General features: G+C 40.4%; 2 protein-coding genes, 2 long non-coding RNA genes and 1 other non-coding gene across 10 annotated transcripts; 3 read left to right on the forward strand and 2 right to left on the reverse strand.

Annotated features, from left to right (window-relative positions):
- Positions 1-6556: 6556 nt before the first annotated feature.
- Positions 6557-6663, reverse strand: LOC131222067 (small nucleolar RNA R71). Its single transcript, XR_009159775.1, has one exon. It is a non-coding gene; the product is annotated as a small nucleolar RNA R71 (small nucleolar RNA).
- Positions 6664-20940: 14277 nt separating this feature from the next.
- On the forward strand, positions 20941-24486 carry LOC131221591 (uncharacterized). 6 transcript variants are annotated; one of them, XR_009159449.1, is made up of 5 exons: positions 20941-21152; positions 21547-21600; positions 22053-22181; positions 22299-24142; positions 24311-24486. It is a non-coding gene; the product is annotated as an uncharacterized LOC131221591 (long non-coding RNA). The 6 variants fall into 6 exon arrangements; XR_009159446.1 differs by lacking the exon at positions 20941-21152 and adding an exon at positions 21322-21459; XR_009159450.1 differs by lacking the exon at positions 20941-21152 and having other exon boundaries at positions 21466-21600; positions 22299-23554; positions 23664-24142.
- Positions 21742-22144, reverse strand: LOC131221592 (uncharacterized). Its single transcript, XR_009159451.1, has 2 exons — positions 22019-22144; positions 21742-21986 (listed from the first exon to the last, which is right to left on the reverse strand). It is a non-coding gene; the product is annotated as an uncharacterized LOC131221592 (long non-coding RNA).
- Positions 24487-33912: 9426 nt separating the features above from the next.
- Positions 33913-34347, forward strand: LOC131220209 (serine/arginine-rich splicing factor SC35-like). The gene has a single exon (XM_058215173.1). It carries the CDS (start codon positions 33913-33915, stop codon positions 34345-34347), a length of 435 nt encoding a protein of 144 aa, XP_058071156.1.
- Positions 34348-46395: 12048 nt separating this feature from the next.
- LOC131221593 (cysteine-rich receptor-like protein kinase 10) lies at positions 46396-57102 on the forward strand. The gene is made up of 7 exons (XM_058216873.1): positions 46396-47235; positions 52934-53053; positions 53783-53976; positions 54377-54587; positions 55654-55891; positions 56149-56299; positions 56372-57102. Exons 3-7 carry the CDS (start codon positions 53845-53847, stop codon positions 56678-56680), a joined length of 1041 nt encoding a protein of 346 aa, XP_058072856.1. The 5' UTR covers positions 46396-47235; positions 52934-53053; positions 53783-53844; the 3' UTR covers positions 56681-57102.
- Positions 57103-63849: the final 6747 nt, after the last annotated feature.

Raw genomic sequence — 63849 nt, forward strand, 5'->3', positions numbered from 1 at the left:
AGTCACCCGACGTGGTGAATGGCCAGACAAGGGCGTCCTCTGAGTCCGACGTGCAAAAGCCACTATGGCAAATAAACTAAAAGACCTCCTGCGGAAGGAACTCCAGAATCACCAAGCAGGGGTAAGGGCCTTGACTGCCAATAAAATCTTTCACCTGCATGGATCTCAAGTTCAGAGGAATTGGCTTGGTGACGACGTTCAGTAGGGGGCCAATCCCAGTCCAATTTGAGTCCCAGAGATTACCGACACCCCTCCCTATAAAGCATCGAGAGTTGGCGACGATGAGAGGAAACAGGGGAAGGAGACTGTTCCATAAGGGGGAAGACACTGATCTGTTTCTCCTGGAGATGATGTCGTCGACGCCGGGTTCGGTAGGGCTGTCATACCTGGTTCTCATATAGGTTGCCCATATGCTCTTGCTGTTGCCTTAAGAGATCGCCCAGGCCATCTTCATTCTAAGGGACTGCATCATGTCTTTCAGCCTTATTATGCCCAGGCCACCTTCCGTAATCGGGGCGGAGATCTTTTTCCAACTGGCACAATGCAACTTTTTCTTTCCATTCTTCCAGCCCTAGAAGAAATTTGCAAAACTCTTCTCCATATCCGATAAGCACCTTAGAGGGATAGGAGTGGCAGCCATTGTATGGACTGGTATGCTGGCCAGAACATGTTTAATGAGAGTTGCCCGACCTGCTTGGGATAAGATTCTAGTGCTCCAGCCATCGACCCTGGCGGTCATCTTGTTTATATGCTTGTAGTGGGGATTGAAATTAGTATTTTCAATTTGGGATTGGAATTAGGGTTTTTCCTTTTAGGATTGGAATTTGGTTTTTTGTTTGTGATTGGGATTTGGATTGGAATTAGGGTGTTTCTTTTGGGATTGGGATTGGAATTGGGGTTTTTCATTTGGGATTGGGATTGGCAAACTTCTCCCTTATCACATAATCTCAGCCATCTGATTAGTGGTCTGCAATTGGTCAGCTAGTAAAAGAAAAATCCACCAGATGGCTTGTTGTGATGGATGAGATTTTTAGCCATCTGATTGTAATGGAGGAGATTTTGGGGCTCACCAGATGGATGCTATGGATATTAAAAACACATGACAAATGTACATTGTAGACTAATCTGGCAAGTGCACATAAAGATATCAATGGGCCAAAGTTTGTTTTTGCTCTACCGATCCATTGGCAGGCTAAATCATCAAATGATTAGGATGTTTGATTGGATAATTTTGTTGATGGCACATCTTGGTGGCCCACTAATGACCTGACAATGTCATTGCATGGTTTAATGACACCATTGATTGATTTAATTGGGATATTTTTAAACGGTTTGTATTTTTGGGTGGCATTTTTTTCATGCGATTTTGCATGCTATATGTTGAAAGAAATGAAATCAGAAGAAGTTTGGATCTCTCTCTCAGTTTGCTTTAATACTCTAGAAGAGTATGATGAATGATGTGTGTGTGTGTGTGTGTGTGTGTGTGTGTGACTTCTTTCCCCGTAGCTTCACACCAAGAACCCTCTCCAGTTTGGTGATTATCTGTTGATTCGGTATGGCCTTCCTAGCCTCGTACTCTTGAATCACTTGTGGCTTCTCATTAATCAACTGAGCAAGTTGAGCCTGCATGAACTTCTTGTCCATTCGAGCTTGCATGATGCTCTTCTTCAATTCAGTTGGCACAAGGTCATGGGAAAGATTTTCTGTCTCATCATCAAGCTTTTCTTGTGTTCATTAGAGATTCAAGTTAAAAGGCAAGAGCAGGAAGATGGAGGAGCACGAGCAACATGAAGGGTGAAATGGAGATCGCGCTAGGGTGGAGCCGTGGGTGACTGTCCTCCCCCCCCCCCGAAATCTCAACCTTCTAAGTCTTTCTTCTCCATCTTTGCAGCAAACCTAACCTTTGATACCACGAAAGAAGATCTTCTCCATATTTTCGGCCGATTTGGGAAAATACAAGATGTGTTCATGCCATGGAATAGACAGTTGAATCGTCCCCGCGGCTTCGCTTTCATCTGTTTCTGCTATGAACAGGACGCGATCAATGCCATCCACCGTCTTCACGACAGAAGAATCGACGGGAGGGTGGCCCATATCACTTGGGCGAAAAGGAAATCGGACAACAGAGCCATAATGCTTCCTCCATCTTGTCCAGAATACCACACCAGAAAACCACAAATGGAACGTCCATATCTGGAGGTGGCAACCAGACCAAAACCATATGATAAAATCTCAACGGAAGCGAGCTCGGGTATCATTTCTGTTGCTGATTCAAAAGCAGTGAATAATCGGCTTCGCTGGCTAAGTATCGCCATGGTGGGGACTGTGAAGGATCCGGAAGTTCGCATTGATCGTCTTATTCCTCCATTGAAGAAGCAAAATCTGAAATTTTCTGATGTGGAAGTAGTAAGAATATCTTACTCTAAACTTCTGATTCAATTCAAATCCGAAACTGAGATCGAAGTATTCAAGAAAAACAAAGCATTATAAACGGAAATGGGGCTTCATTCAGTAGAAATGTGGTCTCCAGCGGAGGTTATAGGGGTTGAGGGTGTTTGGGTCCGTCTCTTCGGTATCCCAGCCCATGCCTGGATCTAGTCTGTCATCCTAGATCTAGGGAGTTTCTTCGGCAAAATCATTGAAATTGACTCAAACTCAAGGTTTGGATACTTTCAGGCTTTTGCCAAAATAAAAGTCATCCTCCACCCGAGCATTTCTTTTAACCAAGTTCTGAGGTCAACAGTATTGGGGAAGGAGTATCCCATTATCGCGGAAATAGAGCCTCTCTTCAAATGCGGATCTCCCTCATTTCCCCAACAAACAACAAAGGAAAGCACCAAACAGTGGGTTATTAAAAAGTTTCATTACAACTCAGGTCCCCCATCATATGTTTGTCAAAATGCATCTACAGGCATTACAAACCTTAAAAATGGAATATTGGGCAACCATCCGGGGGTCCGCAATATTAATCTTATGGGCAATGGTGACCAAGCAATTTCAGACGCAGGTGATGCTGCCTCTCCAGTGTTGAGGGTCAAATATTGCATATCAGACCTAGTTACTGCCTGGATTTACGAACATAGTACGGTTTAACAGCCTGATTTAATCATGTTTGTGATGCAGGGCGTATTCACGAGCCAGGATTGGGAAAGGGTACTAAAAGCATAGATTTAACGGTCTGAAAGCACCAGAGCATGGGATGGACCCTAGGAGACCAAGATCGACAGATTTGCACGCCAGGGATCCAAGAAAATCGAGAAATTGAAGCTCAAGTGGCTTGAAAAGTGTCCAGAATGCAAGATCATAGGGTTCCCACCATCTGATCAGTTCAAAACTCCATACGTGGCCTGAGGACCATAAATGAATCGTACACATAAAATTGCAGCTCCTGGATCACTGTGAAAGTGGCCCAACGGACAGATCAGCCCACAAATTACTGATCTGGGGCACACCTGATCTCTGAATACACCTCATCTTCAGTCTCAATGCCTTGAATCATGTGAAGAACCAGATGGATGGAGTAGATTTCTCACAAACATCTCTGTGGGACCCATACAGTAGTGCATGTACACGTTACGCAGGTGCACCGGGTGCACACCAAAAATCCAAACCTCGGTCAGCAAGCGCTGACCGAGCTCTCCCTCTCCAATTCGAATTCCTCCCTGCGGAAGAAGCAGAGCTTGCGGCTCTTTCTTGTGGGCCACCACCATGATTCGACGGATCAATCCAGACCGTCCATAAGACTTGCATGGCCCCTCTCACTCAGGCCAAGGTGGATTTATTTCAAGAAACAAAGGAGATCCGTTTTCGATTGGTAAAATGGACAACGGACAGTGGAACAAAGATCACAGGGGCCGCACCAACAGACAATAAAAACCATCCATTTCCGACCGTTTTTTCGTCACGCATCTAATGGACGGCATGGATTCCTCCGTCGACATCAATAATGGGCCCCACCAAGCATCAGCGTAAGCCCATTTACGGATCAGTTACGCGGGATTTAGAGAGATCGCACGCTGCAGCCGTTTCGTGATCATGGAGATGATCAGACCATCCATTTAGACTGTCCAAACCTTTCCCAAGATGCAACCGACCGACTTCAAGGATGCTGAATGGATCAGATCTCCAAATCGGCTAGCAAATTTAGGCCAAACAAGGATCGAACGCAAGATCTGCTTGCATAAAAACAGAGCAGAGCACGATTGTGTCGTGCTGCGAAAACTGCCGTCCACCTCGCCACGCACCAACTCCAGATCTACACGCAGCCACCGAGGCTGAAGTTCCTATAAAGGAGGCCATCAGTGAGATAAGTGGGGGCACTCGTTTTGAGAAAAAGGAAGGAAGCTGAAGGTGACGGGCAAAAGCTAGACGTGGTTGGATGCTTTGGCTGGAACAGGGGGCTGAAAACGAGAGAGAGAAAGAAAAGATAATAAGTTTTTTTCTTATTTTCTTTTATTTTTCATTTTCATTTTCTTTTTATTTGCTTTGAGTTCAAGCCATTCATGTCTGGCTGAACCTCTTAGCTAGGGCTAAGAGGTGAAGCCTGTAGCGTGATGGGAGACTGTTATTATGCCTTTTATTTAGACTGAATTGAATTTTGATTTAATTTTATTATGAGAATATTTGTAGTCTTTAATGGCCTATTGTGACTGACATTACAATGGGTTTGCAATGGCTTTGAGTATTTCCTTTTCCGTATTTTGATTGTGACGTCGGGAAGCCCTGTTGTTCGCCATCGTCTCCTGGGCATGGCTGGATAGCGGTATCCTTCCTAACCTTCACAATCATCTGATTGGTTGGTAATTGGTTTAATTCTGTTGTTTGCTCTGTCTCCTGGGCATGGTTTGATGATAGAATCCATTCTGATTCATATTCCTTTCATCACATGAAGACTAAATCAAGTAGGTTCAGTTTGATTTCCATGAATCTTAATGCAGGCATAAGATCTCCCTGATCCCTACAAGTGGATCTTCTGAATCCCTAGTTTCCTTCCTCTGAATTCCTTCAGTTTCGATAATTATTCCACCATTATTCATCAATTTACATTGGATTTATATTACATCTTTTTGCTAATTCTATATCTAGTCAATTTCAGATCACGCACAAGTTTCAGTCCCTGTGGCTTCGACCTCAGTCTCACCGAGTTTATTACTACATCACAACCCTATACTTGGGGAGTGAACAAGTTTTTGGCGCCGTTGCCGGGGATTGACGGCTACGTTTTTCTGGAATTAATTAGTTTTAGAATTAGGTTAGGATTAAGATTTTACTTACTTTAGGATAAAAGTTTTTATTTTATTTTATTCTATTGTTTTTAAAACTTAACCTGTTTTCCTGTTTTGTAGGATCCTGACATAAGTTCTTAAATTGGTAATTCCTTCCTAATTTCTCTACTTTTTCTGTTTTTAGAATTAAGGTTTAAATCTTAGAAATTTTCTAACTCTAGTATTTCTCTATTTGTAGGATATAGTTTATTTTTAGAAACTTTCCTCTTTTGTTTTTAGAAACTAGGTTCGTTATTTCCTTTTTTAGAGATTAACCTTCTATTCTTGTTCTCTAGTAACTTTCTAATTCTAACTCTCTTAGAATCTAATTTGTTTCCTAATTTATTTTTAGAATTTTTGTTTAGAAACTAACCTTCCTATTTTGTAGGCCTTTAAGATAGAAATTTCTAATTCGGTAAGCTCCTTCCCTACTTTCTATTTTTCAGTTCTCTTTTAATAATTTACTTTCTAGTTTAGGTCTTTCCTAATTTATTTTAGAAATTTCCACTTTCTTTTAGGATTTCCTTCTTTTAGAAATTAATTTACTGCTATTTTTCTTTTAAAGGATCGTTCTTCTCTTTTTAAAATCTAACTTATTTTGTTTTATTTTCCAGGTTTTAACTTAGGACTCTAATTTGGTAATTTCTTTCCAACTCTCCCTCTCTTTCTTTTTAGATTTTCTTTTCCTTTCTTAGGACTAGGCTTTAAATTTGATTGAGGGCTGTGAGTGTTTCATGCCCAAGTGGGCCCGTGACAACACTCGACGTCTCTTAACTGAAGGAGGATTGGTTGAGGGGTTGACTATCCATCGCAGGACTAGACACCGCTCGAAATCCCCTGAGTTAACTGAAGTTATGGCTGAAGACCAACCTCCTCTACTTCCACCCAGGGTGGAGGATACCCAAGATGAAAATGAGGTGCAACAGGCACCCCCGCCTCGTACTTTACGAGATTATCTACAACCGGTGGGAGTGAGTATGCCCTCATGCATGATTTTCCCTGAAAACACAGGACAAATGGACATCAAGCCAGGAGTTATCCAATTCCTTCCTAAATTCCATGGACTTGAATCAGACAGTCCATATTTACATTTGAAAATTTTCGATGAGATTATAGCTGCATTATGTTTTCCTAATGTATCTGAAGATACAATTAGGCTGAAACTCTTTCCTTTTTCCTTAAAAGAGAAAGCTAAGACGTGGTTACATTCACTGCATCCTAGATCCATTGGCACATGAAACGACATGCAGAGGGAATTCATAAAAAAATTCTTCCCACATCATAAAACGATTACCCTCAGAAAAGCAATCATGAGCTTTGCCCAAAAGGAAGATGAAACATTCTTCCAATGTTGGAAAATGTTCAAAGATTTGGTCAGTTCATGCCCACAACACGGATTTGAAACGTGGCGCATTACAAATTTTTTCTACGATGGACTGACATCTTCCATGCGCCAAATGGTCGAGACAATGTGTAATGGAGAGTTCATTAATAAAGATGTCGACGAGGTATGGCACTACCTCGACAGTCTGGCTGAAAAAACACAATCTTGGGACTATTACCCAAAATCAAACACCACGTCTAGGCCAACTCAATTAAAGGAGAAAGGTGGATTATATCTCTTGAAAGAAGAGGATAATCTCAAGTGTAAAGTGACTACGCTCATAAGGAAAGTTGAGGCCATGGAAGGAAAGAAGGATAAGGTTAATGAAATTGTTTGTGGCATCTGTGATTGCAACATTCATACAACTGAAAATTGTCCTACAATACCCGCCTTTCGAGGAGTGTTGAATGAATAAGCTAATACCGTAAACAACTATCAAAGACCTTTTACTGGACCTAACTCCAATACATATAATCCTGGTTGGAAAAATCATCCAAACTTTAGTTGGAGGAATGGACAAACGGCTACTCCTCCAGGTTTCTTCAATCAAAATCCAAATCAAGTGAAACCTCAAGAGGAACCGGTTTAAAATTCCATACAAGAGCTGGCTCAGGCTATGCGGGGAATTACAGATTTTATACAAAAGATAGATTCTCGTATGACGGTTATAGAAAATGGGATGCTTCCTGCACAACCTCTCCCCAATCCTAAACCGCAGTACGAGATTAATGATCCCAATTCTTCAAATCAGATGGGGCACGCTAAATCCATCACCACTCTTAGGAGTGGAAAGATCATTGATAAAACTCTTCCGGTTAGGCCCGAAAAGCCTCAAGAACCAGAAGAGGACAACAATGATGGATCCAGTGATGCCCCACAAAAATTAAAACTGAAACTTCTAGATAAGCCAGTTGCTCCATTCCCCGAACGGTTGGTTTCACCAAAACCTCTCTCTAACTCTCAGGATATCCTAGAGGTGTTGAAACAAGTGAAAGTCAACATTTCTCTACTTGATGTCGTTAAACAGATACCTTCATATGCCAAATTCCTGAAAGACTTATGCACGACCAAACGACGGCAAAGTATTCAAAAGAAAATTTTCTTGACTGAGAAAGTGAGTGCCATCCTAAAGCAAGACGTGCCACAGAAATTTAAGGATCCCGGTAGCCCAACCATATCATGTGTAATCGGGGACCATCGAATTGATCATGCACTTCTTGACTTAGGAGCGAGCGTCAATCTGATTCCCTACGCGGTATACAAACAGTTAGGTTTGGGTGAATTAAAACCCACCCTAACCACACTACAACTTGCTGATCGCTCTGTTCGTGTACCAAGAGGAATAATCGAGGATATGTTGGTCCAAGTTGATAGATTTTACTACCCTGTAGATTTTATCATCCTGGACACCGAACCCATCAATAACATAAGCACTCAGATCCCCGTCATTCTTGGCCGCCCATTCCTTGCCACTTCAAATGCAATTATCAATTGCAGGAATGGTGTCATGACTATGTCTTTTGGGAATATGACATTGGAGTCAAACATTTTTTTTAATAACGGCAGAAACTTAGAAGAGGATGACGATTTCTACGACATTAACATGATTGACTCTTTCGTGGAAGATACGACACCTCTAACCTTATCCTCCGACCATCTAGAGACGTGCTTGGCCCACTCCCATGATTTTGATGATGACATGATTAGGGAGACATGCGCCTTGCTTGATACTGCACTGGTACTTGAAGTTAACCGGTGGAGGCCACAATTTGAAGAATTGCCACAAACCGATGTAGTGCCTTTACCGTCTAACCTCAAGCCGCCGAAGCTTGACCTAAAACCTTTGCCCTCTGATTTAAAATATGCCTATTTAGGTCAAGATGAGACATACTCGGTGGTGATCTCTGCCCACCTGGAGAAAGAACAGGAGAATATGCTCATATCTACTCTCATTGAGCATAAAGGAGCCCTGGGATGGACGATAGCAGACCTCAAGGGAATCGATCCCTCGATTTGTACTCACCGCATATATCTTGAGGATAATGCAAAAACCGCTCGGCAACCACAACGTAGACTAAATCCAAACATGAAGGAAGTGGTTAAGGCCGAGGTTCTTAAACTATTAGACGTGGGTATCATATACCCTATATCCGATGGTCAATGGGTGAATCCAACTCAAGTGGTCCCTAAGAAGTTCGGAATCACCATCGTAGCCAATGCCAATAATGAACTCGTGCCAACTAGAGTCACTACTGGTTGGAGAATGTGCATTGACTACAGGAAGTTGAATACCGTCACAAGGAAAGACCACTTTCCTTTACCATTCATTGATCAGATCCTGGAAAGGTTAGCTGGTCATTCCTATTACAGTTTCCTTGATGGGTATTCGGGCCACAACCAGATAGAGATAGCCCCTGAAGACCAGGAAAAGACCACATTTACATGTCCCTACGGCACCTTTGCCTATCGAAGGATGCCATTCGGACTATGTAATGCCCCTGCCACCTTTCAGTGATATATGCTTAGTATCTTTTCTGATATGGTGGGGCAATATCTAGAGGTCTTCATAGATGATTTCTCTGTTTACGGTCCATCTTTTAGCAAGTGCTTGGAAAGTCTTAAATATGTGCTGAAAAGATGTGAAGAAAAGAACTTGGTACTTAATTGGGAGAAGTGTCATTTCATAGTTCAGAAGGGAATTGTCCTTGGGCATATCATCTCGTCCAAGGGAATCGAGGTAGATAAGGCAAAAATCGATCTTATCTCTAACCTACCTCCACCCAAGAACATCAGAGACGTGCGATCCTTCTTAGGACACGCAGGATTTTACAGGCGATTCATAAAGGACTTTAGTCTCCTCTCTCGTCCTTTATGTAATCTTCTTCAAAAAGATGCTCCATACGAGTGGACTGAGCAATGCCAGGAAACTTTCACCAAGCTTAAGGGCACGTTAACCACTGCACCTATCATGCAGCCACCCGACTGGAGTCTTCCTTTTGAGCTTATGTGCGACGCTTCTGATTATGCTCTTGGGGCGGTCCTAGGCCAGAGAAAAGATAAGAGGCCCTACGTCATTCATTACGCGAGTAGGACTCTAAATTCTACCCAAGTGAACTACTCGACTACGGAAAAGGAACTCTTAGCCGTAGTGTTCGCCTTGGATAAATTTAGGTCCTACTTGATCGGATCCAAGATCATTATCTACACAGATCATGCGGCACTTAAGTATCTTCTTTCTAAGAATGATTCTAAGCCCCGCCTGATACGATGGATCCTTCTACTCCAAGAATTTGATTTGGAAATTAAAGATAAAAAGGGAGTAGAAAACGTTGTGGCCGATCACCTTTCTCGCCTTAATACCTCTGATCCCCTTGAGACGACCCATATCAACAACATGTTCCCTGATGAACAACTGTTCCGAGTCTCCCATTCACCTTGGTTCGCTGATATTGCTAATTATCTTGCTACAGGTGCCATACCGACACAGTGGACTGCGCAAGATAAGAAGAAATTCTTCACCGAGGTGCGCAACTTTTTCTGGGATGATCCTTATTTATTTAAATATTGTCCAGACCAAATCCTAAGGAGATGTGTACCAGACGATGAGCATCAGAGCGTCATCTCCTTCTGTCACTCACAGGCCTGTGGTGGTCACTTTTCTGCTAAAAAGACCACGGCTAAGATTCTGCAGTGTGGCTTTTACTGGCCCACTATGTTTAGGGACACTCATGAGTTTTGCAAAGCTTGTGAGCGTTGCTAGAAATTGGGAGCATTGTCCCGTCGAAATATGATGCCTTTGAATCACATCCTTATCATTGAAGCATTTGATTGCTGGGGCATCAATTTCATGGGACCATTCCCCCAATCATTTGGAAATCTGTATATTTTGCTCGCCATGGACTATGTCACTAAATGGGTTGAAGCGATTCCGTGTCGAACTAATGACCATCGCACGGTCATTAAATTCCTAAAAGAAAACATCCTTTCTCGATTCGGAACGCCTCGAGCCATCATTAGTGATGGGGGCTCACACTTTTGCAATAAACCATTTGAGAGCTTAATGAAGAAATACAGTATCTCTCATAAGGTGAGCACCCCGTACCACCCACAGATAAGTGGGCAAGCCAAGATTTCTAATAGGGAAATTAAACACATTTTGGAGAAAACGGTTAACCCTGACCATAAGGATTGGTCAATCCGATTGACCGATGCCTTATGGGCATACCGTACTGCCTTTAAAACCCCTATTGGAATGTCTCCCTTTAGACTTGTCTATGGGAAAGCTTGTCACTTGCCTGTGGAGCTGGAACATAAAGCGTACTGGGCGATCAAAAATCTTAATTTCAATCTGGACAACGCTGGCTCGCTACGCAAACTTCAATTGAATGAAATTGAGAAAATTCGAAATGATGCGTACGATAATTCGAGAATTTACAAGGACAAGATGAAAGCATTTCATGACCAACACATTTTACGAAAATCATTCACGCCTGGTCAGAAGGTCCTTTTGTACAATTCTCGATTACATCTCTTTCCGGGTAAGCTTCGATCTCGTTGGACCGGCCCTTACATTGTTGTTACTGTTTTTCCTCATGGGGCCGTTGAGATAAGAGATCCCGACAATGGCAAGGAGTTTAAAGTCAATGGACAACGATTGAAACCATTTGTCAAGAAATTTGATTCAGAGGACATGTCCATGCCCCTGACTGCACCTGTTTACCAGGATTGATCTCCTAGTCTGATGGAGGTATAGGTACGTTTATCGCTTTCATAGGACTAGGGTAGTTGCTTTATTTGTCTGGCTGAAGACAGTAAACTTAGCGCTCCTGGGAGGCAACCCAGCTCTTCATTTTATTAGTTAGTTCAATGTTTGTGGGTAACATTACTGCAAACCCTCACGAGACTACAACTCGTCCACTAGGGGCAACCTAGGGGTTTAAAGGCTTATTGCATATGCTAAATGCAATCGAAAGCACCTGCGAAAGTGGTATAGGTAGGATTTTGTCTTTACTTTTGTTGGTTTCTCTCTTGTACTGACCCCCCTTTACGTAAATATCTATGTAAAGCCTCTTGATTCTTTCAGGTATTATCTTCCCATCACTTCTCATTTACTTATTTTGTCCCATATGCATTGCATGCTTATTTCTTTTACATTGAGGACAATGTAGATTTTAGGTTGGGGGTGGGAGATTAGGTTTCCTAATCAGTATTTTCTTAGTCTCGAGCAGAAATTGTGAAAATTTTTAAATTTTTCTAGAATTTCATATGAATTCGAAGCGATTTTGACGGCCATCTTAGATTTAGAATTACAGGATAAGTGATGTTGGATTTGATGACTCTGGGATTCAACTATTTGTTAGATTTCAGAGTTAAGTTAGAACTATTAATCCATGATTAGAAGTTTTAAACATTGATTGAATCATAATTTTACATGTCACATCTCGCTTACACATTAAAGTTTCATTCAATATTGAAGGATTAATTTGGTGATCACTAAGCTTGAAAGGAACCAACCTGAGAAATTGAAAAGATTGGGCGAATGGTTTTCACCATAGGTTTGCTCCCTACAGGTGAAGGTTTGATTCCCCAAGGTTAACATTAATAAACTTTTTGGCGTCCGATCTTTACCATAGGTTTGCTCCCTATAGGTGTAGATTCGAGTCTCCTCCTTGGCTATACTTTTAAAAAGTGGACATAGTGTGAAAATCATTAAAAGCTGGAAGAAGGAATCAAGCTTTGGTTTAGGTGTTGGTTATCATGAATTCTCTTGTGGTTACCAATGATATCCTGAAATAGAGAAGTGAATTTTAATAATGTTAAGCCGAGATTACACGATACACCCATGGAACTCAATATTTAGAATCGTTCTGATTAATGGATTAATATTTGAGCTTGATTATGAAGTTTACCGTGAGCTTGATTTCAGGAGAAAGTAATCCCAACATTCATGATCTTAGAATTCGAGTATTTGAATTGTTTTTCATAAATCTCTTGAGTTTGTAGAAATTGTTCTATATTTCTCAACTTATTTTTCGCATACCTTGCTCCGGACTAGCAAGATGTTGGTTGGATGTTGTGTTGAGGGTCAAATATTGCATATCAGACCCAGTTACTGCCTGGATTTACGAACATAGTACGGTTTAACAGCCTGATTTAATCATGTTTGTGATGCAGGGCGTATTCACGAGCCTGGACTAGGAAAGGGTACTAAAAGCATGGATTTAACGGTCTGAAAGCACCAGTGCATGGGACGGACCCTAAGAGACCAAGATCGATAGATTTGCACACCAGGGATCCAAGAAAATCGAGAAATTGAAGCTCAAGTGGCCTGAAAAGTGTCCAGAATGCAAGATCATAGGGTTCCCACCATCTGATCAGTTCAAAACTCCATACGTGGCCTGAGGACCATAAATGAACCGTACACGTAAAATTGCAGCTCCTGGATCACTGTGAAAGTGGCCCAACGGACAGATCAGCCCACAAATTACTGATCTGGGGCCCACCTGATCTCTGGATACACCTCATCTTCAGTCTCAATGCCTTGAATCATGTGAAGAACCAGATGGATGGAGTAGATTTCTCACAAACATCTCTGTGGGACCCATACAGTAGTGCATGTACACGTTACGCAGGTGCACCGGGTGCACACCAAAAATCCAAACCTCGGTCAGCAAGCGCTGACCGAGCTCTCCCTCTCCAATTCGAATTCCTCCCTGCGGAAGAAGCAGAGCTTGCGGCTCTTTCTTGTGGGCCACCACCATGATTCGACGGACCAATCCAGACCGTCCATAAGACTTGCATGGCCCCTCTCACTCAGGCCTAGGTGGATTTATTTCAAGAAACAAAGGAGATCCGTTTTCGATTGGTAAAACAGACGACGAATGGTGGAACAAAGATCACAGGGGCCGCACCAACAAACAATTCAAACCATCCATATTCGACCGTTTTTATGTCACGCATCTAATGGATGGCATGGATTCCTTCGTCGACGTCAATAATGGGCCCCACCAAGCATCAGCGTAAGCCCATTTACGGATCAGTTACGCGGGATTTAGAGAGATCACACGCTGCAGCCGTTTCGTGATCATGGAGATGATCGGACCATCCATTTAGACTGTCCAAACCTTTCCCAAGATGCAACCGACCGACCTCAAGGATGCCGAACGGATCAGATCTCCAAATCGGCTAGCAAATTTATGGCAAACAAGGATCGAACGCAAGATCTGCTTGCGTAAAAACAGAGCAGAGCACGATTGTGTCCTGCTGCGAAAACGGCCGTCCACCTCGCCACGCACCAACTCCAGATCTACACGCAGCCACCGAGGCTGAAGTTCCTATAAAGGAGGCCGTCAGTGAGATAACTGGGGGCGCTCGTTTTGAGAAAAAGGAAGGAAGCTGAAGGTGACAGGGGCAAAAGCTGGACGTGGCTGGATGCTTTGGCTGGAACAGGGGGCTGAAAACGAGAGAGAGAAAGAAAAGATAATAAGTTTTTTTCTTATTTTCTTTTATTTTTCATTTTCATTTTCTTTTTATTTGCTTTGAGTTCAAGCCATTCATGTCTGGCTGAACCTCTTAGCTAGGGCTAAGAGGTGAAGCCTATAGCGTGATGGGAGACTGTTATTATGCCTTTTATTTAGACTGAATTGAATTTTGATTTAATTTTATTATGAGAATATTTGTAGTCTTTAATGGCCTGTTGTGACTGACATTACAATGGGTTTGCAATGGCTTTGAGTATTTCTTTTTCCGTATTTTGATTGTGATGTCGGGAAGCCCTGTTGTTCGCCATCGTCTCCTGGGCATGGCTGGATGGCGGTATCCTTCCTAACCTTCACAATCATCTAATTGGTTGGTAATTGGTTTAATTCTGTTGTTTGCTCTGTCTCCTGGGCATGGTTTGATGATTGAATCCATTCTGATTCATATTCCTTTCATCACATGAAGACTAAATCAAGTAGGTTCAGTTTGATTTCCATGAATCTTAATGCAGGCATAAGATCTCCCTGATCCCTACAAGTGGATCCTCTGAATCTCTAGTTTCCTTCCTCTGAATTCCTTCAGTTTCGATAATTATTCCACCATTATTCATCAATTTACATTGGATTTATATTACATCTTTTTGCTAGTTCTATATCTAGTCAGTTTCAGATCACGTACAAGTTTCAGTCCCTGTGGATTCGACCTCGGTCTCACCGAGTTTATTACTACATCACAACCCTATACTTAGGGAGTGAACATCCAGCTGCGGGAGTCTTGCCAGTTTCGACATTTGGCAAAGAAGAACCTTCTGGAGATAGAGTCATATCACTTACCTGCAGAAGTGGCGAACCAAAGGAAAATACTTTCTCAAGCGAGAATGTTAAGTTAGATGATCTGGTTGCTTTGGGGGTGGGACTAATTGTCACTTACGATTCTTGGGGAAGGCACTAGGATCAGGAACAAGCTCTACATTTCGGTTCAACAGAGGTTGCTTCTAAGATGGGCAGATCAGACACCCAAACTGAGGCTGCTTCTGAGATGGGTAGATCAGATACCCAAACTTTACGACAGGAAAATTCACAGACTGTTCTACTAGACAACCACTCTTCAGTTTTCATGGTGAGTCCGACCTACTGGATGGGATGCAACCTTATGCTCAGTCTCATCAGAGCATGATTCCTATGGTCAACCATCTGGACATCATTTATCCTAAAGGCTTCTGGGATAGAAATATTGAGCCCGTCGCTACTTGGCCTACTTCTATGTCCTCCTAAAATCATCAACATTCTCAGGATATGCTCCAAGTCCAGGTTTAAATGTGTGGCAAAGAGAACCGCCCCTCAGAACTGAGCTTCATTTCAAATCACAAGAGAAATGACATAACTGAACGGGATGACTCAAGAGCTGGGAACAGTAGTGGAAGGAAATCTTGCTCTTACGGGCACAACCCCGCGTCAGCTATTCCCACAGTTCAACCCCTCTCTGGACTACTGCCATTATCTGCTTATTAGCCTACCCTGCTACTAGAACCCCCCTACAATGAAGTTGATATTACTCACACTCTTTCTTCACCATCCCTTTCCTCAGTGCCTTCACCCAAGTCACCCAAGTCATTCCACCCCTCTTCTAGCCCACTTCCTTCCTACTGCAAGCAACCCCTAGTGGCCCTCCCCAACCCTTCTATTCCAGTATCCCTAAAGAACCCCTCAACAGCAGACTCATGCTCCTCCCCTCAGACCAATCAAATGATCCCGAGAATCTTGCCCTCCTTCTCCAGATGTTTTTTGAGACGTCACAAAGCTCGTTCAGAGGGTAGTAAGCCACTTCAAATTGATCAACAGTTCAACAGTCGGTTTCTTAGCAGATCTCATCTAGATGATGGGAATGGTATAGGGGAGCCAGGATCTAGCAATTGCGCCCTAACAGAAAAACTGGGTGACATTACAGTTGACCTATCCTCATTCTTTAACAGAGTGCAAACTAATCCTCTCCAACAGGTTGTCGCTGAAGCCTATGTTATCCTTCTATCCACTATGAACACTGCTTCTCAGTCTCCTTCTCATGTTTAACCTCCACCTCCAATGAACAGGAAAACCAGAAAACAGTTCAGCAGACCACAACATAGAGTGCAATCTTCGGGTGAATGGTACAGCCGCTTGCGTAAACTAAAGCGTCGGGCAGTGAATTCAGGTTGTGTCATGGATGGATAACGCAATTATATGGAATGCGTTCGGGGTCGGTAACACACCTACAGTCAAACATCTCAAACGAATGGTAAAGCAATACAATCCCTGCCTTCTGGCGATCTTGGAACCCATGCTTTCTGACAGTAAAAGGGTAACGTCGGGCCTAAAGCTAGGCTTCCATTGCTCAGTTTCAAATGGAGATCATGGGGGGAAAATCTGGATTTTCTTTAAGAATTAGATGAATGCTTCGATGACCATGGTTTCAAACCAGATGCTGACCTAATCCTTTGCTCCTGCTTCCATGAGTGAGCCGATCTCTCTCTCGGTAGTATATGCTAGGTGCTATAAAATCCAAAGGCGATCGCTTTGGAATAAGATTGAAGTTCTTAGCAGAGCGGTCCAGGGGACCTGAGCCATTGCTGGCAATTTCAACATGGTGGCAATTTCAACTGAAAGAAGAGGGAGTCGCACAATCAATGCTTTTAGCATGACGGAATTTGCTGAGATGATCCACAACTCCGGCCTTATCGATGTAGGATTTGTGGGCAATCGGTTTACTTGGTGTAATAATCGGGAAGGGAATGCACGTGTTTGGGCTAAAATGGATAGAGTGCTTCTAAACTCCAACTGGGTGTCTGCTTTTCCTTGGTTTCACGTCGAGCACCTTCCCAGACTCAACTCCGACCATGCGCCGCTGCGCCTCGTCTTCCCCTCCCGTGATCCCCCAAAGTTTAGACCCTGCAAATTCCTCAGAATGTGGATGCTCCATGTCTCTTTCTTTTAGATAATTCAGAAGGCTTGGTTAGGGGAATGCTCCCCTCAGTCAATGATCAATATTCGGCTGAAATTGAAAAAACAAAACAGCTATTAAAAGTGTGGAACAGGGAAACCTTCGGCAATATCTTCTTCCTCATTCTGAAGAGGACCTCGAGGGGCTCGACAGCAGCAGACAATCTGACCCTTTTGAAGATCTGTCCCACCAGTACATTGATGCAAAAGAAAACCTCAGCCGTCTTCACCTCATGAAGGAGGTTTTCTGGAAACAAAAATCCAGGAACTCATGGCTTAGTGAGGGAGACAGAAACACCAATTTTTTTCATTCGTCTGCAAATGAAAGAGTCAAAAGGGCTTCCATTACCTCGATCAAGAATGCGGCTGGGGATTCCATCTCTTCTAGCTAGGAAATCAAAGTCGAAGCAGTTAGATTTTTTGAGGAACTTTTTCAGGATGAAGACTCCTTTAATGCTGATTTTATTCAAGCTATTCCCCAGGTTATCAACCACATGGACAACGTCTCTTTATTAGCCCCTCCTTTGATGGAGGATGTCAAAGCGGCGACTCTCTCTGTACCGAGCGACAAGGCCGCTGGTCCCGATGGCTTCTCGGCAGCCTTCTATGCTTCCTGCTGGGACATTGTTGGAAGCAACATTCTTAAAGCAGTTAGGGCCTTCATGGAAGGGTCTGCCCTCCCAAGAGCTTTCACCTCAAATCTTATCTGCCTTATCCCTAAGACCACTTCAGCGGCCTCCTTCTCGGATTTTCGTCCCATTAGCTTATGTAACGTTATTTATAAAAATTTTGCTAAGCTTTTAGCTAACAAATTAGCTTCGCTTTTAGCTAAGATGATTTCGCAGGAATAAGGTGCCTTCATTCAGGGGAGATCGATAATAGAGCATATCGCCTTAGCCCAAGAGATGATTCGGGACATAAATAGAAAAGTTCGGGGAGGCAATCTCATTCTCAAACTCGACCTCGAAAAGGCCTACGACAAAGTGAATTGGGCTTACCTTAAGTAAGTGCTTCTCAAATTCTGGTTCAGCCAGAGATGGGTTCTCCTCATGGAGAGTTGTTGGGGTAATAACCGGTTCTCAATCCTTATCAATGGGGAATCGATAGGCTTCTTCAAATATAATAGGGGCTTGAGGCAAGGGGACCCTCTCTTCCCTGTGCTGTTTCTCATTGCAATGGAATCATTTTCAATAAATCTTAACCTTATGATTGCCAGTGGCGGATGTCATCAGTTTTCTATGCGCAGGGGTTGTCTCGTCTCCTCTCATTTGCACTTCACCGATGATATTCTTCTATTCACAAACGGTAGTAGAGATTTCCTCCTGCATCTCAACAACTTTCTAGCTCTTTTCCAGGCAGTGACAGGCCAAAAAATCATCCTCCAAAAGAGTCGATTCATTTGTTCTAAAGCTCAATCTCCTACTAGAATCAGATCTATGGAGCGTATTCTCGAATTTCAGCAAGCCAAGGTCGATATTACCTATTTAGGGGCGCCTCTTCGCCAGGGTAAAATCAAAGCTTCGGCGTATCAGTTTTTGGCGAACAAGGTAGATAGAAAAATTTCAAATTGGGCTAGAAGACTGATTTCTAAAGCAGGCCGAGTCACTCTTGTTCGTCATGTGTTGAGCAGTATTCCTATCCATATCATGTCAGCTATACATACCCCTTGCCAGGTAATTGATAAGATGGAAAGAAGTTTTTCTAATTTCTACTGGGGTTGGGCCGATGGGAGTAGGAAGCTCCATTAGCTGGCATGGAAAAAGATTGCGAGACCCACAGAGGAAGGTGGATTGGGCATTAGAAGGTTATAAGAAGTTATGGATGCGCATCATCTTAAGCTAGCCTGGTTAGTCAACCATGGAGATCCTCATGGTCCTTGGATAAAGTTAGTGCATTCCAAATATAACAGGGATATTCATTCCAATGCGCTCATGCCCTCCTCTCCTATCCCCTCCCCTCTTTGGAAGCATGTTCGGTCCTTTCTCCCCATTCTTTCCGAGTCAGTTCAATGGTTGTTCGGTAACGGTAAACTTAACTTTTGGTCTCATAATTGGCTGGGCAGGGGCCCCCTCCAACATCTGCTTGAAGGACCAGTCTCTCCTGATCTAAAAGACCTTCAACTGAAAGACATTTTTGGTCGCTCCAACCCCCTCGCTCCAGCCCAGGTGTTCTCCCTTCTGCCGCAATCAATTCTCAACGAAATTTTCAATGGCGGGTTTGCAATCTCAGATGATCCTCCTCAGTGCTTCTGGCCACTCGAGGCTTCTGGTAACTTCTCTGTAAGGTCTGCTTGGAAGCTGCTAAGACCTCCTGGCCCACCCCTGCCCTGGCCTTCATGGACTTGGCACGGTTCTATCCCTCCAAAATTCTCCATTTTCTTATGGAGAACTCTCCAAAATGCGAACCCCATTGACAGCTGTGTTCAAGCCAAAGGCGTGGCCATTGCCTCCAAATGTAGATGCTGTCTTAAAGATTCAAATCCCTCCCCCCAAGCGGAATCCATTTCTCATCTATTTCTTTTTGGTCGCCGCGCGCAAGCCCTTTGGGTTTCTTTCGGTCAGCAATGTGGTGTCCCGCCTCTTCTCTACAGCTCAATCGTAGGCAAGCTAAACCATCGGAGGAATGCATCAGCGCCAGAAGCTGCGCCAAAATTTTTCAGAAATCTGCTGCCAATCCTCATTCTATGGGAAATCTGGCGCTCTAGAAACAGCACAACCTATGACAATTCTCCTATGATCTTCACAAAATCAGTAGCCAGAGTAAGATGGTGGGCAAATTTGATTTTATAAGCAGATTTAATGGATAGCATTGGATGACCCCACGGCTTTAGACCAATGTCTTCGGTGAGTAACCATCGTCGTTCCTCCTCAATTCTGGTGAAATGGAGTCTGCCTTCTCCAAGTTGGGTTAAATTAAATGTGGATGGATCGGCCCTTGGTAATCCTGGCCCTTCAGGCGGGGGTGGCATCTGTAGGAATGATAATGGTGCCTTTATTTTTGGTTTCTCTGCGGCCTACGGGGTCGGTTCAAATAACATGGCGGAGCTCCGCGCTATTCATGACGGGATGACGATCTGTTTGGAAAAAGGTTTGGACAGGGTAATTGTCGAAACTGACTCAAAATTAATGTTTCAGGCTCTCTCTTCTCAGTCCAATTCCCCATGGAAGTGGAAACATTGGCTGTCCAGAATCAATTGTTTATGCTAGCTGGGGAATTTCACCTTCTCTCACATCCTCAGAGAAGGTAATGATCCAGCTGATGGTATGGCCCAGGAAGGGAGCCTGCTTCAACAGTCCAGGATCTATCTTCATGCTTCGTCCCTTCCTCTTCTTGTCCGAGGTATGCTCGTTTTGGATAGGACCGGGATTGGCGCGCTTCAATCGGTTATCTGACTTGGTTCCCTTTCCTCTCTCTTTCTAGGCTTTCTGGCTGTTTGTTGGGCCCTGTTTTTTTTTCCCCTTTCATCTAGTCCTTGCTCTATTTTGTTGTGAGGGGTCAGGTTTCTCTTCTTTTCTTTTGTGCAGAGCCTTGTAAAGCTTATACCGTCTCTGAAATGAAATGATTATTTTTTGAAAAAAAAAAAAGCTTTCTTGTGTTCAAAATGTGTGTGTGTGTGTGTGTGTGTGATGCCTTGTCTGAGTATCCCAGAAACAAAAGAAGTAGAAGTTGCAAGTCTAATGATATTGCGAGTACCTTAATTTACTAAGTCTGCATTTGGTAGAAGAACATATGAATTCAATTACAAATTCAGTTCAATCAAGGAAATAACAAAAGTTAACGGTATTCACTTCGAATCAAGAAAAAGAAAAAAGCTTGAGATTGCATGTACCTTAATTTACTAAGTTTGCGTTTGGATGAACAAATGAATTTAGTATTTACTTGAAATCACAGTGAGGAAGTACCTTTCAAACTACGGTTTTGCTCTAATCTTTCAATCATTCTCTAATTTAATTTTCAATATCTTGCTAACCTTCATTTGTGGATGATCTTCACTTCTGCTTAGATGATTTTTGTGTATATTCTGTATTCCATCTGGAGCTGGAATGGAATGTGATTGGTAAGTATTTATATATTTTTTTCATCATTTTGGCACCAACGCACTTTGTAAAATTATTCTGTTTCTTTTCTTTTTACAGGTGGTCACTTGGTCATCATATTTGTAGTGTAAGAGTTCCTATCATACCTTTTTGTGTTATAAGTCTTGGGCTTCATTTGGTCATCACATCAATCTTTATATATGAATATAATTTTTTTCTCAAACCAAATGGAGCTTAAGCCTTTTTTTAACTCCACCAATGTAACTTCTTGCATTGCCGATCCCAAGCCTGAATAAAGGAGAAGGGAGAAGGGCGTCAAGGTGAGTTGTGTCCTTTTCTTCCATATTTCTTTAATGCAACAGTGCTAGCAATAATTTGATTGGCCCACTTCTTATACTCTGTTGTAGGTGTCATTGCTGAACCCTGGGCTTGAATGGGATGCATCATTTTTTGATGAACCGGTGATTCTTTTAACACCAGTCTTTGCAGCTCCTTTTAGAGCTCTGAATTGCATTCGCATATATGAACGTTATCTTTTCACTTAGTGTCCATGTTTATGAATCAATTGAATCATATCTGCTCCATTGTTAAAATAGTTCCGCTGAAACATTCATCATATGTTGCATCATGGCTATAGAGTCGCTATCTTTTCTCTTCTGCTCTCAGTTTGAGTCAAATGGAAGTTTAGAAGTGTGAACATTATGGAGTTTTGCTCAATTAGAATCCGGATTGTGAAATCTGGTGCTGATTGACATGCATTCCTCTGATATACCCATTAGTTGATAATCACTCACCCCGATCTAATGGATATTGTAGGCAACTGTTTGAAATAATTCATGTTTGAAACCTTGAGAAGATGACTCAAATAATGTTTGAAACATTCAACACTCATGCTATGTTTGTTGCTATCCAGGTTCTTCTCTCAATCCTAAGGCTAACCGTGAGGAGATGACTCAAATAATGTTTGAAACCTTCAACACTCTTGCTATGTATGTTGCTATCCAGGCTGTTCTCTCACTTTATGCCAGTGGTCGTACTACTGGTAAGAAAATCAAATCATTCTTTACTTTTAGCTCTGCATACCTTTTCTTCATTATTGGGAAGATAATAGAAGTTTTTATACAATGTAAAGTGATGGTGTTCAATTTGGACTTTTCAGGACATGGATGGATATAATTTGTGCTCGGATTTTGATTATTTTGCAGTTAATTTGGATTTATTTTTTTTCTGCTTTTCTGTCGCTTATTTTGATTTTGATTTTTTTTTTTTTTTCTAGGTATGCATGCATCACGCATCTGATTTTGGACAGTCTAGATTAGCATACAGGCACCCCGTTCTTCTATCAGATGATATTATCTTATTTATGTTGTTGAGGAAATTTTGCTTCAACTTTAGACTGATTATTTCCTGTAGGATGTGTAGGAACCTTTCTTCTTATATTATGGTATGTTCTTTTACTTTCGAGATGATTCTTCCTGTTTCAGGCTTTCAGCTATTTTTTGTTTAAAGCTCTTTTCTTTTACTTTTTCATATATTTTAGTGGACCCATGAACTTTTTCAAAGATCATTGCTAGGCTGAGAGCCTGATAGTAGGTTTATCTACTGGAGAACTTCAAGGAAAATGGAAATTGTGAGGAAGACACGCCGAGAGCCTATCTGTTTATTGCCTTTTCGGCCTGATAGCAGTGTTGATGTTTTTCCAATTGTTTGTTTCTTAAGTTAGTGATTCTTTTATTTTATTGTATATGAAAAACAAGTACAGGAACTACTCGGGACCCTTTTACAAGTTACCTACATTTAGCTTGAAACCGCAAGAAATACTATCTAAGCAGAAGATCAGGGCCTAGATTTTAGTCTCCAATATCATTTCATGATAATTCCAGTTTGCATACTGTCAAACCATAAAGTAGTCTGCATTGCTAGAATATAAAAGAAGCACGTACCTTTGTTTTTTGGTGCAGCTTATGACATTGAGTGAGGCACCATTTTTACAATGTGGAAGACATTGAATCAAGAACAACAATTTGTTCAACCCTACAGACACAAATAATTATTAAGTTTACATGGGTTTTGTGGGAGTGTTAATTTGTTGATCTTTTATTTCTTTTCTTAGGTTGGATATTCCTTTTCGCTATTATTCCTAGTGTTGAATTGAAATGTCAGACATTCATTACTCTTCAGATCTGAATTGAAATGTCAGACATTCATTACTCTTATTTTGCTGTTAGTGTTGCCTCATCATCTATCATTAATTCAAATCAACAGGTCGTTTTCTTTCTAATTTCTTGATGGATTTTTTCTTCTGTTCACAATCCAGCCTCAGTGAGTTATAGGTGAACTATAATAATGAGCAATCTAGGTGCATCTGTCATATGCTGCCGGGTCTCTCCAAAGCAGAAAGCCCTGGTAGGATTTGTGAGCCTTTATTGATGTGACATCGTCATGTTTGTTCTATTTCCTTTCAATGAGACATTGAATAATTCTTTCCATTGATTTGAATCCCGAGATGGGTCTTGTTTTTCAGGTGATGGGGCTGTGTTTTTTGTCGTCTGTATTGGTTGCTAGCCCCAATAGAGTGCTTTGCCAGAAAAGTGTAGTAGTAGCTGCAACAGCTAATGTGAGTGAAAGGACTGTTACAATCAGTCGTGGGTTTTAATTTGTGTGTTTATATGTACATATGAATGTGTATGTATGTACGTGTGAAATTTTGTAAGTTTTGAGTGTTGGAGGTGATATACAACAATGGATTCTGATTTGGGTTTTCAATATTTTAATGTGGTTGTCTTCTTTTTCAAGAGGTTGTTTGATTTTTTGTGGAATTTGATTGATGGGTCTGATTTAATTGTTGTTTTCTATTGGCAGTGAGATCATGATAGACTTCAACGATTGCTCAAAACAAGTCGGTGCTTATGTACATTGTATGGGCAAGTTGGGCCTGTGGCAGGCCATAATTGTCATTCAAGCAGAGGAGTGAATCTAGACCCATTAAGCAAGTGGTCAAAGGTAAGAATTGCCTGAAATTTCATTTACTTTTTCATTTGTTACTGCACATTGAACATTCTAAGTAAAATGTTCAGTTACATGTACTTATACAAATGATGATTTTACATATATTTTTTCTTTTTCATTCTGGCAACGAAAAGATTTATGACTCTTCTTTTTTCCTGGCAGGGATTTGAGGCCTTGTCCTACATAAATGCAGGGAAACATTTTTAACCATTGCAATTTAATTCACTCCAGCATCACCATCTGTTTCATGCTGAACTAAAGATATAACACATTGTGTTGGAAATAAAGGCCTATTGTGTTTCCTCTTCGGCATGATGCATTTGAGGAAATTTATGTTGACATGGATATTCACAGCTGGCGACTTGCTAGCCTCAGCTTGAGGAAATGAGGAATTTGATTGATTATAAATAAGTTTACTAATCCCACGCATGTGTATTTGGCAGCCTATCTACATGCTACAACATTTGCCAATGTGGCACATTTGTTGATTCTTTTTTTTTTTTTCCAAGATCCTCTGCTTTCATTCCACAAAAAGGGCTATACAGCCCGCCTATCATTCGGGCTGTATAGCATTCCTCATATCTGAACTGCACAAGAAAAAAAAGAGTAGGGGGCCCCAACAAGAGACTGACCACCCCCAAGAGAAACCACATTCGGGCGGCCACAAGCCCTATACAGCCCACCTATCATATCCCAACTGCACAAGGAAAAAAAGAGCTCCCCTTGTACCAAAAACTGACGTAGGAGCCAGAAAGAGAAAAGAAAAACCAGACATAGCAGAAGCAAACACCGAAGCTACAGCGACACCGACCACCACTACCGTTTGAACCGCTTTCTGACAGCCCCTAATCCCATCTTGTCAAGAAACAAGAGGCCTCTCACCTCTAGAGGGAGATCCGCGAAGGAGAGAAGAAGAGCAGAATTTTGTTTCACGCCCCCTAAATTGGCCATGCCATCCGCCAGCCCATTACCTTCTCTCAAGATGTGTTAATACTCCATGTTACAAAAGGAAGCGAGAGTCCTAATTTTGTCCAGCCAACACTTCCATTTCCAACCTGGACACGCGCTTCCCGATAGGAAACTGACCACCAGAAATGAGTCAGACTCAACAACAATGTTTTTGAAGCCATGATGGATGCAATAGGAAAGACCATCATGGACCACACATATCTCAGCCCTGGTGTTAGAAGCGCAACCATAGCCAGCATAAAAGGCAAAAAGCAAGTTTCCATTTTCCACCCTGCACACTCCCCCGCCACCAGCCTGTCCCGGATTACCTTGAGATGACCCATCCACATTTAGTTTAACCCACCCATGTGGTGGTTTCGACCACTCACCACGTGGGACTCCTCGTGATGGGGAGGCACGTCAATCCCCAAAGAAAATAGCACCCTGTTGTGAGTTCTATAACTGCCAGCACTAGAACCCGATGACACTCGACTGTTTACAGCTCTTGTCAGCCAGACGGAGATGCGTGAGATCAGGATCTCTGTGCTCACCCAAATCCCTGCAAATCTGGAGACATTCCTGCATTTCCATAGCTCCCACAAAATGAAGCACGACAACTGATTCTTCAGAGGACCAGTGAGACCATAGGCTATACGCGATCCCCACCAGTGAGAAAGCCACTCCCCGATCGAGAGGCTACGAGTCAAGGGGATGCCGTAAAGACGGGCAAAATGGGACCATACCAATCTCGCCTTGGCACTGTGCAAAAAGACATGATCAGCGGTTTCAACTGAGGGCCTCTGCGAACCAGAATCCTTACAGCAGCTACATCTAGAGGCCATTTGCACCCCACGGGATTGGACGGCGGCACATTTGTTGATTCTTGTCATCAGTAGTTGCAGATAATAATATTGCATCTTCTGCCATATTATAAACTCAACTGTGGCGAAAAACAAAGTAAGGTTTCAGTGCTTTCTTACTCTTCTTCTTCTTCTTCTTCTTATTTTAAGGGCCTGAGGTTGATCAAAAGAAACCACCTTTGGCCTATGATGTCGAAGACATGGAGGCATTGGTGTTGCAGTTTGTTCTATGTGGGCTATTGGTCATCATCAACTGGCCCATCTATCAAGGGCTCTTCTTGCATAAGGACATGGGTCGCCTGCCCACCTCAGTTGCATTTGCATCTATTGGTTTTGCTATGCTAGTTTGTCTAATACACATGCATTAGAGCATGGGTGACATTATAACATTCAGCAATATTTTGATGCAGACACCAAAACCATTGCTTTTAAGTACTGCACCCATTATGTTGGAAGAAGTCCCATACCCGGGACCCTCTGGTGGTGGCGGCATCTGTAGAGACAACAGGGGTCAATTCATTTTTGCTTTCATGTCTGGGTATGGGACTGCTTCCAACGTTTATGCAGAATTGCAAGCTATCCATGACGGGTTGTCCCACTGTGTCCAACTTGGCCTTCCACACATTGAAGTAGAATTGGACGCCAGGCTCGTTGTAGATTTTCTGAATGGCAAGGTGAAGCCCAGCTAGAAGTGGTCCTTCTGGGTGGCCAGGATCTTGCGGTTTGCCTTGTCCGGTCAGGTGAAATTCTCTCACATTCTTAGAGAAGGGAATGAATCGGCTGATGGTTTGGCGAGATTGGCCAGCAACTCCCAGGTGAATTCTCTGATTAAGCAGTTTTCCCTCCTCCCTCAGCGTATCAGAGGCAGCATGTTCCTCGACAAAGTTGGGCTCGGGGCTCTGCACGTTCGCCAGTTGGTTTCCCCTGAGGGTAGTTTGCTGCAATAGCAGTTTTGTCTCTGTTTTCCGGTGCTCTCCGATACTTTCTGTACCTAGAGTCTTTATGATAGGCTTCCTTCCTGTCCTTTTATCCGGAGGAAGCCCAAATGCCTTGCATTTCTTCTTATTGGATGTAAATTCCTTTCTTATCAATACGACTGATCCTTTCGAAAAAAAAAAAGCTTAAAGAGCTATGAAGTGACAGAACAAGACCAATTTGGTCGATTTTCATGATGCACAATGCATGTTCAAGTGGAAGAAAGGATAATTATTATCTATGCATGGTGTCCTACAGAGAACTCTGACCTGCGTAATGGAATGAGAAAGTGTGCACAACCAATGGCTAACCCATAATGAAAAACTAATACACATGGTGTTGCATGACAAGCCACAAATATTTATGGGCCTAGATAGTTATTTCCATGTTAATCTAGCAACCGTTTAAAAGCTCTATAAATAGGAGGAAGATTGAAGAGAACTACGCCCTCGTCAGCTAAATATGACACAACTCTACGGTGATATTGCTTATCTTATTTCTTATTATATTAGTATTTCTCTTTTGTTAAAATAATAAAATAATAAAATAATAAAAAAGTAGTGCACCTATTATTTAAATATCTCATTTTTGTGTAGTGCAATCATACGTTGGCAGATTTTCAATTATAATAAGTGCAGGTCATGCTCTGGCAATCCAGGCCATTGGCATGTCTGAGTCCCGAGGCAGATGGGTAGGTGATCCTATCTAGCACTGCCAATGGTTTAGGTCAGACCAGAATCCTCTACAAGTAGGCCACACCACAGGGAACAACAGGGATAGAATGCCAACCATAGGTTCGTGTGTGGGCCACTGTGGAGTGTGTCATTCAAAAAATCCATTCATCAGGTGCGGCTTACCAAGACTATAAAAGGACACAACACGTGGGGACTTTTATAGTGACACAAACCATCTATGTTCAATAGATTCAATGGTTAGGAGATACCCAAAATTCAATTTGATAGCGCATCCAAACGCACTCGACAGGCTGACTTCTAAATTGTAATTCCGTCGATTTCAAGTTGGACTTAAGAAAAACAAGCGGGCACATTTAATTAATATTAAGGCTTTTCATGCTGAACTAAATATCTAATAATTTTTTCATTCATTGCAATGGTGAACAGTCACATTTGATCTAGATGTAAAAGCCTACACTGGCGGCCATCATAACTACCGGTAAAGCATGATGACTGCCGGTAAAGCCTTTACCGACGGGGCTTTTACTGGCAGTTACTTGACCGCCGGTAAACGGTAACCTTCTTCTAGTGGGGTTTAGTGCACCAGACCCAAACTTGGTTAAAACGGGCACTGACCCGAGCCTTTCCAAAGGAAAAGGAGAGTCTCTCCCCCTTTTTTCGTTTCTGCCATAGATAGTTCAAACGGACAAGTGTTTGTTCAATCATGTGATGTCCCACCAACAATCACTGTTTAGATTATCTGAGCCGCCCATTATGTGCGGATGACAAATCTGACCAAAACAATGGTTGGTTCACACATTAACTCAAACATGTGTCCACAATTTCGGGTGCAAACAAGTTTTGCATGCGATATTTTCTAAAGATAGGAAATTTCGTTTTTGTTGCCACGCTGGCAATTTGTGTTTGCAATGCCAAACAAATCCAGACCCTTCAATCAAGCAACTCTCAACCATTGAAGGCCTTTCACGCGAATTGGGTTTCCTGTGAAAAACCGACGCAAAAGCTCCTTTCTACTGGTTGTCTTTAGAAACAAAACAAGAATATCAAATCCAAGCCATTATTCTCCCATTCATCAGTCTAGGAGACAGGGTTTTCTATAAGAGAGAGAGGATTGAATAACGATGGAGTTTTTCCTCCGTTTCTTGTAGTTGTGTTCGAAAATCGGTTGAGTCGGTCTTTCTTTGAACCCACCATGTAAATAGAGATAAAGCTTCGTTTTCTCACTCTTACAAGTTTCCTGGGTCAGATCTAAAGCATCCAGGAACGTCTGCTCGAAGCAAATCACCACCACTTGAAATCTGTCATGAGAGGGTGTCTTCTTCCTCACTAGAAAAGAGCCACCGCCTGGATCTATCTTGCCCGATTTCAAATATTGTACATCCATTTGGTAGGCCATCAGAGGAGCACTTGTTCATCATAATATTTCAGAAATCATGCAATGCAATCAGATCTTTTAATTAGATCTTTCCAGTCGGTTACAAGTTGTTTGCGCAACTAACTTGACTCAGTTCGGGTTAAGTCATGTTGAGTTGATTCCAACTTAGTTGTTAGAAGGAGAAGAGTATTAGTGAAGGGGTAGAGAAAAGAAATGAAAAGGAAAGAAGAAAATGAGGAAGGATTTGTGGGCCGAGTTGCAGAATGCTGAACTCGTTCAAATTAGACAGGGTTCAAATTGCATGGGGAATTTCAACTTGCTGGCGCGTGTAAGTTCAGATCTGGCCTAAGTCCAGTCGTTGTTGGAGCCCCTGATCAATCAGAAAGGGATTGATATGAGGGAAGAAGAAAGGAAAGAAAGAAGAAAGAAGGAAAATAGGGGCCCACAGAGTCGGTTTTAACTTAGGCCGAGTTGGCTCAGCAACACCCGAGTCTGGCTATTTTTGGGGCATCCTCGTCTAGAAAGTCGGATTCAGGATTGCGGTAAATCCAGCTATGGTGTAGATTCAACTATCTTCAGAGAAACCTTGATTTAAAGTCGAGTTAGTTTGAAACCGGGATCGATCCATTCAATGTCGGGTTGACTCAGTAAATCTTACTGGGTCTAGCTTTGAGAGGGTTCAGATCTTAGGTTATTTTAGTCCAGCGGCATATGGGAGTTCGATTGCGAGTCGAATTCGACTGCTCACTGCCTCAAGTGCAAATCAAGATGGAGTTAACTCAAATCACACGACTCAAGGAGATCAAGAGCTCCTAAATTCCCACACCTAGATTCCACTCATTTTAGTGGTAATGAGACAGATAGTGTGGATTTGATCCTAAGCCCGTCTGTACATCCTACCATCGCTAGATCATAACACAAGTTGTGAGGTGATGATTCACCCTTCAAGCTTTCCAACGTTTCAATAGTTAGATTTGTTTGCTTTCATTTATCTTGCGTGCTTGACTTATTAATCATGTTTAGTTTATATGAAAGATCTAGTTGTGTTTTACTCTATACATGTTGAGAATGGGACTTGAAATATTGTGTATATTTTAGAATTGATATGCTTTATATTATAGAAATTGTCTCTTTAATCTCATTAGACAATCTTATTTGCATATCAATGATACACTTTTAAGTTGATGGAAGTAATGTTTGTTTGTAATTGGAAAGTTGAATTGATTGTAGCTTGATTTGACACTTGTTGTGTGAAGGAGTTATAATTAGAATTAAATACTAAATGTTGATAGATATATACATTAAAGTTTCATCGAACTATTGGCCGGTTTGTGAATGGATTAAATGTTATTTGGTCATATACTTGTCATCTCATGGATTATTTGTCCCCTTGTGGCTTATAGATTGTATTCTTTTGTTGTATCCTTGAAGGACTTGGTGTCAATGTAGCTTGTTGGGAGGACTCTTTTTGTTGAAAGTATATCTTAAATTCTTTATTTTACCAATAATGTTTATAATCATTAATTTGAATGTGTTAGAATCTTACATGTTAAAGTCTCATGAGTTGGGGTATGAAATACTATGCGTCATTAGCCTATGCTAAGTTGCATGTCCCCTCCCCCCATCAAAGTGACAAAAGATTTTCTGATATGATGTTTATAAATTGGACTAATAACGGTTAAGTTAATAATTCATATATGGCACATGGGCATTATTGGATGCCTGGTTGATTGTTTGAAAGACTAGTGTATTGTTCGAGTGACCCGTTTTACATTTTTAATGGGTCGATTGTCTGAAAGATCCGTTCTCTTTCATGAATGGGCCAACTATTTGAAAGGTTCATTCATTTGTTTAGCTATATGTTTATCCCCAAGCTGATTGTATTCATACATTCATGCACTAATCAATATTAAGTTGGCGATTGAATGTTATGGTTGTTGTGAAAATTATGAGGAGTGGATTGTATCTCCTTATGTTATACTTTGAATTGCAGTTGGATGAATAATTGGTATAATTCTTGCAAATTGTGAATTGTAATTTAGATATTATAATTGCTTGAATTGTACTTATAAAGCATGGATTGTCTTTTCTTATTTACAGGTGGTATCCTCTTATATTCTACTTAGGAAGTGTAAATTATACTTTCTTGTATTCTACATGTGAAGTGTACATTGAATATTGTATTTCTTTGATTTTTATTTGAATATTACTCTTAACTATTGTGATGCCTTGATAATCTTGAAGTATATACCTCACTGGAATAGCCATTGACGCTATCAAAACATATTCAGTTGGTACAAGGTATGTAAACATAATGACCAAGTTGGTGCTCACGAGGAGCTACTTGATCTTGTAGTTTAAATTTATAAATTTGTAGTTGTTTTTCCTATTTGATATAATATATTCTTTTGAATTTGTTTTTCTTGAGTGATTGGTTTATATAAGTCATTTTTTTGGGCAGCCGCTTGAATATTTTGAAATATTTATATGACTTTCCTTTTATAATTGATTTACCTTTCTTCCATTGCGATGCTCACTCAACTCTTTTTTTTTTTAATTATTATATGTTGAAATGTGGGATATCTTTACAAGTTAACACTCAGGATTTCGAAAAACGAGTATTAAACTCGAGTTACGAAATCTGGAGCGTTGCAATCCATGTGTAGTATCATGACTATGATATGTACGCCTTTTCACAATTGGCCATCGTTGGAGGGAAACGGCTATTCTAGGTTATGGTGGACCATGTGATGGGGTAAGGAGTGACATATTGATGGTTGACATTGATAAACCGGCTACATCCTAAACTAACTTAATTAAAGGTGAAACCAATCAAGCATTCCCTGTACCTAAATTAATGGGTCAGCCTCTTGTGTGTCACGATGGAAGTGTAATGAGGGTATCTTAAATGTGGCTTCTCACTTCTCGTTGTACACTAGCTAGTTGGAAGTTATAATGAGGGATCCTGCTTCCTATACATAGGTTTTATTATGAAGTCTCTTTACAAACAACTCTGGTGACTAGTGGATAACATTGGTGTGTAATAGGGTATCTTAACCAAGGCTTCCCGGATCATCTAACCAAGGTGCCTTAACTGGAGCATGCATACATGCACTACATTAAATATGATTTTTCTCATGGATGTTTTGTTTGAATATTATCATCATGATTGTGCCATTATTGTGCTAATCTTGGAGGGGTGCCCTCAATGAGTTGAACTATGGAAACTCATTTCTCTTGTTAGACAAACAACTGTAGGTGACACGGGTAACAATCTAATAAAGGAAATCGATGCTCAATAAGAGGAATATGAAGGCTCATGGCAGTAAGTGGTAGATGATGAGTCTAGAGTTGCCTAAAGAGAGATATGCTTTTGTTTATTTTCTTTACTAGGATTTAGTTTAATTTTTTATTAAAGATGTAATAATGTCCTCAATGGGAGGACAAATATTGGACGCATACTTGATTGATTATGGACTTTATGTTAATGCCTAGATTAGAACCATTAATGTAATAAAATTCTAATTCCGTCAATTATGTTATGAAAGACATGAGAATGTAAATTGATGTAAATGAAAGGAATATGCAGGAAATTAATATCCTTGACATATTCAAGTTAAAACCCAGAACTCGACCCATCGTGTTATCCATGAAAGTCGAAGACTCAAGGCGTTACATTGAGAGTCTCGGTTGATGTCTTAGTCGACCGAAGTTGCGATCGAGCAGAATACGTAAGTGCATAGTTTTGTTTCTAATTTTGTACGAGGATTTTATATAAACCATGTTAATATGGGATTCGGGTTACTTTGAAAGAACTAAAATATCTTAGAACATTTTTAAGGATTTTGAGGGAGAAGCTAGGGTTTATCATTTGTAAGTTTTTTCATCTTTCTGATTATAGTGGATTGTTTATCGCTTGGTACCATGGATCCTGCAAGGTTTTTTCCATGTAAAATTCATGTTCTCCGTAGTTTCTTGAATTTCCCTTTCTCTATTATGTTGTATGATTCTATTTGAGCTTACTTTCATGCCAGATAAGTCTTGTTAGGGCTTGTCCCATCCCCAACAAAAATATCACAAAGAAGATTACCATGCTCCAACACAAGTTGATGCGTGCATCCAAAGAACTTGAGATGCCCGACGAATTGCCTAGCCTAATAGAAAAAATCACAGTCTGGCTATGGATCACCAGGTTAGCACAAATTTTCTCAAAGAATGGTACTGTGTATTTTTCCTGGGTTTTTGCACTTACAATGACCCCATTTTATAACATGTCTATTTTATTTTTTAACCATTTGGATATATCCACTACACACTGAGAGAAAACCACCAATTATTAAGGATTTCATCTAAACATCCACACTGCAAATTCTCGTGGTTAATCTATATCAAGAAAAGAAGCTATATTGACTACACATGCACACATGTGTGATGTAAGATGTGGCATAGAAGCACTCTTAGCACGACTATATCAAAAGAAACTTAAACGGAAGCACAAGTAGTCCATTAGATCTGGGCCTAGTCCTACATAGGGAATGATGTAATTGTGCCACATGCAAGTCTAGAGCAAAGAGATTTAATTCAAATAGGGAGAATTTTCTATTTGAAGTGTGAACCATAAATCGGCCATATCTTTGATTTAGGTATCATTACGGAATGCACGACCGATGAAATTTGTTTGGAACAGGGCATCCGGGGTGAACCAACCCACTAAAGTGGGCTATGTTAGTCCATTTCGCAAGAAAATGTACACTTTCAACTTGAAAATGGGTAGTAAACTCTTAAGAGTTTTAACACCCGGTCAAGGGTTCGAGTATCCATAGGTGGTTGACCCCAACATAGCACACATATCCATAAACCTTTGATTGTACATCACATTAATCTATTTCTACCTGAAGGAAATAGGGAACCATGAAGGAGCGAGGCAGGGAGAAGGTGCAAGGTAGGGAGACGGAGCGAGGCAAGGAAAAGGAGCGAGGCAGGGAGGAGTGTGCGCCATCTCCTAGAGGTTCCAAACGGAGAAAGTACAGCAGAGGTAGGTCGCCTAAATCCATTGCAGATCAACGCTTTAATAGGATCCGAGCTGAGGGCTTCAGCATTTTCGTCAGAAATCTCCCATTTGACTGTATGGTGGAGGATCTACACAAAATCTTCAGCCGCTATGGTAAGGTAATTGATATTTACATCCCTTCCTTCCCTGGCACTAGGAAACCCAAGGGTTTCACATTTGTGAGGTTCCACTATGCGGATGATGGTAGAGCTGTGATAGGAGTGCTGAATGGAAGGAAAATAGACGGCAGAGAGGTAACCGTCACGGAGACAAAGCCAAGAACCTGGGCCCCATAGAAGAACCCCCTTACCAAGCAGGCCCCGGTGCCTAGATCTAAGGCAGGAAGCTATGCAGAGGTAGTGAAAAATAGTGGTTCATCCTGACCATCATGGAACCATTGAAAACCCCACCTTTGGAGCCCCAATATTATCATGGTGGCAGATCTCAATACGGTTTCCAAGAGGTTGGAAGAACTGAAATTGGGGTTGATAGGCCAGGTGCTAGATCCAAATACATCTGTCCTGAGACTGTTATCTGCTCTAAGAGACTCAAAATTCATTGTTGTTGCGGTTGAAGTCATAAGGACATCCTCTGTGCATTTCCTAATTATCCTAAAGTCGGAGAAGGAATACAGAGATTTCTTAGCAAATCCACAGCTACACCACCTAATGGGGCTCCAGTCAGTAAAGCCTTGGTCAGAGCCAGCAGATGAAGGAAGGGAAGAAGTCTAGATTAAGATGTTTGGTATCCCTGTGCATGCTTAGTTCGAAGCGGTTATACTTGATTTGGGCAATTACTATGGAAAGGTTACCCAAATGGACACAAATAGCAGATTTGGGCTTTTCCAAATGTACACCAGGATGAAGATTCAGCTACATCTAGGAGCAAACAAAAACCAGGTGCTTCTCTTACAGGTTCAGGAAAAGTTATATTCGATCACCGTGGAGGTGGAGCCTCCAAATGTCGAATAGAGGAAGGTTTATCCCAAGCACACAGACACCAGTTAGCAGCAGAAAGCACTAGGCAATGGGTTAAGAGGAGGTTTCCCAACTTGGCAGGTGGAAATTCAACTCGCCACCTTACTGTTTGTGAAAATGCCCAAGTCGAGACTGTGAATCAGTCCACGGTTCATTTCTCTCCCAGAGGAGGGACTCAGGAATACGACAACCATCTCTTAGCACTAATGACAGTTGAAGAGCCTGAAACTCACACATCTCTCAATGTGGGAGTTCCCCCATCTACTATGGATTCCGTGCTAGCCCCAGCGACCAGTAATAAAGAAGGGGATCCCCTTCTCAGGATTGAAGACAGAATCCCATCAGGCAATCTGTCCAATCCTACTAGCTCTCCTCGTATCCGAGAAATAACCCACCCTGTTTGCATTAAGAAAAATGGCTCTCCCCTGCCTCCAGCTAATGTGTGGGGCCAGGTGGAACAGCCGCAGGAAGAAGAGAGGTCCAGTTTTCCCAGAGCAGCCACAGCATGCATCTGTTATAACAGAAGAATCGGATGGCAGAATGGGAAGAAATCTATATCAGAAGGCAACTCTCCTTGGGAGCAACAAAAACTATGTGAGGACAGCCTTGACATTCACATTGATATCAGCCCAGTGATTAACAGACAGGGATCAAACCATTTCCAACTACCCCATCTGGGTAGGTTTCACAAGGACATGGAGATAGCAGTGGATCAATCTCCGTATTTTGACAAAGAGAGGCTCGAAGAGAGAGCGACAGATGCAAAGGGATTGCAGGGGACGAAAAACTCAGGAGCTGTAATTTCGCCTCCACAAAGCCCAAAGCAGCCACATACCTCAGGAGATTTATATGTCCCTCTGGTTCAACCTAATAGCGCTGAGAGGAATGGTGTAATCTCTCAGTCTTCAGGTCGAGTGAAAGAGATGAAGGAAGCAACTTTACCGACAACATCTTTTACCCCAGTCAGCTCTAGAATGGGTAAAAGCAGAAGCAGAAATGTGAAGTGCCGATATTTTCTGGTAGGAAATGGGGAGAGCGAATGGTACTATAGACTGAGAAAGCTTAAGAGGAGGGCCGTGAACTTAGGTTGTATCACAGATGGATAGAATTCTTTTGTGGAATACTCGGGGAGTGAGAAACAAGTCCACTCTAGCCTATGTTGCTTAGTTGATTAGAAATCACAAGCCTTTATTTCTAACTGTTCTAGAACCTATGTTGCGGGATGACAGGAGAGTGGGTATTGGCTTAAAGCTGGGTTTCCATGCATCCTTTTCAAATGCAGCAGCCGAGGGTAAAATATGGGTATTCTTTCAAAATCACCTGAGTGTATCTATTGTTTGTCTTTCTAACTAGATGATATCCCTTAAGATGTGTGTGCAGAACTATAGTGAACCTATTGTTCTTTCGGTAGTGTACGCTTCCTATTGTAGGATTCAAAGAAGAGATATGTGGGCTGACATGGTCAGCCTTAGCAACACAGTGCAAGGCCCTTGGGCGATTGGGGGAGATTTCAACGCTGTTTCGGTAGCTGAAGACAGATTGGGAACTAGCAGCTCCTCCTCGGGAATTTGTGCGGATTTCATCGAAGCAATCCACAAAGCCGGGCTTCTCGATGCAAGGTTCTCCGGAGGTAGATTCACTTGGAGTAACAACAGGGTGGGTATGACTAGGGTGTGGGCGAGGCTGGACAGGGTGTTGTTTAATGATCAATGGGCAATGGTGTTTCCGCAGTTCAAGGTGGATCACTTATCCCACATTTGATCAAATCACTCTCCCCTTTTGCTTTCTTTCCCTAGCATCACTCCTCGGGTGTCTAGGCCATTCCGTTTCCTCACATTCTGGACGCTCCATGAGGGGTTCCAGCAGGTGATCCAAGATGCTTTAGAAGGTCAGCTCTCTTCCCTTCCTATGATTAACCTTCAGCTAAAACTGAAATGTGTCAAGACAGCTCTTCGCGTTTGGAACAGAGACGTGTGTGGCAACGTTTTTCAAAACATTAAACAGGCAGAAACAGAGCTGGCTGATGTGGAATCCAGGATGCAGTCCTTAGTAAATGTTGATCTTCAACAGGATTGGGCGACAGCAAGACAGAAACTCTCTCAGTTTCTCCTTATGATAGAACTGTTCTGGAAACAAAAATCCAGGGCCCATTGGCTGAAGGATGGTGATAAGAACACTAAGTTCTTTCATGCCACAGCTATGGAGCGCATAAGAAGGTCAGAAATAAATGCGATTTTGGATGATTTGGGGCAGGTTCATGTCGATCAGGAAGCAAACAAGTCCTCCGCGGTCGCTCACTTTTCAAACCTTTTCTCGGCTGAAACTCTTTCGCCGGTCCTTGAGCTCCTTCAAGTGGTGTTATCCCTTGTCTTGGCTCAAGATAACAGCGATCTCCTGCTAGCCCCCTCTAAAGCGGAAGTGTTTCAGGCGGTGAAGGAGATTACACAAGACAGGGCCATTGGCCCGAACGGTTTCCCTAGCACCTTCTTCGCCCAATGCTGGTTTATTGTGGGAGATGATCTTCATAAGGCGGCTCTTTTCATGTTTGAAGGAGCTGAGTTCCCCAAAGCTTTCTCCTCTTCCTTGATTTGTCTTGTCCCAAAGAAAAATCAAGTTATGGCCCTCTTGGACTTTCGTCCTATCAACCTGTGCAATGTAGTTTATAAGATCTTTACAAAGATCCTAGCAACTAGGCTGAATAGGCTTCTCCCGAAGCTGATTTCCCCGGAGCAAGTGGCGTTCATGAAAGGTCGGCAAATAGCAGAAAATATAACGTATGCTCAAGAAGTTATCAGAGAGCTAAAGAGGAAAATCAAAGGTGGAAACTTGGTGATAAAATTGGACCTTGAAAAAGCATATGACAGAGTTGACTGGGGTTTCTTAAAAACAGTGCTCGTCAGATTTGGTTTCAGCTAACAGTGGATCGCCTTGTTGGAAAGATGTTGGGGAAACAACTGGTTCTCGATTTTAATCAATGGAGAGGCTGCGAGTTACTTCAAATCTTTAAGAGGGCTTCACCAAGGAGACCCCCTCTCTCCAGTGCTTTTCATCCTGGCTTCGGAAGTTTTCTCTTTAGGATTTCGCCATCTAATTACTAGTGGCAAGAGTCAATGTTTCAAATTGCAAAGAAGGTGCCCTTACCCGTCGCACCTTCTTTTTGCAGATAATACTCTATTGTTCCTTAATGGCAGTGGAGCCTCCATCCAAAAGGTTAACAATTTCCTGGCTGCGTACCAAAATACATCAGGCCAGCGCATTAATCGCCAGAAAAGCTGCTTCCTTTGTTCTACTAATCTCCCTGAAAGTCGAATCAGATCCCTAAAGTACCTTCTGAGTATGAGAAGGGGCAATGCAGGGGTGCATTACCTGGGAGTGCCGCTTCTGACGGGCAAAGCAAAGATAGCAGACTATCAGTACTTGTTAGACAAGATGGAGAAGAGAGTTAGTGGCTGGAAAGCGAGGATTTTATCGCAGGCGGGTAGAGCTACCCTGATTAAGCACGTGCTAAGGAGTATTCGCCTCCACGTTCTGGCTACAACAGAGATCCCTAAACAGGTACTAACAAAGCTTAATCAGTGCTTCTCCAGATTTTTCTGGGGCTGGTCAGATGGTAGGCGAAAGCTCCCCTAGATTGCTTGGAAGAAGATAGTCAGGCCCGTGGAGGAGGGCGGTCTAGGAATTAGGAACCTCCAAGAGGTTGTGAATGCTATGAGAATGAAAATGGCCTAGAGTGTAAAATTTGGAGAGTCTAAAGGCCCCTGGACTGAGCTCATGCGTGCTAAACACTCGGTTGACATCCAGCGGCCTCAATCTGTGTCTTCTCACTTAGTGGCCTCCCCGCCGTGGACAAGAATTAGGGCGATGCTAGCTGTGATCGATGAAAATGTGCAGTGGCATGTGGGTAATGGTGAGGGAAGCCTCTGGAAGGTGAATGGGTCGAGGCTAGGCCAGTTGCGGCATCTTGCCTTTTGCCCAATTCCTAACGCCACTCTCGACCAGCCCATAAAAGATTTCCTGGGGCCATCGGGTCCTCTCCCGCCTTCCTCGGCCTTCTCCTTTCTCCCTCAAGAAGTTCTAATTATCATATTTCAAGAGGGTTCGCCCTCTTGCCGGGCGGCGAAGGCAATTTCTGGCCTCATGACCCTTCAGGGTGTTTTTCGCTGAAATCAGCTTGGAAGTTGTGTAAGGCACAACTTGCTCCTAGAAGCTAGTCCGTTTCAGAATGGCAGGGGAAATTACTGCAAAAAATGTACTTATTTTTGTAGTGTTTGATGCATAAAGCAGTAACGGTTGATACTTGGGTTCAAGAGAAAGGTATCCAGCTCGTGTCTCAATGTGTTTGTTGTGCAATCAATCAGTTATCTCACCCCGACATGGAGTTTATCCATCATCTATTTCTCTATGGCCAGTTAGCTCGCCTTATCTAGAGCCACTTCGGGAATTTGTCGAGTATCTCATTTATGGAAGGTCAGTCTGTTGATGTGCGGTGCAGGCAATGGTGGACGACTTCCTCCATTACCGGTTTCCCTCCTTTCATCAGGAAAATGCTTCCTGGAGCTATTCCTTGGGTAATTTGGTACTCTCGAAATGCGGCAAAATTCTATGGTAAACCGGTGAGGCTATCCAAAAGCTTAGCTGAGATTAAGTGGACGTTGAAGTCCCTCTTGGAGATCCAGGGCGATTCAAAGCTTTCGCCTTTTACTCGTCATTAGTGGTGGGTCGACCAGGGCCTCCTAGCCCCCTTGCTTAGGCTAAACTTAATACAAATGGCTCATCTGGGGGAAATCCTGGCTTGTCCGGAGGTGGAGGAATAGTTAGAGATGCAAGAGGGGCTTTCATTTTTGCTTTTCTGGCAGGCTATAGGCGAGGCTCCAACAACATGGCAGAATTGAGAGCAGTTCATGATGGCCTCTTCTTAGCTATCAACAAAGGGATCTTCCTCCTTGAGATTGAATCGGACTCTAAGTTTGTCATAGACATTATCACTGGTCAGATTTTCCCTTCTTGGCATTGGAAGCATTGAATATCTAGGATTACGACCCTCATGGAGAATGCCTCCACCGTTTGCAGACTTATTAAAAGGGAAGGAAATGGCCCAGCGAACAGCTTGGCCCGGATGGGAGCGACTCGCAGTCTTCCAAATTATTTCTCCATCCTCATGATCTCCCGGCTCTTGATCATCCGGGGTAGGGTCTTCTTGGACAGAGTGGGGCTGGGCTCTGTTCGGACTGCTCAGGCGGGCCTCTGCTACGGGAGCCCGGTTTCTGTATAGAGTCTTTTCCCGTTTTTCTTTTTTCCTGTTTGCAGCTCTCTGTGCTCCTCTTAGCTATACAACATAGTAGCCTTGGAGCCTTGGGATTGCTTTGCTGGTTGTGACCCGTTGCTTATGTTGGGTCCCTTTCGTCAGGCTGTATCTTTTTTTAGTGTGAACTTTAAAATTTATTTTTTTTTTAAAAAAAAAAAAAAGAGTATCCATAGGTGGTTAAATCCCACTGGTGTGAGTGTGTGGGGGGGTGTGTGCGTATTTGAAATTTATTATTAATAAAAAAAAATTTAAAAACAACTTGAAAATGGGATTTTAAGAAAAAAAAATATTATTTTCAGTAATTCTGATGTTTATAGTATTTTCGTATTTTTAGATTTTTAGATTTTGTTATATATATATATATATATATGCTCTTCTATTATGGTTTATTTAAACTTTTTTGTTTTTTTAAGAAATTAGGCTTTATAAGAGTTTTGTTAAAATTAAAATTTTATTAAGGTTAGAAATTTGTTGTTTTTGGTAATTACGAATTTCGATTTATTTTTCTATATTAATGGTGTAATTGAGAAAAATACACATTAGACATTATTAATTATTATTCAACGAAAGATTTTAGTTTTAATTCTTTTTCCTTATTGATTTAAGAAACTACGTTATAGATTTAAGGTTTTGATTACTTGAGAAAGAGAGTGAACTTCATCTCATTATTCCTTCACATTCTTTCCCTCTGTCAGTTGGTATCAGAGAAAGGCTTTTTCCTCATGTCGATAGCATCTAACAATGGTTTGAGTAACAATCCTATGGATAGTTCTCCAAGATTGCAGCGTTTAAAGCTTTTTTGATGGAAGAATCAGTGAGTCATGTAAGGATTGCAAGTCGTAATTGACCATTTCATGAGAGCTTTAAGTCAAACTCGTATTCATAATGATGAGCAACATAAAATTGAAAATGGAGCTCCTGATCATCATGTTTATGGGGTGACATAGGCCACCATGTAATATTGGTGAATCACAAGCCATCACTTAGATTGTGACGAAGCCATTGCGTACACTAAATGAGGAAATAGATATGCAGTGGCACAACATCTTTTGAATGAGGGGTACCATGTACAAAAAGGTTTGTGATGTGATCATAGATGGCGGAAGCAGTGAGTATATCATCTCAAAGTTTATAATGGAAAAGTTGCAACTAGTGACAGAAGAGCATCCCTCTCTATACGTGATTGGATGGATCAAGGATATCGATGAGAGAAAGTTAACTGAACAATGCCGTAGTCCTTTTTCGATCAGTAAATATTATAAAGATGAAGTAATATATGACGTGGTTGATGTGTAAACTTGTCACATGCTACTTAGTCGACCATGACAAAATATGTTATGCATAGCGATCATGAAAATATTTTTATTTTTGTTAAAGATTGTAAAAAGATTATCCTTGCCCCTATGAAAATAGGGAACCAACCCAAGACTTCTAAAGTGGAGAGGCAATCTCTCGTAACTGAATAGAATTTCATCAATGAATCTTATAAGATGGGGGAGATCAATGCATTAGTTGTAAAGGAAAAAAGAAGTAGAACCATGGATATTTCAAAGAAGTTGAAACCAATATTGAAGGAATCTGATGGAATTATACCCGATGAACTCACCAATGAATATTGGTCTTTCTTTAGTGGAATTCACATTTAATAATATGCAAAATCGATCAACTCGTAAGTCCTCATTCAAGGTTGTGTATAATCGTGTTCCTAAACATACATTCAACTTGGTCTCGTTACCTAAGTTATCAGAAATGAGTGTTGCTATAGAGAATAGGCAGAACAGATCATGACTATACATGCAGATGTTTAAAAAATTTACAGCCATCCAACACCAAGTACAAGAAAAATGTTGATAAACATCAGCGCTAGAAGTTGTTTGAGTATCATGAGATAAGTCCTTTGAGTAACTTGAGGATGGTTTTTTTTTTTTTTTCAAGTGGAGGGGTTTGATATAGGACATGGTACAAAGACACTCTTAACAAGGTTATACAAAAAGAAGCCTAAATGAAAACACAAATAATTGTCAAATCCAAGCTTAGTCCTGCATAGGTAATGACATTATTAGGTCCCCAAGCACGTCCAGAATTGAGTATCATTACAGGACAAACAACCGTGAATCAGTCAATCTGGGTTGGAAGATTCACTGTTTAAAGTGTGAACCATGAATCAGTCATAACTTTTGATTTGAGTATCATTACAGGACTAACAGCCTATGAATTTTGACTGAAACAACGCATTAGGGATGAACCAACACACTAAAGTGGGTTGCATGAGTTTGTTTCGCACAAAATGCATGCTTAGAGCTCAAAAATGGGATTCTAAGAAAAAATTATTCTATTTAATAATTGAAAATATTTGTAATATTTCCTTAATTTTAGAGTTTTAGATTTTTCTACTTTTTTAAAAATTACTTGTAACCATGTAAGGGTGTGTACTAATATATATATATATATATATATATATATATATATATATATATATATATATATATATATATATATATATATATATTAAATTTGTAGATATTATGCTTTAAAAGAGTTTTGCCATAATTAGAATTTTTATTAATGTTAGAATTTTGTTATTTTTGATAATTATGAATTTTGATTTATTTTTTCTTTATTAATTGTGTAACGGAGAAATTTACACAATAGACATTATTTAATAAAATATTTAAATTTTATCTCCTTTTTTTCTTATAAATTCAAGAACTTACTTTGTAGATTCAAAATTTTAATTACTTGAGATAGATATTGATGTTCCACTCATTGTCCATTTACACGCTTTCGCAATTTCATTGGTCAAAGTGTCAATAGGTGCCCATGTACCGTGACTCCTACTATTTGAGTGGTCTACTTTGATTTAAGATGTGCTAGATCGAGCGCACAATTTTCAAATGCATTATGCAATCAACGAGAGTATCAAATGAGTAAGATTCTGAAAATTTGTATCAAAAGTCTCTATCGGCCGGCCGCAGTCTATCCTGACCTTCATATACCGCGGCACAGGACTGTCACGGGCCTCTACCTTGTCGACACGGTGAAGGTTGAAATACAAGAAACACTATCTTGAATTACAAGATCCTCCTAAGCTTTTTCAAAATAGGAAGCCCATGAGTCGATAGTACTGAAGACTAATAATGAGGGGGATCATGCGCCAGTGACGCATGTACCCTCGCTCTCCTGTTTGCATGGACAAAAACGGAAACGGATTCGCTACTCCCCTGCCACCGGCCCAGTGGTTGATGGTCGGTGCTCTGTGGGCCCTACCATGATGTATGTGTTTAATCATTCCGTTCATCCATTTAAAAAAATCATTTTAGTGTTTGAAACAAAAAAATGAGAGAGATATAAATCTCCGGTGGACCACACCTCAGTAAAACAATAGTGATTGGATATCCACCATTAAAATCTTCCTAAGGCCTACTGTACTATTTAATTGAAATCCAATCCGTTGATTAGATCATACAGATCCAGATGAAGGAAAGAAAAACAAAATCAGATTGATCCTAAGCTTTTATAGCCCACAAAAAGTTTTTAATGGTCTACGTTCATTCAACACTGTTTCCTATAACGTGATTCACTTGAGATTAGGATATATCTAATTGTTGGTCTCAAAGTATAAAATGACCTAGAAAAATAGATGTACGGCATGGATGAAACACATACATCATGGTGGAGCCCAAACTACCAGCGATTGGCTGGTCGTTGGGGGAGTAGCCAATCCGTTTCCGACAAAAGCATCCATCGACCCACTGTAATGAACGTGTTGCACCCGTTCATGCTAGGAAATTAGTCCAAAAAATCAGGTTGACGTAGACTTAAAGTCCGACGTATACGGGATGGTGGGAATGGGGATGTCGGCCATTGAAGGCCGCGGATATCCTTCTAACAAGTTCCTGCGATAGAATGCTTGATGGGGCCACTATAATGTTTATGAGAAATCCACCCGTACATCAGTATTGGAAGATTATTTTACGGCATTCTATAAAAAATGAGGTGGATCGAAGACTCAAGCGAACCGCACGAGAGGAAACGGTGGGGATTCAGTGACCACCGTTGAAATATTTTTATGTCCACAAAAGTTACGTATCAGGATAAAATTTTTGAGTTTTCACTTCTTCCCAGTGGGAATGACCTCATTAACGGTTTGGATACTTGGATCCCAGGAAGGTTTCAACGGTTAGAAAACTTTTTCTCAGTTTTCCCTCTCGTATGGCCTGAGTTTTGGATCCACCTCATCTTCGGTGTGGATTTCTAACTAACATTACGGTGGGCCCCACCTTTCATAAAAACGCATGAAATTTCTGTAGGAAATCCGCGTCCGCCATTAAAACCTTCCGGGGACCCACTGCAATGTTTACATGACATCGAAACGAGGTGAGCGCATCCGGGATGAAGAGATGAGTCAAAGATCAGTCTAATCTAAAACACCGGTCAACCCAGGAAGGTTTCAACGGTGTTCGGTCTATTCCCACTCTTCTAAATATAGTTGACCACTCGACTTTTTAATCAACTTGATTTTTTTAGGTGATGTTGATCGATGGATCAGATTCCACACACACATTACGTTGGTAGATGGAGGGACAATATTTTTTATTTTTTTGAAGCAAATGGAATGATTAGGTGGACCATACCATATGAAACAGTGATAATTGACCATTAATGAGCCACAAAAGTTTTGGATCAAGCTGATATTTATATTCTTCCCTTCATCTAGGCTTATGTTAACTTATCATCAGATTGGATGGAAAATAAAATCTATGGAAACATTAATTTGTGCCCTAAGAAAATTTTAATGGTAAGGTGTTGAATCACCATTGATTCCTAGAGTATAGTCCACCTGATAATTGGATCTTCTTAATTTTTGGGATCATACTCTAAAATGATCTGAAAATTTTGATGTACGGAGTGGATACAGAATACTCATATCAAGGTGGGACCCATGGTAAAGGCTGCAACGTCTTGGGTGAAGCCGGGTCTCACTTAATCGGCTCTCTTGCACCACACAGGAGCTAACGTCCTAAACCGCTCCCTGCACCTAGTACAGCAAGCAACGGAGGTGTGAAATTCATGTGGGGCTACAATGGTGTATTTCTTAGATCCACACTGTTCATCTAAATTTATAGGACATTCTAAAATATGAGCCTAAAACAATGCAGATCTAAAACTAAAGTGAACGATACCATTGAAAACATAGAAATTAATGTTACGGTTGAAAATGTTTTAAGGCCACACAAGACTCTGATCAATCTGATATTCGTATTTTGACTTCAGCCTAGTTCGTGCGATCTTATGAACAACTCAAATTGAAATTAAGCCTCACGGTTGGCCCAAGGAAAGTTTCAATGATAGTTTGTTCTATCCTTACTGATGGTGTGTTCCAATTGAGCTTTGGATGTAGCTCATTTTTAGGATCATATTCTGAAATGATCTTTAAAAATTGATGGACGGTATAGATCTAAAATATGAATCATTGTGGGGTCATCCTTAAAGGTAGCCTTCAAAAAAAAATTAATGTGAGAAGAGAATAGATTATGCCCATATGATTATGAATAGAAATTAGAGAATGGGATATGCAGGATTATCTAATTGGACAATCGGTATGATTTTCGAGACACGACGGTTTCTTCATGCTTAAAGGATGTTGGTAATCGTTCAAAGTCAGCTAATAGCATTACTAATTGTGCCTAAAGGATGATCCTAATCGTTGATTTCAGTTGGTGGATGTTAATGTTTAATTTTCGTCTCAATGTTTAAAATTCAACTATTTATATTAACGATTCCGACCAACCAATCATCATCAGCTATGAATCGCGGGCCTTCCACTGCAAGAAGATAGACAGCTCCAGTCAACACGTCTCTTCATGTGGGGCCCCGTGCAATGACTAGCATTGGAGATGATATCATGGGAAAATTTTACAATTTTTCATGTTCTCTCATCTTTCCATATCGTGGACCTTCCACGGCAAGAAGATAAACAGCTCCAGTCAACACGTCTCTTCATGTGGGGCCCCGTGCAATGACTAGTATTGGAGATGATATCACGGGAAAATTTTACAATTTTTCATGTTCTCTCATCTTTCCATACTAACCACTGAAAAAAGAGATGAATATTTTCCAATTATCTTTCTTTCTTCTTCTTTTCCATTCCCTATCTCAAGCCCAGCAGCTCCACAATGAGTTATACTATACTAACTGCTCGGTAACTAATTACACTGCTAATACCACCTTTGAAACTAATCTCAACTCGCTCTTCCCTATTCTAATTTCCAACGCTCGTTTCGTCACCTTCTTTTACACCGAAAAGGGCAAAAATCCCGACATTGCATACGGCCTCTTCCATTGTAGAGCTGACGTTACTTTCAACACCTGCAGTGCCTGCGTCGACCAGGCGACTCAAGATGCCAAACAGTGGTGCCCCAATAGGAGACGAGCGGTCTTATGGTATGATTACTGTATGATGCGTTACTCAGACCGTAATTTCCAATCCATGTATGATTCATCATTCAATCCGATAGTGTTGTCTCGAAGCGCTCACAATACATCAGACCCACGACCATTTAACCAGACGCTGAATGGCCTGTTGCAAAATCTTACTTCAGAGGCCTTGACGACGCTTGATCTTTCTGTTCGGAATATGGCGATGGGAGAAGCTAATTTTATAGCCTCTCGGAAGATATATGCAATTGTGCAGTGTACCCCTGATTTATCGAGAAATGACTGCAATACATGCTTGCAAACGACTATTTCAGAGATTCAGGTGTGTTGCAATGGAAGGGACGGGGCGTTAATTAGCGGAGCGAGCTGTGCTATGAGGTATGAAGTGTTTCCTTTTTATGCTGGTGCAGCGTCCGTTCCTCCTCCTCCTCCTCCTCCTCCGTCAGTTACTGATTCTTCATCAGGTAAACATGGTTTTGCAAATGTTGATACTTTGTCGGATTTCTTGGAATTTGATTGTTATACGCTAGTTTTGTGTAATTTACTAGTTGCAGTTGTTAGCATGACTGAATTGTAGTTGCATTAAGGCCTGTTTGAATGAAGAAAAACCTCAGTTCGATGGAAAAAGAGGGGAGCGGCTTCGGTGGATAGATCATCAACCGAGGTGGGAGGATCCCTCACCATGGGCTCACCTTGATGAATGTGCCTTACATACACGCCGTGAAAGCTCATTTTAGGGTATGATCCCAAAAATAGAGCAGATGCAAATTCTCAGGTGGACCACATCATAGGATAAAGTGTTGATTCGCCGTTAAAAACTTCTCGAGAGACACAAAAGTTTTGGATGAGCTGATATATGTGTGGTACCTCGATACAAGTCTTTGTGCCCTTATCAACAGGTTAAATGGCGAACAAAAGATGGTTAAAAATTTCGGTCAATAGCAACTGTTTTCTGCGATGTGGTCCACCTGAGATCTGGATCTGCTTTATTTTTTTGGATCATGCAATAAATTGATCTGTCAAAACAGATGGACGGCGTGGATTTAAGGCACATAGATTATGGTGGGCCCCTCAGTCAGGGGTCCACCCACCGGGATTCAGCCATTGCGTACTTGCTTACTACACCGCCGGTCCATGCTCGGCCTAGGCTGGGGCACCGAGGGGCTGACATGATGTATGCGTTTTATCCACACTGTCTAGCCATTTTGAATTATCATTTTAAGATATAAGCCCAAAAATGAGGCAGAAGGAAATGTGGAATGGACCACACCAAATGAAGCAGTGGTGATAATGATGCCCACCAATTAAACCTTTCTAGCCCTCAAATGATCTTTATTTGCCAATTCAAATAATTCATAAGCCCTATACATGGATGGAGGGATACACAAATATTAGCTTGATTTAAAACTTTTGTATTCCTACGAAGTTTTCAATGGTGGGTTTTTAATCACAATGTTGTGGTTCACTTGATTGTTAGATTTATATTATTTTTGGGCTTATACCTAACAATGATATTTCAAAATGGATGGACAGTGTGGATAAAGCACTTAAATGGAGCCGATTAGTTGAGGCCCTGGCATCTCCCAACACCGTGCAACGCTAACCGTGGGGCCTACATGGATGTTTTTATTGTATATCAACTCTGTCCATCCGTTTGATAATTTTTTGTCACCAACCTAAAAATGAAATTAGAGGTGGGCAGGATCCGACCCCATGCAATCGAATCAATCAAATCCGATCTGCCCTAAACCGAAAGCCAGGGTTGGGTCAGATTGAGTAGACCCACTCGGATCCGACACCAAACCAAGTCGAGTTCGGGTCATGTAGCAACTCGATCTGATCTAATTCGGAATTTGATTTGGTTGGATCCGGTCCGATCTGATCCGATCCGAAATCGGGTAGTATAAAGTTAGATTTTAATTTTTATTTTTTTTTACATTGACCTTTCTTATACCCGAACCCTAATTCTACCCGAGCTGGTGCTCCCAGATGAACCTTTGTAGCGTGTAACAGTTGCAACTGTACTAGCCTTCCCGTCCTGCTGGTTGAAACATGACCACCGAACAGGGTTGACCTAGTTTTGAGGTCCTACTCGGTGTGAGAAGAGATTTTGGGTCGCTGACTTAGGTTCGATGGACGACTTGGCGTGATGCGGCACCGCAGCTCAAGCCAACTTCCTCTCCTTCCTTCATTCTTTCTCTCCTCTTTTCTCTCACTCTTTCCCTCCTGATTTTCCTTCTCTCATTCTTTCTCTCCTCCTTTCTCTCCCTCTTTCTCACTCAATTTCCCTCTTGTTTTTATCATAGCAATAGAGTCTTCTGCTCGACTTGACTCAGCCTAGTCCAAATCGACCGAACAGACTCAACTCGATTCAACTCGGTTTGGGTCAAGCCAGCAAAGAATCGGTTCGAATCGAGTTAGCCCTGCTAGACTCGGTCTAGAATCGGATCGAGTTCGGATCAGGTACTTGCAAAAATCGGATCAAGTCGAGTTGGACCTAATTTGGTTCGACTCGACTCGATGCCCACCTCTAAATGAGATAAAATAGGGATGATTGGCCATTAAGAGCTTCTTATAAGCCATGGAAGTTTGGGATGAAGCTGATATTTGCTTTTCAGTTCATCGAGTCTGCGTGGCTTTGTTAACATGATGGATGGAAAATAAACATTACAATGGGTATTAAGGTGGCCCTAGGAAGTTTTTAGTGGTGAGTGTTCACTCACTATTTCTTTAATGTGTTGTGGTCCACCTGTGATTTGGTTCTGCATCCGTTTGGGGCCCATTTCTTAGCTTTTAAAATAGATTAGAGGTGTGGATATACAATACCTAGACCAAGGTGGGGCCTACAGTCACGGTCGTACCGTGTTGGTACTCGAAAGGGATTGGCTACTCTAGTGGTCGGTGCTCCGTGGGCTCACCATGAAGTATGTGTTTCATCCATGCTGTTTATATATTTTTCTAGATAATTTTACGGCAAGGGCCTAAAAATGAGGTATATCCTAATCTCAAGTGGACCACATTACAGGAAACAATATTGATTTAATGTCGACCATTTAAAACTTTTTAAGGCCTTAAAAGTTTTGGATCAAGATGATCTTTGTTTTTTTTCCCCTTCATCCAGGTCTGTATGACCTAATTAACAGATTAGATGTCAACTAAATAGAACAATGGGCCTTAGAAGGATTTTAATGGTTGATATCCAATCACTATTGTTTTCCTGTGATGTGGTCTACCTGAGATTTATATCCCCCTCGCTTTTTTGGGTTCTAGCCCTAAAATGATCTGTAAAAATGGATGAACGGCATGGATAAAAGACATACTTCATAGTGGGGCCCATCGACCATTATCCACCGGGCTAGTGGCAAGGGGAGTAGCCAATCCGTTTCCGTTGGTACTGGCTAAGAGCCGCACCTAATTAATATGCTCTTTGAATGATTGGACGTGGCCGGATACAGCTAGGTGGGTGCAGCCCTGACCGTGGGTCCCACCTTGATGCATGTGTTGTATATCCAGGCCGTCCCTCAGTATTTTCGAGTTCAATTTAGGACATGGTCGGCATGGTCCTAAAAATGAAGCAGATGTAAATCTCAGGTAAAAAGGTGTGGATATACAACACAGAGTTAGGCTCAGGCATCACCACCTGGCTGGATCCAGGTGGCACACAATCCACCTTTAAAAAATGAGGGTTTTCAGGACGCGAATTGCCTGCGAAAGGCTATGGCAGGAAGTTCCTGTGGTGGGAAGTTAGGTACGCCCTCTCTGATGTTGGTGAGTAATTCACCCAGTTCATCGTTTTGCCAACTCATTGTATGACATCGGAGAAAAAATTGTATGACATCGGAGAAAAAATCAGACGGATCTAAAATTCAAGTGGGTCATGCGATAGGAAACTGAGGATTGAACGGCTACTGTTGGAACATTCGTGCGGTCGAAAAAAGCATTCTTCTTCCAATGTGGTTGACAAAGAGAACAAGCCTAAGGGTGGTTCGAGTACCCATAGGTGGTGAAATTCCACCAGCGTGAGTGTGTGGGGTGTCTGTGCGTGTGTTAATAAATAAATAAATAAATAAATAAAAATAAAAAAGCTTAACTTCAAAGGAGGGAACAAAGACAACAAGAATGATGAAATGATGAAAAGCTTCAAAAACACATTCCACACCGTAGAGGATGCATATTTTCCTTGGAGGATATCATTTCTACATTCAAACAATTAGCATCATTAGGCACCATCATGTTACTAGAGTCTCATAGGCTCCAGGAGACCAATAGAACAAAGGATCTTAGGTTTTATCAATAGCATCACACCATCAACCAAAAGAACAAAGATTGTTGGGTCCTTATGGATCCTGTCCAACAAATGGTCTACGATTGTGACATCACGCTTGAGAATGATGGTTTGAAGAAGAAATAGGTCCTTGCTAACCCAATCTCCGATACACAGGGCTTATAAGATATAAGATAGTGACACTACAGTCATTCCCTTCCAATTTGAGAATACCTTATTCCTTCCTCTAGATGCACTATAACCGGAGGAAGAAGAAGATTCAGATGATAGTATTGTCGCCATGGGTGATTGCCCTCAGCAAAAGGTGTATCTACAATTTTCAAACTGATCCCTCCGCTCGTCAAGAGTAGGATGTCATAACAAAGGCTGAGCATGCCATTACCACTTCTTAGGGAGGTGCTGCTCATAATAAGGCCACCAAAAGAGAAGTAGGTCCCATCACCCCTTGACCATGTGGGAGTATTAATTGCCCTCTTGAGCTCGTCTCCACTTGTGATAGCAATGGGAAAGACAACAATGACCTTGTGATCAGTCACCAACCATCGTCCACTACATAACCATGTTGGTAAACTTAAATGAGTCATCTTCGGCCCCAGCCTGACTAAAGGCCTATTTGTTTCACCAATTATCTTGGTAATATAAATTATCATTATTATGATTTTAACACTATCAAACCAACCATGGGGATTGATAGTCAAATGCAAATGTATTCAGAAGACAAGAAGTTTGTAATCATTTCATTTTTTTCATGGCATTACTATGAAAAAAATGAATTTCATAGAGGGACATCAATGTATTTTGGAGATGATTTGATATTAAAGTAATGTAAAAATGTCATCATTATAAATTTATTACCGATAAATAAGACACGAGAATCGGCAATCAAATGTAGATGTTGTCCGGAAATGGATATACTAATTTGTAATCATTGTACATTTCCTTTATGTTATTGTGGTAATTGGTGAAACAAATAGGCCCTAAGTTTACCGACCCTCGAAAGAATGCAGACATGCAAGGGAACCAACTGAAATTTCCCCTCTTTGCCAGCTTTATAGGTAGTCAATCACTGCTACAACAGATTCTCTGCTACACAAGGGATTATTTTGGTAAACAACCCACTCCACATTTTTTCCTTAACGAATTTCTACCAATCTCTCATGGGGCCTGCCTGAGAGTGGTATAACTCTATTTTTAGTAGACACTTGGAAAGAAATGAGGAATTCTTTGTTACTACTCTTTTTCTTGTAATAATCTGATTCCTCACTCCAAGAGCTCATCCATTGGAACAACTTCCATGACGACATGGTGGAGTGTCTGAAATTCCACAGCGCTTTACTTGAAAAATCATATAGACCACATGGTTCTCCACTTTTGTAATGTTCATGACATTTTCTTTCTTTTTGATGTCGCATCTCCTTTGGAAGTAATGATCTTCAAATTCCAGCCATCCCTTCTTATATAAAAGTCAAGCCATTGTTGTAATTCTTAGTTACTCCAGAATTCTTACGCAATCTAGTCTTGAAATGAGCCCAAAGGTAAACCAGTTTTGATCTTAGAATTTACATTTCCTTCTCCTACCATCCATCATAACTTTTGGACTGCAAAAGGAAGGATAGCACTATAAAATATACACTTAGAGCATTTTTTGCTTTTCTCAAACTAAATAAACAAGATTTTTAGGGGGGGAAACAAGTTGGTCTAGTCTTAAGACAATGATCACCCTATTTTGTAAGTTGGACTTGGAAAGCAAACCTTTTTTTTTCTTTTTTTTTTGGTTATTTTCACTTAATTAAGATAATGTCCACAATGTGCATCCAAACACAGACATAACAATGTGCATTGTAATTATAATCAGAAATCATTTTCTTTTATGACAGGGAATGGAGGGAACCGATCAAAGATTGTAATCTTTGTTAGTGTGGCATCAGTTGCAGGGTTGACTCTATTCGGTTCTTGTGTCTACTGCTACCGACGATGAAAGAGGGGGTCTCCAAAAGGTTTTAAGAAAAAAGCTAAATAATCTTAAGCCATATATAGGGTTTTCAATAGGTTGGGCGAGGCCATTGGGCTCTCGGGTGAAGCCTGTCTAGCTTTGATTTTATTTTTGGACCTATGGACTGGCCATTGAACTGATTTTTAGGTCAGAAAAGAAATAATAGGTACCCATGCCTACACTTGAACTTGAAGATATTTTCTAAGTCCCAGCCTGAGCATGTATATATTTAATGTACAGGCTCAATGCACCATGAATCGTCCTAATTTCAGGCCTTGGGTGAGGCTGGGTCTCAATTTCAGGTCGAAAATTGAGATGGGCTAGGTTTGGGCTGACCTAGACATTGCTTGAGCTCAACCTATGGACAACCCTGGTGCTAGAAGTTAAAATTTGTTTGTGGGTGATCACATGTTGCTTCAATTATACTTGCAATATTTTCTACTTGGCCTGGTCCAACCTGGTTGAAAGATCAGATAATCAAGATCAATATTATGGGCCTTACTTTTCATGAGTACTCATTTATGGAAAGAAACATGATAGTAGAATGACACATCAAACACTTTTGTCCCTTCAATTCAAGGCTACAATTCATACTTATAGTTTGTTAAATTTTGCCATTGGTGGCCACACAAGTAGGGAGAGTCACATAAGTGGCCTGGATCATCGATCATCTAGCCAATGAGCCCATGAAAATCCCAATGACTAGTTTTATGTTTTCTCATTTCTGAATCAGCGAAAGGGAACAGGAACCATACACTATTAAATTACTTGGGACCTCCGGTTGGTTCAGAAGTCATGGACTCAAGCTTGAATGGTGAGCAAACACAAGATCTGCCATTAATTGATTTACTTACAATACAAGCTGCTACAAATAACTTCTATGATGGAAATAAGCTCGGAGAAGGTGGATTTGGCCCCGTATATAAGGTAAGGTATTTGTGTAAGGATGTATTTGGATTCATAATCAAACTACTTAGAGATTTTTATTCCACAAAAATGAAAAGAGGACAATTTTTAGCTACGTTGGTTGCACCAAATATCATAACAATGATATTTGGTGCAACCAAATGCATCCTTAATTCCTGAGCACCCATATCAAGGATGTGGACTCTAGATTACAATAACATCTATGTAATTACAATTTAAGTGCTAATTTCTTATTACAATTATTGGGAAAACTCACTAATTTTGTGAGGTGATCTCGAATCATCTGAATCTTTGAAGTCATCATCTAAATGCATATTTACTTGTAGTCGAATAAGTCTTCAATAGAATGGACTACATGGGTTTTCTAATTAAGTAACAATTGTATGGAAAATTATTACAGGGAATGCTACCTGATGGCAAGGAAATAGCTGTAAAAAGGCTTTCACAGAGTTCAGGGCAAGGTCTACAAGAATTCAAGAATGAAGTCACATTGATCGCCAAACTCCAACATAGGAACCTTGTGAGGCTCATGTCTTGCTGTATAGAGAGAGGAGAGAAGCTGCTCATCTATGAATACATGCCAAACACCAGCCTTGATGTCTTCCTCTTTGGTTTGAACTATTTCTTTTTTCTTTTACTTCTAAATTTCACCACATAGACACAGATGTAAAACAAACATAGGCATGCCTATGTGATTGTAAGCGCGCACACAAGCACCAGCCTTTAGAAGCTCAGTAGGAAAATCAACCAATTAACAAACAAACTTTACTATTGAATCATAATGTGAGGACGAAAACATTAGTAGATCCATTGCTCAGATCGTCTGAATTGGTTGCATGTGGCATTCTCCATTGTTCTATTACAAATAGAGCCATTCATGTAAAAGGGCCCATAGTGGATTGGTGCCTATGTCCTAACAAGTGCAATCAATTGTAGAATTTCTGAGCATTTTTGGAATGCTAAGGTGGCCGACTTCTAGTCTTCAGAAGGCTATTGGGACTTTTCAACTATTAAAGATGTGGTCCCAGCTGCTAACATCCGTCAACGGATCCAGGAAAGCAATATCTTAATATTGAACTTGGACGATTGCTTTATATGGGTTAGAGAATCCTCAAGAAAGTTCTCTATTTCTTTTCTTTTTCTTTTTTAAAACATAGTTTTTATTTTAAAAAAATTTAATAAAAAAGGGCCCAAAGTGGATGTCCCAGATATTGTATCAATTGAAAGATCAATAGCCTTTAAATATATGAACTCCAGCCTTATTATGGAATTTCCTTATCCCTACCAATTGGGGCCAGCTACTTTCATCATGAAATATCATAATATTTAGTTCAGTCAAACAACTTAAACATGATTTAATTCAATATGTGGCCTAAGCATAATTTAATTCAATTTGCATTCCAATATATACTGCCTAAAAATGATCCAACTCATGATCAATCATCATATAAGCCTTATAACAACTAATTGCAGTTAGTTACATTCGGGATTCATGATAAAAGTTGTGCCTGAAGTTTCACACCAATTGTCAATTATGTGGAACACCTCTTTATTTGGGCTTGGGACCGGCAACGAGAGCACAAAACTCCCACAGGCGCTATGTAATATGCTATCACAAAGTTTGTTCTAAATCAGTTAGTAAAATGTGATCTTACTCAATTTGCATGCTATTTTCAGACCCAGTCAAGCGAGTTCAGTTAGGCTGGGAAAGATGCCAAGATATTGTAGGTGGAATTGCAAAGGGCCTTGTTTATCTCCACGAAAATTCAAGACTCAGAATCATTCACAGGGATCTAAAAGCTAGCAATGTTTTGTTGGACCATGAGATGAACTCAAAAATTTCTGACTTCGGAATGGCACGATTTTTGGGTGGAAATGAAAGCCAAGTCCTAACCAATAGAGTCGTCGGAACATAGTAAGTTGACATGCAATGTTCTACTTTGCCAATACACATCAAACACACTATTCTATATATGATTACTAATGAAACAATTACTTATAAATGTTGACTACGCACCCACCAAATCATTGGACAGGACATTGACACATTGGAGCCATCGAATGAGTGGCTTCGATATTGCATGTCTGTCAGCCCTCGGTCCTCTTAGAATTTCTCATTTTCTAATTATATAGTACTTCTAATGTATCTTCTATCATGGTCATTGCCAACAGCGGCTACATGGCACCAGAGTATGCTATGGGAGGGAGATTCTCCGTGAAATCTGATGTCTATAGTTTTGGAGTTTTACTACTAGAGATTCTAAGTGGAAAAAGTAACAATGGTCTCAATTTTCCTAACAATGCACAGAGCCTCCTGACTTATGTAGGATTCTGCCCTTAACTCAAATTAAACACACCATCATCTCGTATTCTTACATGAAATGTGCTATTACAGGCATGGGAATTATGGTGCGACGGAAGAGCTTTGAAGTTGATTGATTCTTTGTTAACCCAAACATGTCCGACGAGTGAAGCATTGAGATGGATCCACATTGGGCTACTATGTGTTCAACAAGATGCAGCGGATAGGCCCACCATGTCCTCGGTTGTTCTCATGCTTGGAAGTGAATCTATGGATCTCCCACAACCTACTCAGCCAGGATTTTTTATCTCAAGGGTGGTCACCGAATCAGATCAATCTTCAGGAAGTGCCAAAATCCACTCTATAAATGAGATAACTATAACTACTCTACAACCCCGATGAGTAGGCCTATCTGATCAGTCAGTCTCATGCTCTCATGAGTTGGGATGTGACATGTCCATCCATCATGGTTCCACCTTGTCTTACAAAAATAAAAAAATAAAAAAATGTATGCTTGTATTGATGGCTTCTCCAGTGAGTTCCCATCCTTTAGAGTTGCATAGTGGCTTGATGGACTTGAAAAATTTACGGATTATGTTTATTGAAGTTTCATTATACATTTCAAGATCCTATCTGTTAGCAATCATTTTCCAGGCCCAAATAGTCTTGCATGATTCCGTGTTGAGTTTGGCTAGCTAGTTTCTGGTTTTTAACATGAGCTGCATAATGAGTAGCTGATCTTGTCCTTGTTTGTCTGAATTTTTGACAGCATACTATGTAAGGTTTAAGCCATTAATAAAGAAGTGTATGCATGTTCTTTCTTCCTTGGAATGCAAAATGAGGTTTTGTTTCTCCTCTTTATACACTTTTTTTCTATTTCGACACCCACTTTCTTCATTGATGCCAAAACCTTCCTATTCATCGACTTTTTCTCTAAGCGGCTGCCCACTATATCTACATTATGTCACTCCTTTTTGTCATTCATACATTTAAGATCCAGGCAGTTCACATTGAGGTGGCGGTGTCTATATACATGAAATACAGTGTTTCTAAATAGGGAATATGTAAATTGGAATCCAAATCACAATTATTATATAATCAATGTGAATTGAAATCTTTTATTTTGTAAGGCAACCAGTAATTGAAATCCAGTACTGGAATCCAATATTTGTGTTTGGCAACCAATAATTAGACTGCATATAAATTTTATAGTATATTAAAAGAATTGGCTTTATTATTTCAAATTAGTGATTTATTTTTATTTTTATTTTTATTTATTTTTATTTTTTTAGAAAAAGGTGGGAGCACACCACTTACAACTTTGTTGATGTTAGAAAAAATAAGTGTATATAGTACCATTTGATATAACAATGTGATGAGGCCTTTGTTAAAAATAAGGAAATTTCAAGCTCTAGATGGGCTACAAAAGTAGTCCCATGTGTCATGTATGTGCCAAATCCAGGAAGTTCTCAAAGCGGCCCCCACCATTATGCACTATTGTCACGCCCTGAAATTCAGGTACTCAGTGTGCACCTTTAGACTTGAGTTATGGTTCATGACTCGTATACTTAGTGTACTTAAATCAGTGAGTCAATTATTTAATAGAGACATAATATAATCTGAATTCTATATACACATTAACATCCATCAATACACTAATATCCACTACTAATCCATTTACAAACATTCACCACCACACATCCATGATAATCAAGAATACAAGCTAAAATATTTCTATTAACCAAACTGAGACTTTTATTAAGTTATTCAAAAATTATAAAATCTAAATTAGAAGTCATTTTAAAATAGAAATAAAATAATAATAGGAAACACATGTCCCATTTAATCTATTGATCTAATGAAGTAAGCTCGTCTTTGGTTAAATATGACCACTATTCCCGTGGATCATTCACTGGTTTGGCTTCATGTTATTGCTCTTTAGTCATTGTATCTACTTCAATCCCATCTGTACAGTTTTCCATCAATAAACCGTCAGTTGGCCAGGCCTAGTGAGTGAACCCATCATGGTTCATGCACAATACAATTAAAATAATACACACAAGTAAAGCATAAAAATCAGAAATACCATACAAATAATGTAATTAATACGAATGTTGTGAATGGTGTTGATGATGCAATAAGTGGGTATAAATAAAAATCATTCACTTGCTTGAGTTGGATATTAACAACCCACATCTGCACTCAGCAGGCTTCTACCATTGGTAGGCATGGGCAAGGCTCGTATCCCCCCCCATTAGGCAGACTTCTACATATAGTGGGCTTCTAGTGGGTACAATAGGCTGTCCTCTAGGTAATTGCACCAAAGTATTAACGATGCCAGACATGAATGTTTAATACATCAAAAATCATAATACAATTAATCACATCAACACAACAGTTTACGTTCATATGGAGAGGAAACATGTTGGGATTACTTACCTGATAATTTATGGAAAAATCTGATGGAGCAAAATCAGAGAATACCTATAAATAATCCATGTACAGTACACCATAATATTAAAATGAATGGATAAAAATATCAAGTTCATTAAGCCCTTGATTTTTTTTTTTTTATTACTACAGTCATAAATGGGAGTGATGCTTAGGTTTTACATGGTAATGTACCTAATAGATAAGATTTATCTTATCTATTCCAACAAAAAGGGCAGGGTAGATATCTTATAAGATGACTCACCAAATGGATGGCTTGGATCTTGTAATAGCATGCTATAATGATACACATTTTAGCATGTAGATGTTTTGTCCAAAATATACATGTAACTTAGATAAGTTTTGCCATACATCCGTATGGTATAAACATATTAGATTATATATAACACATTTTTTATGTGGGCCTTACTACAAGGATCTAGACTGATTACATTATTACCACCACTATATTAACCATTGGGAAGAAATTTCAATCAAATTCGAAATCTGTGGGAACCATAATAACCTAAAAAAGATTATTGTACAACCACCATTATTTTCTTTCTGTATGGGCTGTACAAATTTTGGATATGTTCTAAATTTACATTCCTAATCCAAAGTAGTCTTCCAAATCAAATGAATCGAGTGGATATAATACATATATCACTATGGCTCCACAATCTCATGGCCCAAGATGGTCTCTAACGTTAGAACCCGCACTTGGTTTCAACACTGGAAACCAAACTTTTTATTTGTATTTATTTATTATTAGTTTTTGTAATAGGTTCTATGAGAATCTAAGCCATAGGTGAGATGGGTAATCCCCACACAATGGATGAGCCCAAAAATCTCTTCGAAGCAACACTTCTATGGCCTACACAAATATTGCTTAATGGAAACCATTTATTTTTTACTATTTAAGACACTGTGGTCCACATGAGTTTTCTTTCAAGTGGATTTTTCAACCCGATATCTCTTATTAAGTGACAAGATTAATAGATGGTATGGATTTGCTACTTTCATCAAGAAAGCCCTGCATAGAAGGCCCAACAATTCGAAGCAATTTCGGTTTCGTAAATACACATGCTTCACACTGGAATGTTTTTATACCTATTTTATATTATTATATATTTTTTCTGATGGTCCTCACATAACGTGTATACATTAAATCTATTCCCTTTACCAATTTACCAACATCATTTTAGAACACGGGTAAAAAAATGAAGTAGATTCATGATTCTGGTTGGTCGTACCATCATAAACAATACCTACCATTCTTCCACCATTAAAACCTATACCTTCCTTATCTCGGACCCTCTTAACAGTCTATTTGACATCTGAGTCGTTCATTGGTTCCCCCAATTATTTTTGAATGGTCAAAATAATTAATATTATCATCAGAAGTCCTTGTGGCTCCGATAAATATTTGAACGGTGAATACATCATTAATTCTATTTTGCATATTAAATCCCACCAAAATATTAATTTGGCCTAATTTTTGGAGGTTTGCCATATTTTGGTCCTTAGCACCTAATGGAATGAATTAATCAAGCCCCACATGTAAAATAAGTCAAATAAGTCATTCAAATTTTTTTTTTAAAGAACTTACGTGTTTCCTTTTATTTCTTGTTTACATGCATAAGGTGCTCCAAGGCACACCATGCATATGCGACACCCATGGTAAATCCACACCATCCATCATGCATACCCAAAGCATAATAACATAAATAAATAATTAAATTAAATTAAATACTAAATTTGTAAGATTTTCTTCCCCTTTATCTATCTCTCTCCCATATCTTATCTCTCTTGATTTGATTTTTTTTTGGTTTCCTTACGATCGGATGGAAGGTCTGCCCTTATAAAGAAAGGATAGTTACTCGGATAAGATGGATAAGATAATGATAAGGGTGGTTGCAACCGATTTGATCCCCTATTAAAAAAAAAATTAATTTTAAAATTTAATGAACCGGGAAATTTAGAGTTGTTACATTCTACCCCCTTAAAAGAAAATTTTCGTTCTGGAAATTTACCTGAACTATTCTTCAAGCAGTTAAGGATACTTCCCATGCATTTCGGCTTCCTACTCCCACGATGCTTCATCGACTCCATGATGAATCCATAACACCTAAACTAATGATACTATCTTGGTTCTTAAAACAAGTTCCCTATGGTCTAAAATACGAACATGCCTTTCCATGTAAGATGTATCTTCCTGAATCTTAAGATCATGCCAATCGATGATATGCGAGGCACCTCTTTCGTACTTCCTTAGCATTGACATATGAAAGGCGTTGTGAACACTCGATAACTGTAGTAGTAGCATAAGTCTATATGCTACAACTCTCACTCGATCTAACACCTCAAAAGGTCCAATAAATCAAGGGATAAGCTTTCATTTTGTATCGAAGCTCATCAGACTCTTTATTAGTGAGACTTTTAGGAATCCGTGATCCCCCACTGAAAATTCCAAATCACATATTTGGTTATCCGCGTAACTCTTTTGTTGACTTTGAGTTGCTTAAATTCATTTCCTAATGAGTTCTACATTCTCAGAAGCCTCTTGGACAATATCTGGTCCAATCAAACCTTTCTCTCCTACTTCAATCCAACAGTTAGGAGTACGACAAGGGCATCCATACAATGCTTCATACGGAGCCATACCGATACTTGCTTAATACCTGTTATTATAAGCAAATTAAGCAAAATGTAAGTTATTGTCCCAACTACCTTTGAAATCGAGAGTTCATGCGTGTAACAAATCTTCAAGTATTTGGTTCACATGCTCAGTCTATCCATTAAACTATGGATGATAAGCCATGCTATGGTCTAAAGTTATACCCATGGCTTCCTATAAACTAGTCCAGAATCACGAAGTAAAATGAAGGTCGCGATCTGACGCAATGGAACTAGGTATTCCATATAATTGCACTACTTCTTTTATATACAGTTTGGCAAGAACGTCCATTGAATAAGTAATACGAATGGGAATGAAATGCGCTGACTTTGTTAATCGGTCAACGATCACCCATAACGAATTGTGCTTTCTCTGTGTCATAAGAAGTCCAACTATGAAGTCCATAGAAATGCAATCTCACTTCCATTCTGGTATCTTTAAAGGCTGCAATAGTCCTAACAGGTTTTGATGATCAACCTTTACTTATTGACAGGTGTAACATAGAGAAACATAATTGGCTATATCTTTCATGTTCTACCACCAAAATGAACGCTTAATGTCCTGGTACATCTTAGTACCTCTTAGATGAATAGTGAACTTAGTTCTGTGCGCTTCTTTCAAAATTTCTTCCTCCAGTTCTGGAACATTAGGCATGCAAAGATAATTGCGATACCGAACTCCCTTATCTTCCCACACTTTCCAAACTGATGCCTCATCACCTTGGTGCTTAACCACCATTTTTCATCAACTACTCATCATTTCCTTGTGCTTGTATGATTCTTTCCTTCAATGTCTGCTATAATGCTATGTTACATAAGTGAATACGTTGTTCTCAGAACTGTAGTTCAACGTTGAAGTCCTTCACAAAATTCATCATCTGCCACTCTTGAACCATTAGTCTAGCTATGGTTTGCTGCTTATGTTGTTTCCTACTAAGGGCATCTGCTATAAGATTTGCCTTTCTAGGATGATATAATAGCTCGAAATCACAATCTTTTAGGAATTTGACCCATCTTTGTTGCCTTATATTTAGGTCTTTCGGAGAGAACAAATATCGAAGAATCTTCTAATTTGTGAAAACATCAAATCTTTTATCATATAAATAATGTCGCAAAATCTTTAAAGTGAACATGATTGCGCCCAATTCCAAATCATGAGTCGGATAATTGCGCTCATGATTCTTCAATTACCTTGACGCATATGCGATCACCTTATCTTCTTATATAATATACAACCAAGGCCCATAATTGACACGTTAGTATCTAGGACAAATTTTACTCCTTCCTTTGGAAGAGTGAGAACAAGAGTAGAGGTTAAAAGCTTCTTCAAATGCTTCTTCGCATTTATCAGTCAATTTAAAAGGCACACCCTTTCGAATCAAACTTATTAACAGGCTAAAAATTTTAGAGAAGTTCTTAAGAACCTCCTGTAGTACCCAGCGAGTGCTAGAAAGCTCTTAACTTCAATTACACTCTTGGGCTGCTCCCACTTCATCACTGCTTTGATCTTGGCTAGATCAACTTCAACACCATCCTTTGTGATTACATGTCCTAGAAATTTAACACTACTTCCAGAATTCACACTTACAGAATTTGGCATACAGTTGATTATCCTTCAAAGTCTGTAGAGTAGTTCTTAAATGTCTCATCTTCGCTAGTCTTCGAACATATCAATATATCATCAATAAATAGGATGACAAATCGATCAAGATATAGTTGAAATACTTTGTTCATCAAGTCCATGAACATAGTTGAGGCATTAGTCAACCCAAAGGGCATAACCAAAAATTCGTAGTGCTCATAGCGCATCCTAAAAGCCATCTTATAAATATCTGACTCCTTAATACGCAGTTGGTGATATCCTAATCTTAAATCAATCTTGGAGAAATAACATGCTCCTTTCAACTGATCAAATAAATTGTCAAACGTGGCAGAGGATACTTGTTCTTAATCATCACTTCATTCAACTAATGATAGTCTATGCATAAATGTATGCTTTCATCCTTCTTCTTTACAAAAAGTACTGGTGCATCCCATGGTGAAGTATTGGGCCTGATGAAACCCTAGTTCTTCGATCCTTCCAATTGTTCCTTCAATTCATTTAGCTCAACTGGCGGCATTCAATACCACTACATTGATATCGAGACAATGCCTAGTAACATATCAATAGTAAAGTCTACTTCTCGTCGGGGTGGTAATCCAGGTATGTCCTGTAAATCTTCTGGATACTCTCTCACAATTGAGATTTGTTCCATGCTCAACTCTGGTGACTCCTCTTCCTTCAACACTATAATACGTTCTACGTTACTATCTCTTTGGATTCCTAGAATATTTAAAGATTCTTTCCCAGGAATAGAGAATGTAATGGTCTTAGCATGACAGTCAATCTTAACATGATTAGCGGAGAATTAATCCATACCTAGAATGACGTCATATCCATAACTACTACATCAACTGGCATTATA

This window comes from Magnolia sinica, chromosome 12 (genome assembly GCF_029962835.1).
Source record: "Magnolia sinica isolate HGM2019 chromosome 12, MsV1, whole genome shotgun sequence".
NCBI lineage: Eukaryota > Viridiplantae > Streptophyta > Magnoliopsida > Magnoliales > Magnoliaceae > Magnolia > Magnolia sinica.

Coding starts and splice junctions, on each gene's coding strand:
- LOC131220209 (XM_058215173.1), top strand. CDS start 33,913: ATGAAGGAGCGAGGCAGGGAGAAGGTGCAAGGTAGGGAGACGGAGCGA.
- LOC131221593 (XM_058216873.1), top strand. CDS start 53,845: ATGGACTCAAGCTTGAATGGTGAGCAAACACAAGATCTGCCATTAATT. Junction 53,977..54,376: donor GATTTGGCCCCGTATATAAG/GTAAGGTATTTG, acceptor AAATTATTACAG/GGAATGCTACCTGATGGCAA. Junction 56,300..56,371: donor CACAGAGCCTCCTGACTTAT/GTAGGATTCTGC, acceptor GTGCTATTACAG/GCATGGGAATTATGGTGCGA.